Source organism: Protomyctophum bolini (genome assembly GCF_963924005.1).
Source record: "Protomyctophum bolini genome assembly, chromosome: 1".
Classification (NCBI taxonomy): Eukaryota; Metazoa; Chordata; class Actinopteri; order Myctophiformes; family Myctophidae; genus Protomyctophum; species Protomyctophum bolini.
The window spans coordinates 30,371,072-30,434,306 of NC_137862.1; the positions used below are offsets into that span (position 1 = coordinate 30,371,072).

Below are 63,235 nucleotides of genomic sequence, written 5' to 3' on the forward strand. Positions count from 1 at the left end.
TCAACAAATATGACTGCATGGGTCTTTTGGTTGTGTCATGTAGCCTCAAGTGGTGGTAAATATAATGCTGGGTATTTGGACAAAATAGGCTACATACAATAAGAGTCCAATGATTGTGTTTAAACACACAGCTCCAATCAAGGAGTGGTACTCCGTCACATCCACCTACATGCATATAATCATTACATTTGTTAAGATGGACTAAGCATTATTAGTTTGTAAGCATTAAGCATAACTAGGGTCGTTCTTACCTTTTTGAGTGTTTTACATTTTCCCTCTAATATTGCAGTCATTGTGTATGAATCCACCTTCCACCAATGTGTGGGTGTTGGGTAGGGGGCCTTCTCTGCCATTGTCCATTATTTAAGCATTTATGACCTGCAGTGCACACACAAAAATTACTTGGGGCAACTTCAATCATTCATTATACTGTATTTCACTGAGGCAACAGCTGAGGCCCTTTAATGAAAAATAAGAAAGTTATACCTCACTCTCCAACCACTGGTGTAGCTTTAATTTTTTGAAGTCCATTGTTAGGAGTTTGTATGGTCCAATTTTGGACCAAACAATTTCCCCCAAAACTGTCCCCAGATGTCATTAATGACTGGAAATAAACATTTGAGTCATTTGTACACAGTACAATCTAACAGCAGAATAGTTAAGGTAAATACCATTGGTCTGGATGGGGTCAGTAGAGGGTGGACTAGCCCTGGCTGGAGGCTCAGGGGGAAGGGGACTCTGCAGGAATGAAAGGTGGACGGGTAGAAGAGGAACACGAAGCCAGAGGAGAAGGGCAACCAAGCTTCTGCAACTTGGCTGGAATCCTTTCCTCTGGCTCGATGTAACAAGTGTTATCTGGTCAAAATTGGCAACTCGGGTGCCCAGTTTGTGGACCAGAATGACACTCTTCTCTTCAATCGACTCCATTTGCATAGGACCCAGCATGTCACTCTCCATCTTCCCTCCCTTGCCCTCCCTGAACCATGTTTATCAAGACAAAGTCCCCAACCCTAAAATGGTCATCCACACCATGCTGAAGTTTCTGCTTACAGATTCTATCCTGGGACTTCTGCACCGTTTTGTACACCTCGATCCACTGCTCCTTCACTCACCATCTCCTTCTCGGCCAAACTCTCCACCTTCTCAGGTGTTATCTACAAGTACAGAAATGCAAGTGTTAAATCTAATTTATTAAGTTAGGCAAATGATGACCACCACCTCTAAGAATTAGAGCTTCTATCCTCATATGTGTTGGCCACCTCTGAAGGGTATCTGGCCTCCCTCCCAAACATTAATTTAAATGGAGTAAATTGTGTGGCGAGCTGTTTTTTTGTTCTCAAGCCGAACATACATGCTTGGAATTTGGATCTTTCCAATTCTGAGGGTTTTCAGAAGCCAGCTTGTTGAGAGACCTGAAAATGTCATGTAGAGGAAATTTAACATTGCTAATTATAACCAATATAACTTGCCTTTGGATGGTGCTACCAATGGGCTTTCCACAAGCCCATTGGTCTGGGGGTGGTATCGGGTGCAATAGCTCCTATCAATCCCCAGAGCTCTGTAATTCCATTGGTGTGAAAACAAAGTGAGGAGCAAAGTAATGTCATAAGATTAAAAATAATAATTATATATATATATATATATATATATATATATATATATATATATATATATATATATATATATATATTATTTCTTTTTATTATTTATTTTTTATTTATTATTGTTCAGTAGCCTACTGTATATACTGTACCTTATTCTTGAATTCAGTCCCATTATCTGTAAGCTGTCGCGGTGGCAAAAATGTACTGAACCCAAATCCAGAAGTGTCCTCAGGTAAGAAATGGGCATGGCACTGTGGGTCAAATGAGGGAGTGCAAACAGGTGTGTGACGAGGACTGTGTGGAATGGAATGAGGGAGTGGACGAGGTGGATATACAGACAGGGGGAGACTCAAACCATATAAGCAGCCTTTGAGGTACACCGAATGTGTATACAAAATCTAACACAATCAATGACCTCTGTTTTTTATGCTCTTAAGGGGGTAGGCCTCTACCCACTTTGTAAAATAGTCCATGATGACAGACATACAGATTACCTCCCTCTGTTTTAGTTAATTTGAGCAGGTCCATGCCCACCAACTCGAAGGGTTGTTCCACCTGAAAGACATGTTTTCATGAATATGAGATAATATTTTTTTGGATGAATACATGAGCACTTAGTTTCACAAAATATAGCACCTTTATCGGATTGTACTGGCATTTCTCCTTTAAATTGGAGGCACGCTTCTGACATTGAGGACACTGTTGTATCTGAAGGAAGAGAGTGCGGTCAGTGAGCACAGAATCATTGTATAAATTAATTTAAGAAAGACAATGGTTGAATAAAGGAAATCAGTGACTGTAAATATGAGTTGACTTTAGTTCCCTACCCATTTTCTAATGTCTAATGTAACAAACAGCAAAGTCATCTTGTCAAAAATGTTGATAAGCCTACAGGTGTATACAGTATCGACATTGCCGGGAACGAGAATATGAACATTACCAGGAAAAAGCCATCATAATCCACGTCAACATCTCAACCAATTGACTTACAAAAAACGACCAGGCTTGCAGTCACTTACTGAAAATGAGACAGAGCACCTTGGACATTTTCCAACATACACACAGTGGAAAGTAACTAAGTGCATTTACTTAAAGGACCACTTCACCACTTTTCAACCCATCTTAATATAATAGGTCCTCATGAATAATCATGATAAAATGGCACAATTCTTTTCTACTCAGTCTGTGTTTCTTAGGAGGGCTGTGGGCAGTTCAGAAACCCATCCATGCAGTGACATCATCGTTAGGCAGATTTCTTTTTTACAAAAATGTTCAGATTTTTATTAACGATGGCTTCCATTTTCGGATTGCAACTTTTTAGGACTAGAAAGCCTGCAGTTTCTAGTAGATGTTTTTTCTCCTTTAAGTGGTCCTTTAAGGGTATTCTGTACTTAAGTATTTGCAATTTACTTGAGTATTTCCAATATCCAATACTTTTACTTCTACTCCACTACATCTCAGAACCAAAATATTGTACTTTTACTCCACTACATTTATTTGACAGCTTTAGTTACTAGCTAGTTACTTTGTAGATTTGGATTATTATACAAAACATACATTATCCACTTCAGCTAGATAATAGATACATTTTGGCCATTTCAAAATAGCCGATCTACAAGCTCACAATGCGTCACATCGCAGCGCATTGTGAGCTTGTAGATCGGCTATTTTCAAAAGATGTTTAAACATTTGAGAACTTGAAATAAGACATTCTGCGCAATGAGTACTTTCTACTTTTGGTACTTTAAAACCCATTCTGGGCGGGAACCCCTTTTGGTGTAAAACCTTTTGGTCGTAGCGTGCCACCGAGTGGCGCGCTACGAGCTTGTAGATCTGCTATTTTAGAAAAATCGAACAACCACTGACAGAAAACTGTCAGGATGTAGAAGACATTTTTAGAATCTGATCTCAGGTCAAAATGGGTTAAGTGGATGTGGATGCCAATACTTTTGCACTCAAATTCTGTACTTTTACTTGTAACAGAGTAGTTCACAGTTCAAGTGCACTCCTCTCAAGAATCTAACTCTTAGGTCATTCACCACAGTGCTGTGGTCATGGACTGAGATTAATCTATTTCCGTTACACGCTCATGATGTGCCTAACAGGGGCAGCAGTATAGCTCAGAGGATAGAGTGGCAGCTGGATGGGAACCGTGAGGTTCCCATCCCCAGAGTGAAGTGTCGAATTAAGTGTCCTGCAGCAAGCTATAGACTGAACCCCTAATTGCTCCCAATGTGCAGGTTGGTGCCTTGCATGGTTTCCTCTGCCATCGCATCGGTGTATGAATGTGTGTGAATGTAATGCACATCTATATGTAAAGGTGTGTGAATGTGTGTGTGTGTGTGTGTGTGTGTGTGCGTGCGTGTGCGTGTGAATGAGTGACTAATATACATCTATGTAAAGGTGTGTGAATGTGTGTGTGTGTGTGTGTGTGTGTGTGTGTGTGTGTGTGTGTGTGTGTGTGTGTGTGTGTGTGTGTGTGTGTGTGTGTGTGTGTGAAGAATGGGTGAATGTAATGCACAATCCATGTAAAGCGCTTTGGATAAAAAGCGCTATATAAATGCACCATTTAACACAGGACAAAATGGTATATTGAACACAACAATTAAGGCATGAGAAGCATAGGCTTAGGTACTGTACAAATAAAAATTAGTATCAAATTCAAATAGAAATAGTCCAGAAAGCACATGAGAGATATATAAACAATGAACATATTTATTTCAGTCCGTGAACACAAATGTAAAAACATCAGTCACATACATACTCTAAATGTACAACAGCTTTTGAACAGTGTAGTTAATGTTTTACAGATTTGTCCTAAAAAATATATCTAATTGACATTCTTTCTGCTCTTGGAAAACAACATCAATTTCAATTGCTTTGATTAATAGGCTATGAGATTATTATATTTTTTTACATCCACGCACTGTACTTGTACAATGATGCAGTCATGGGGTACAAAGTGATTCGCACATGTTCTATATGCATAGTTTATACATATATATTCTATATGATGTACAGCTACATAGTTTATAAAAATGATCACTTTAAAAATATATATCTTAGGAAAATCACATGACATCCCATGCAGCTTGCAGGATGAAATTTGGGGAATCAATTTTCCAAAACGGCAAACTGACTTTGTAAAAACTAAAATCCACGTTCAATATCTCTGTTATTGAGAGGTCAGTTTAGCATTATCTTTTTGCCAGCTGACTCAACAAGTGCATCAATATTCTTTAAGCACTTACTCACAGCGATAAACTTCATTGACTTGTTTCCCCATCTATTCCACACCAAATCTCTGCCCAAAGTATCCCATCTACAAAAGCTTACAAGTTACAACACGTTGCAACATTGTGAGTTTGTAGATCTGGTATTTTTGGGGAAATGTTTTCCTATTAGGTCATATACCCAGAATTGGGACGAACAATTTATTTGATTTTATATTTAATGTGGTGGTGGAGGTACTGCTTTTCAGAAAACTGGCAGATATTTCATTTCAAAAGGTTGTTGTCAGCCTTTCCTGTCCTCTTTCTCCAGAACAGAATGAAGCTAACTGTGTATAGAGCTGATGGGAGATATTAAAGGACCACTTCACCACTTTTCAACCTACAGTATCTCCATATTAAATTGGTCCTCACTAATGTTCATGATAAAATACCACCATTTTCTTTCTACTGAGTCTGTGTCTCATAGGAGGGCTGTGGGCAGTTCAGAAACCCGTCCACCTGATCATCATTAGGCAGATATTCTTAAATCTTAAATATGAACATTAGTGAGGACCAATTATAATTGATAGGTTGAAAAGTGGTGGAAGTGGTCCTTTAAGGGCTCTTCTCTTCAGCCTGTCAACAGACAGGTCTGGCAGCAGAACTGACGGAACAGCTTCTTTTCACACAGACGGTTGGACTTCACCATCTCACAGAACACCTCGTCCGCTGAGAGAGACACAGAGAGAGAGAGAGAAAAGAGAGAGAGAAGAGAGAGAGAGAAGAGAGAGAGAGAAGAGAGAGAGAGAAGAGAGAGAGATAAGAGAGACACAGACAGACAGACAGACAGACAGACAGACAGACAGACAGACAGACAGACAGACAGACAGACAGACATAGGCTATATTAGTTATTCTCAACTTTTTGAATGTCAAGGAATAGGGTGTTTTGTATTTGTACAAATGGACCCTTTACAGTCCATTTGATTCCATTCTCTCAGAGTTACAGACCCATAACTACAAAAAGTGCCCCTCCACACCACCAGGATAATAGCATAATAATAGTATAACGAGTTGCGTGATGTATGGATAAAGTGTGTACGAGTAAAGAAATGTTTTTAACAAAATTCGGCCTCATGGTGGCGCTATAACTAGCCGTTGTGGAAAAATTGGGGGAGAGGTTCGACGTTGGCATCCATGCCACAGTTTGGCATGGGCTGCGCCAACGGTGCCGGAGATTAGCTGCACACGCACACGCGGACAAACGGACGGATGGACTGCAAAACATACTCCCTCCCCATGCCTTCAGTGTCTGTGTCTCATAGGAGGGCTGTGGGCAGTTCAGAAACCCGTCCACCTGATCATCATTAGGCAGATATTCAGCCTGGTAGAGACAATAAGGGTCAATAAGGGTCAATTTAATTGGACCCCTGGCGGGTCCAAATGGGTGGTAAAGAACGTTGGAATGCCATTCCATCTCTGTTAGCTTAGCTAGCCATGTCCTCTGTCTAAAGAATGTTGGAATGCCGGCAATGGCATGTTGCCCTGGCGAGGCTGGCGTGCACCGCTGGGCTTGTTGTGATGACGTCAATCTGCACCTGGTGCGATGTGGGCAAAGTAATAATGGGACAAATACTTCTGCTGGACTCTGAACAAAATGTCCAGTTCAGTCCACAATACAATCGACCAGCCTAGTTCAGATCAAGTTCTTCCCTGCCATTCTAACCGACCGACACACACACACACACAAAAAAAACCATGTAGAGGAAGCCGGTTATCTACCATACAAGACCCCCGTGTGCCCCGTTACGTAATAGCATGGGAGCATGGCCCAAACACACAGAGCACTGTTTGTTCGCTCATAGTAAGATTGTTGTTGCCAATAGTTTCTTGCCAATTCCTGCTAAAAATAAAGCCAACACAACAAGTGTTTTGGTTCATATTTATCTTCTTCCCAAAAGGACTTTCAAACTAGGAAGGGCCGATTCTACTCTATGGCTCCGAGACATGGACACTTTCAAAGAAATTGGAGAAACGGTTTGATGGCATTTACACCCGCCTTCTAATGAGAGCGCAAAATCTCTCTTGGAAGAGCCACCCATCGACTTCTCTAATATACGGCAACCATCCCTGTGTTTCTTCACTAGTCCGATCCAGAAGAATACAGTTTGCCGGCCACTGCTACAGAGCTGATCATGAGGTTATATTTTCCCTTCTTCTCTGGAATCCTGCCTCACAGCAGAGCAGAGGTAGAAAACTGATACGGATTTTATATTACACCCATGGTTGCTTAGTGAAAATAGCAGATCTACAAGATCACAACATGCCACAGGGTAGTCGACGAAATTATAGTCGATCTACAAGCTCAAAACGCATCGCACTGAGAAAATCTCCTTTTTTTTGGCTATATTTGAATTGAAATCCTGAAGTATTTTTTGTTGTTTTTGAGTCCTGCAAAGTAACATTTTTATTTAATTTCAAATGCATTTAGTTATACTAAATGTTAACTTGAACTATGAACTTGAATACAAACATAAAAAAGACAATACAATTGTAATACTAGTCATTAAGCTATACTATATACTATTTCTTATATCTACAGTATATAGAATGAAGTAATTAAAGCGGGTCATGTTTGCATGTTTACAGTCACCTGGGACCCTCCCCCAAAACAAACAAACAAACAAAGCATGTGGGGACCGCCCTGGGCACCTACCAGTCTCTAACCTTTTATTACTCTATGGTCGGGACGACCATAGAGTAATAAAAGGATAAAGACTGGTAGGTGCCCTCACAAAAACATGCAGTAATACTGGTCTCTAAACTGCCTCCTGAACTGGTTGGAATAACATGTTCCTTCCACGCGCTACGTCCAACCAGGGAAACTCCCCCTGTCAGGTGTAAAGGAGCAACTTGGACACTCGGGCATGAAGTTCAAGTCCGTTGCTCTCCCCTTGTCCCCCATATATGGGTACTAGGTTGGTGGGGGGTGTGTAGAGCCCAGGATCACATTAGATAATTGACACAGGGGTGAAAAATGGGTTACAAAATCGTGGGATAAAATAAATATATTTAAAAAAAAAAGGATAGAGACTGAACCGGAGCGTTAGCCCCGCCCCTGTTAGTCAGACCTTCATCAGTCATCTGCCTGAGTGATGAAGGTCAGCGTACAGGACTTTTTACTGTATAACAACCCCTAATCTGTGATGCAGCAGAAAGCTAATCTGAAACGCCAAGACGTTTTAATTTATGGCTGTAGAAGTCAGACAAGCGTGTATATTTAATCTTTCTTGCCAATTACTGTACAGTATATTGCTTGTTGTCTACCCTTTGAAGCAGACAGTGTAGGATATAGAGCTCGTTTTATGTTATTCTCTCATATTTCAAGCCTCGGTTCATGAACTTGTGAACTCTGTGAACTTCAGAAGGCCTGTAGAATCTGTGTTAATTTCGTCGACTATGTGTGTTGTGATCTTGTAGATCTGCTATTTTCAGCATGCAACCAAGTGTAAAATCCGGCATTACGATGCCAATATATACTACATTTTACTTGACAAAATCAACTTGTAGATTTAGAATTACAGTGTAGACTAAAACTAAAATCAACAAAGCGTAGAATACAGAACAAATGGGTTTTTTGGTGCACTCAAAAAAGTGTAAAAATAATTATAAAACACTACTATTAGATTCGATGAGGCCTTTAGGAGGGCCATTCGAGCGGAGCCTGCAGTACCACCGTTGCCCAGGTGGAGCCTGCAGAACCATTGCGGCTCAAGAATCCACCACTCCTGAATGAAGTGTCTGGTGCTGAGAGTCTGGTGCAACGCACAGGTCTGGTGAGACGTAGGAGGGGCCCAGACAGGAGGGGCCCAGACAGGAGGCAAGCCACAGAGCCTAGTCCCTCCACATGCCAGAATTGTACCTCCCAGTCCCGGTGGAGTAGTTCCGGAGTGGATCCAACGGATTGTATGGCCCTGGTCTTTCTCTAGTGGGTCTGATCGAGGGTAGCTACTGGGACGTAAGTCGGGACTTGATCACCCCGGGTGTGTCACCCGAGTGAGGGGTATGATGTTCGCGAGACCCGAAACCCCGATGACCTTCACTGAGGATACATCCCAGGTGCATCCAAGCGATGTATTTTCGTTCTTAGACATTAGACAGTATTATGTACTATTATTTCAACTTGGGCGGTTTTGATTGGTCACGTATGTTGCTGGGCTTTGGGTTGGGTCGGACTAGGCATTACATATTATATGAATTAATTTGTATAATTGTAACGTATTCCGCGGGTGAGCGCCATTGCCTCTCGCTGCTGTTGCTGTACAGTAGCAGTACATCCCCCCCCCCCCAATTTCTTTTTTAAATAGCCTATCTACAAGCTGCGAGCTATGAGCTTGTAGATCTGCTATTTTTCAATAGCTAAAGTATAACATAATGCTTAAAACACCAAAAGGGGTCTCCCCTCCTGAATGGGTGAAATCAATGCTGATCCACTGACCGTTGTTGCAGGTTGCGTTGACGATGCACGTCCTGCTGACCAGGTTGTATCCGTCCTTGCATTTGGTACAAGTGGTCCCAGTACCGTCACACGCCAGGCAGTTCTCCTCACACCTGAGAGATAACAGATTTATTAACAGCTGTCTGAATAATATACCGGTAGGTAATATAGGTATGGTTTTGCATTAATAATTAACGTTCAGATGCTGGACCTCTGGCTCATGGACTTACGGCCAAGCTACACCAGGCAATTTTGCGCGAGTGTGTATGCGTTTACTGCGCGTTTACTGCGTGTGTACAGTGCGTTTGGATAGGACCAATATATGTCAATGATACCAGCTACACCAGACGCACGGATACCGCGGGCCATCCTACGCGTGATCTAAAAATAGGACCGGTTAAAAAAAAATTACGTGCGTGCCCCCATGCGCGCGTATCTATATATCCTCCCGGAAGGTCCCGCACAAATCTGCTGCGCGCCACAGATCTGGTGTAGCCGGGGCATTTCGCACGCATACTTTGTGCGCACTGTGCGCTTACGTCAAACTCACACATGCCCGGTGTAGCTTGGCCGTCAGAAACAAAAAGAACCAACCGGTGGAAAAGGGGCCAATGTGACATATCTCTGTTTACACAATGCTGCACCCCCCCTCCAACTGAATATAATTTACCCATTTCCGACAGTTTTTTTTATTTATATTTCGACAAAATTGCTTTGGAAATTCGGAACGCTGATGTGGCCATAATGAATTGCATTTTTATAGCGCTTTTCCAAGTGCTCCAAGCGCTTTACAACGGTTCATTCATTCATACATTGGATGGTGAAGTGGCGAACAGTCGCCGCTTCACTTCCCACATTCACACACCAATGGTGGCGAGCTCACACCGACGAATCTCATTGGAGGCAACGTAGGGTTCAGTGTCTTGCCCAAGGACACTTCCACATGTGGACAGGACAGGAGGAGCCGGGATTCAAACCGCCGACCCAGGGATCATTGGACGACCTGCTCTACCTCCTGAGCCACAGCCACACTAAGCGGCGCAGGTGAGAGATTTACGCCAGCAGGCGCAGTCACGTTGTTTCTCCTTAAGATTAAACCCGGCCACGCTGATTCATAGGCAATTATGGAAATGAAAAGCGTCTGGAGACAGTAGGCAATAACATCACTGGAAAAAAATAGGTCCTTCTGACCTGAATTCAGCTTGTGTGGTAGGTGGCCTTACTTCAGTCATGCGAGTGTTAATAATTGCAGCGGCCAATGAGGCCTCTAGGTTTTCATATCTGTGATCCAGGGTAATTAACTCACCTGCGACACATCCGCTGTGGGATCCCCGGGGACTCTCCGGGGTAGAACCCCGCGGTGCACGTCTGCACGCACCACCAGTCCTGCTGCAGGTAGCCTTCTGCACACTGGATGCACTCCTCCTTACCCGGGCCTGGACACGGAGACAAGGCACCTGGCGTCAGCACACGTTACGGATTAACCCCCACGAGGGCCCCCATAGCGACATTATCGTGTTTTTCCACGTTTTTATCATCTTTTTAACCTAAATTTAACAGGCAATGAAGGGCCCTAGGAGCCCTTTTCAGGGCATCAAACCTAATGGGTGGGGTCAGATCAACATATGGAATTAATTCTGTACTGGCCATATATGGAGCGTGTCTTGAGTGTACAGGATTTGATGAGGTCAGATCAACTCATCAACATATGGAATGTCAGAACAGGTCAGCTCCATATATGGAGATCTAAGGGTTTGAGGTTTGCAGTCAGATGTAGAGTTGCTGGCCGGCTCCATATATGCAGATATGGAGATCTAAGGGTCTCCATGATGTCACGTGATGTCACGAGATGCCACGAGGCGTGACCATATATGGAGGTGTGATGTCACGAGGCGTGACCATATATGGAGGTGTGATGTCATGAGGCGTGACCATATATGGAGGTATGATGTCACGAGGCGTGACCATATATGGAGGTGTGATGTCACGAGGCGTGACCATACAGTGTATGGAGACATGGGTGACTAACTAACTTACGGATGGACGGACGGACCACGGACGGACGGGAGATGCAGGTTTTCATAATAAATGTGACATACGGTCACAATCAGCACAATACACAACCAGGACTCTATACCCGGTGACCTCTCTCTCTCTCTCTCTCTCTCTCTCTCTCGTCAGTAATAACAGACAACAGAAGTGTTCTTGTCTAGCCGTTCAACAGCAATAAACATCACAGTAGCTCCAGGCTAACTCAACTTATTTCCTGTGGGAGAGACTGGAGTTGAAAGGATTAGCCATGGTTAGCTGTACCCTGTAGCGCACGCACCCTCAGGGCCATCTGTAAATGACACCGGACAGATACAAAGCTATGGCAGCCAGCTAAATGCAGGGGTTGAAAAAAGTCACTCAAATGTTTTATTTAAGGGAGTTTTGTGCTAGAATGCTTTCTCTTTTTTAGTTGCAGTTGTTTAGTCCTCATAAAAGTGGTCCAGGTGTTATTTTGTGGAAAGAAATAAGTATTATTGGCTATTTCCCCTACCCCACCATAAGCCCTGAATGGGGCGTCCTCTCGATCGATGCCTGTGTGTTGGTTCCCACAGTAAAAGCATTTTGGTAACTAAATCGGAAATACTCAAGTAAAGTACAAATTCCTCAAAATTGTAATACTTGCGTATAGTTACATTGGCTAAATGTCATCCTGGGATGACATCACAAACCAACAGCCTCGCTCATCAATCCTAATGGATTTAAACCCACGTGGTCATCACAGACGTAATGAATTGACCGAGGCAAATCAATGGAGCAGTTTATCACAATCTGCCACTGTGAGAATTATTAGAGGCAAAGATGTGGCAATAACATTGATTTGTCAAAAACAACCACATCATATAACTGTATAGTAATTAGAGCGATGGCACATGTCCGTTTGTGTCAATTAAGTATCTCCCCAGTAATTTGGTCAATGTATATATCAGCCTATAGAGTAAGTCTGACATGTCCAACACTAGGAGACACACTGACCTGTACATGTCCAACAGACAACACTATAGGAGACACACTGACCTGTACATGTCCAACACTAGGAGACACACTGACCTGTACATGTCCAACACTAGGAGACACACTGACCTGTACATGTCCAACACTAGGAGACACACTGACCTGTACATGTCCAACACTAGGAGACACACTTACCTGTACATGTCCAACACTAGGAGACACACTGACCTGTACATGTCCAACACTATAGGAGACACACTGACCTGTACATGTCCAACATTAGGAGACACACTGACCTGTACATGTCCAACAGACAACACTATAGGAGACACACTGACCTGTACATGTCCAACACTAGGAGACACACTGACCTGTACATGTCCAACACTAGGAGACACACTGACCTGTACATGTCCAACACTAGGAGACACACTGACCTGTACATGTCCAACACTAGGAGACACACTGACCTGTACATGTCCAACACTAGGAGACACACTGACCTGTACATGTCCAACACTAGGAGACACACTGACCTGTACATGTCCAACACTAGGAGACACACTGACCTGTACATGTCCAACACTAGGAGACACACTGACCTGTACATGTCCAACACTAGGAGACACACTGACCTGTACATGTCCAACACTATAGGAGACACACTGACCTGTACATGTCCAACAGGAAGTGTCACACAGGCTGCAGGTCATCTCCTCCAGATGGAAGAAGGTTCCGTTCACACATTCAGGAACACAGGTCATACCGGCCAGACTGGGGGGGGGGGGGGGGGCACACGCGCACACACACACACACACACACACACACACACACACACACACACACACACACACACACACACACACACACACACACACACACACACACACACACACACACACACACACACACACACACAAGTAAGGGATTCTTTTTTTCACTATATACTACTGTACTGATCTAACTAAAACCTATTAACTCTTCCTGCAACTCGTCTGCATCCTACCTGTCTGTCTGCATCTTACCTGTCTGTCTGCATCCTACCTGTATGTCTGCATCCTACCTGTCTGTCTGCATCTTACCTGTCTGTCTGCATCCTACCTGTCTGTCTGCATATTACCTGTCTGTCTGCATCATACCTGTCTGTCTGCATCTTACCTGTCTGTCTGCATCATACCTGTCTGTCTGCATCATACCTGTCTGTCTGCATCCTACCTGTCTGTCTGCATCCTATCTGTATGTCTGCATCCTACCTGTCTGTCTGCATCCTACCTGTCTGTCTGCATCCTACCTGTCTTTCTGCATCCTACCTGTCTGTCTGCATCCTACCTGTATGTCTGCATCCTACCTGTCTGTCTGCATCCTACCTGTCTGTCTGCATCCTACCTGTCTGTCTGCATTATACAGTACCTGTATCCCTCTCTGCATGCGGTGCACCTGTCTGCATCCTTCAGACATTCCAGGCAGGCGTCATGGCACCTCAGACACTGTCTCTGACCTGGAGTAGACACAGGGGGGGGGGGGAGGGGGGGGGGGGGGGGGGGGGGGGGGGGGGCACATACTGAATGAGTGGACAATAATATTACCAGAAGCTCATAAAGAGTGTGTGTGTGTGTGTGTGTGTGTGTGTGTGTGATACACACAGCAACACAAACACCAGATCTGTCTTTGCGGTGTGTTCAGGAAAAGACCGAAAATACAGAGGAAGACATATTTCATATTACCACACCTGGGGGTCACATACAAAATACTATAGACACATACAAAACACCTGGGGGTCTATTAGAGTAATGTTAACTCTATAGACACATACAAAACACCTGGGGGTCTATTAGAGTAATGTTAACTCTATAGACACATACAAAACACCTGGGGTTCTATTAGAGTAATGTTAACTACAAAACACCTGGGGGTCTATTAGAGTAATGTTAACTATATAGACACATACAAAACACCTGGGGGTCTATCAGAGTAATGTTAACTACAAAACACCTGGGGGTCTATTAGAGTAATATTAACTCTATAGACACATACAAAACACCTGGGGGTCTATCAGAGTAATGTTAACTACAAAACACCTGGGGGTCTATTAGAGTAATGTTAACTCTATAGACACATACAAAACACCTGGGGGTCTATTAGAGTAATGTTAACTCTATAGACACATACAAAACACCTGGGGGTCTATTAGAGTAATGTTAACTCCGGATTATCAATCATTCTTTGTCAACATTCAAGTAGAACTACCAGAAGTCCAGAAGTACAACCCAGGTAAAATAATGTGTCAATGTAAAAATATATAAATTATGATTATAGTCCACTTCCTCCTTTTAGTACGGGTCACATTGCAGCGATCCATATCCGAGACTTGATTGATTGCCATCCCGGGTATGGTTGGGCGCTCCGCTCCCGGGGAACGGTACGCATCATTCACACTACCACAACATCTGCCAAGTGGTCCCGAGTGTGAACCCCCCCCCCCCTCCCCCCCCCCTTAGAGTAATGTTTTTTTTTTATATATATAAAGGCACATAAACGCCAAACAACACCAATACTTAATAGGACAGGATAGCCCACGGGCTAGGATATTTTATCTTTTACCAAAAATACACAAAAGCCCGGATTCATGGACAATACCATATGAAATTCCACCCGGGAGACCAATTGTGTCGGACTGTGGCAGCGAGACGTATCAGACAGCAGAGTTTATTGAATATTTCCTGAACCCACTGTCGATAAAACACCCCAGTTTTATAAAAGACACTTACGATTTTGTGGACAAAATTAAAGCTATTAAAGTAGGAAAGGAGGCCCTTCTATTTTCAATAGATATAGACAGCCTCTACACAAACATTGAAACAGAATCAGGACTCCAAGCAGTCAGGGAAGTCTTTAGTAAATACCCAGACACAAGTCGACCAGAGGAGGAAATACTCCAATTACTAGACTTAAATCTAACCCAGAATGATTTTTCCTTTAACAACAAATTCTATTTACAAATCAAAGGCACGGCCATGGGAAAGAGATTTGCACCATCTTATGCAAACATTTACATGAGCATATGGGAACAGACCGCACTAGAAAAATGCAGACTTAAACCGACACATTACTATAGATTTCTAGATGATATATTTGGAATATGGGAACATAGCCAAGAAGAATTCCAGGAATTTATTGATGTTTTGAATAGCCATCATAGATCCATAACGATAAAATATGTGACACACACAGAAAGGATTGACTTTCTTGATGTAACAATCTTCAAGGGCCCAAACTTTAACACAAATGGGAAACTAGACTTAAAAGTATTCTTTAAAGAAACAGACACTCACGCCCTATTACACAAAACGTCATTCCACCCGACACACTCCTACACAGGAATAGTCAAATCACAACTACTAAGATTCCATAGGATTTGCACGCAAAGAAGTGATTTCAAAATAGCTTGTAAAACTCTATTTAATGCCCTCAGACTAAGAGGATACACTAGGACCTTCCTCCGGAAAGCCCAAAAAACCTTCTTAGAAATAAAAGTGCGAGATACAGGCCCCAAATTGGCCCTGATAACCAGTTATTCAACACAGAGCACACTAGCCAACAACAGAATAAAAAGGAATTTTGAGAACCGAACAGACGATCTTCTAAAAGATTATAAAATTATATCGGCCTACAGAAAAAATAAAAACCTTAAAGATTATCTAGTACACAGCAAGCTAAAAGAAATCAACACACCAGCACGCCAGGGACCAGAATACTTCAAACCCAAACAATTAGTAAAAAATAGAACCACAAAACGCATCTTGGAGATTAAACAACAAATAACAGCCAGAACCAGCAACTGCATTTATTTAATCACATGTGAAAAATGTGGTTTACAATATGTCGGAGAGACAGGTAAAACAATAGGTACTAGGCTGGGACGACACAGATACAATATTAACAATGCCAAAAAGACAACCACAAGATTGGTGCAACATTTTATGGCGCACGGCATTGGAGCTCTAAAATGCGCTGGACTTCAACACAATCCTAACTGGACAGTAGGACAAAGACGTTTTAATGAAAAACAGTGGATTAAGAACCTCAACACGGATTTTCCTCGAGGCTTAAACATGCCTAAAATTAGATCTTGAACACTAAAAAACTTAAACTCAGGATTAAACTGGAGAAATCTAAAAGTGATTGGATCAGACTTCCTTCGGATACATGGCGAATGCATTTATTCCTTGCATTGTGCCTACACATGTCGCGACCTGCGGTCGCGACATGTGTAGGCACAGTGCACTGAAATCTTTTAATTCCCCCCTTAGAGTAATGTTTTTTTTTTTTATATATTTTTTTTATTCCACGATTTTGTAACCCATTTTTCACCCCTGTGCCAATCATCTACTGTGATCCTGGGCTCTACACACCCTCCGCCAACCTGGGGAAAGCAACAGACTTAACTCATGCTCCCTTCATGCCTGAGTGTCCAAGTTGCTCCTTTACACCTGACAGGGGGGAGTTTCCCTGGTTGGACGTAGCGCGTGGAAGGAACACGTTATTCCAACCAGTTCCTTTTCCCCTCCATCAGGCGCCCCGGCTGGCCAGGGGGAGGCAGTTTAGAGACCAGGATTACTGCATGTTTTTGTGAGGGTACCTACCCTTAGAGTAATGTTAACTACTCGCCTACAAAACGAAGAAAACAAAAAAAAACTCAAAACAAACAATAGGCACTCCATCTTTTAAGAAAAGGAATGGTCTGCTCACTTCCTTCAGTTTGGAAACAGAGCTGCTATATGGTACAGAGCTGCTATATGGTACAGCTCTCTTTGCGCGTGTGCAAGCTCGCCTTCTTCCAACCAGCAAACACACACACAAAATACGAACGAAAATTGTAATCAATCACAGCCTTGTTCATGAATCCACGGTAAATTCACATGCAGGACGTACCGTCATCGGCAAAGAATCCGGGAGGGCAGGCGTCGACGCAGGTGGAGTTGAGAGTGTCCAGGTAGAGTCCTCTCCTGCAAAACAGACACTCAGACCTGTCGGAGCGGAGCTCGCACCTCTCACAGCCTCTGGGACAGCGTCTGCACCGACGGGCACCAATGGCCTCGTAGTAACCCAGAGGACAGTGGCTCACACAGGTCCTACGATAGGACAGACAGATAGACAGACAGACAGACAGAGGACAGTGACTCACACAGGGCCTACGATAGGACAGACAGACAGAGGACAGTGACTCACACAGGGCCTACGATAGGACAGACAGACAGAGGACAGTGACTCACACAGGGCCTACGATAGGACAGACAGACAGACAGACAGACAGACAGACAGACAGACAGACAGACAGACAGACAGACAGACAGACAGACAGACAGACAGACAGACAGACAGACAGACAGACAGACAGACAGAGAACAGTGACTCACACAGGTCCTACGATAGGACAGACAGACAGACAGACAGACAGACTACAGACGTGGATTACAGACGTACGTACACACATGTACAGATATTTTACCTGCCACTCTTCAGACTGCCCAGGCTGAAGTGAATACAGTTGAGGCAGTGGTCAGCATCAGGTCCATCACAGCCCTGGTCCCCGCACTCCGTGTGACACGGCCCTGGGGGCGGACAGACAGACAGACAGACAGACAGACAGACAGACAGACAGACAGACAGACAGACAGACAGACAGACAGACAGACAGACAGACAGACATCAGCCCCGCATAGTCCCCACACTCTGTGACGCGGCCCTGATCACAGTCACCACATCACCATCATCCTCATCGTTGTCACACTAATCATTCCCACGTTAACCATCATCACTGTTATCTATTGTTCTATTCTATAGACCAGACTTCCCTCTCCAGAGCAACATTAGTAACTTCCTTCTGGGGGATCCCGAGGCGATCCCGGAGATATAAACCCTCCAACTCATCCTTGGTCTGCCCCGGGATCTCCTCCCAGTAGAACGCGCCTCGAGGACCTCCCTAGGGAGATGCTTGAGAGGCATCCTAACCAGATGCCTGAACCACCTAAGCTGGCTCCTTTCCACGGGGAAGAAGCAGTGGCTCTACTCGCGTGACTGAACTTCTCACCCTATCTCTAAGGGAGATGCCAGCCACCCGTCTGAGAAAACTAATTTCGGTCGATTGTATCTTTGCGACCATGAGTCATGACCCACACTTCATGACCATAGGTGAGAGTAGGAACGGAGATTACTCGGCAGATCATCATCATCATCATCATCACCATCATCATACCATTATACTCCTCTTCCTCCTCATCCTGGGTCTCTGTAGCTCCCTCTAGATGTGGTTCTGGAGTCGTTTCGGGGATCTCCAACATTCTGGAGCGGGAGTGCTGAGTGCCGTGGCTCTGGTACGGGTGCTCAGAGGTGCCATAAAGGACCAGGGACCACTCTTTGATTTTACCTGTTCCAAAAAAAAGGGTCAGAAAAGGGTTTACTGTAAACCACCACTAGTGTGTGTGTGTGTGTGTGTGTGTGTGTGTGTGTGTGTGTGTGTGTGTGTGTGTGTGTGCGCGCGCACAAATCGTTACACACTATCTCTATAGCCATGTGTTCAAGCCAGATCTGTCCGATATTTCATATTCCATCCTAATTGGCTAACATTGGCTTTCAAAGTTTGGAGGATTGGCCCGTTTTGAACAAAAAGCCTCAAATCATGAATGCAGCGTGTAATTTACGTGAAATCTTCCACAGACTACTACTAGGCTGAGGAATATATCCCACCCTTTTCACATTGGCCTGTTATAGCGCCACCAACATTTTTGCAAAACACATTTTTGGAACAAAATGCCTCAAATCATCCAATTGCCATCCAAGGCGTAAGAAGAAATGGCACCCTTTTTACATTGCCCTATTATAGCGCCACCAGGAGGCCACAACCTGACCTGCCCTGGTGGAGACCTGTGCACCGAGGGGCACTTTATCTAGTTGTTAATAGTTTTTTTCTCATTATGAATAAATAAGACTATGGGTAAAGTATGTGAGAAATGAGTCAATACCTGGTATTTTCGGTAGGCTATAATATATTAAAAGAGCTCATCTTACCCAGGACTTCATGGTTGCGTAGCTGTGAGGGCGAGTCGATCATCTCCAGGGTCCAAGTGCCCTCTGCTCGCTCCCCCCAGCAGTGAACAGTCATGAACTCCCAGTTCCTGAAGCCTTCGTTAGAGTTGTCAAACAACCTGTATACATAAACAGTATATATCAGAAAAACAACCTGTATACATAAACAGTATATATCAGAAAAACAACCTGTATACATAAACAGTATATATATCAGAAAAACAACCTGTATACATTAACAGTATATATCAGAAAAAACAACCTGTATACATAAACAGTATATAACAGAAAAAACAACCTGTATACATAAACAGTATATATCAGAAAAACAACCTGTATACATAAACAGTATATATATCAGAAAAACAACCTGTATACATAAACAGTATATATATCAGAAAAACAACCTGTATACATAAACAGTATATATATCAGAAAAACAACCTGTATACATAAACAGTATATAACAGAAAAACAACCTGTATACATAAACAGTATATAACAGAAAAACAACCAGTATACATAAACAGTATATAACAGAAAAACAACCTGTATACATAAACAGTATATATCAGAAAAACAACCTGTATACATAAACAGTATATAACAGAAAAACAATCTTTATACATAAACAGTATATAACAGAAAAACAACCTGTATACATAAACAGTATATAACAGAAAAACAACCTGAATACATAAACAGCATATAACAGAAAAACAACCTGTATACATGAACAGTGAAAAACATCCTATGTATCGTTGCTGTCGGGAGGAAACCACCTAACTCCATGTTTGAGTTTTTTTTGTTTTTCATAAATCAGTGCTATTGAACACCCTTATGTCTGTGTGTTGTTTTTCATAAATCAGTGCTATTGAACACCCTTATGTCTGTGTGGACTGGGTTAAACAGCTTGCAGTTTGATTACAGCACAACTCACAAATCCCTGGGGCTCGCTCAGGGGAGAACAACGGGTGGCGATGCCTAAACGAAGCGCAACATCTCTATACTCTTTGGCAGGCACAGCCCCGAGTTGTAAACGAGCTATGTCCCAGTCCAAATGACTCCGCGCTACACCAGCTGTGTCTTTCCCTGGGCAATCTACCATGTTTTCACTGTACAGCATGAGGAGACTGAGCCATTCTGCTTCAATGGGAGGAAATTAATCTGTAAATCTGCCTGTCAGTTTGTAAAAGGTTTAGTGTCAGATAGTGTCCATAATCCATACCGTTACCCTGCAGCTTCTATAATTCAAGGCCAAAGACGTTCCTGACAACTTGGCTATCTCTCTGGTGTGATGAAGAGAAACAATTAGTGGTTGAGTCCCGAGTGCATGTGTGTGTGTGTGTGTGTGTGTGTGTGTGTGTGTGTGCGTGCGTGCGTGCGTGCCCCTCACCTCTTGGCCAGCAACTGTGACCTGGTCCCAGACGGGGAGTAGAGGTTGATCTCCAGGTCTCCGCGCCGTGCGTGGACGACAGTGACCTTGACTACCACGTGCTCCAGGAAGGTCACTCGCTGCTCAGGGTGCTCCGAGCACCCCGAGGTCACCAGGCTGCTGTTCAGGCTCTGATCCGCTCGGATGTACCTGGAGAGGAAGCAGTCAAGGTAGGTTGTACTTTATTGTTCCATCCTGTGAACAGGTATACATAAGAATAAAAAACACAAACTCAGTTGATCTGATCATTTTCAAACATGTTTGATATTTATCTGGATCGCTATACTGTATGGAACAGCACAATCGGGGACTGAGAAAAAGACAGATGCAAGGGAGGGGGGCAATGCTGTCAGCACACTGATCACACACACACGTGCACGCACGCACACACACACACACACACACACACACACACACACACACGGACTGAATACCTATTATCGCTATAATGTTCATCGAGAATCTATCCCCTTGGCTTAAACTTTTATAGCCTATAACTTGCCTGCAAGGTTTTCCTTGGTATTTCCAACCAAAATGTGTACAGTAGCCGATGAAACAACGCTTTGCAGTTTGCATGGATGAGTTGAGAGACGTATAACGTATAGCTATAGCAGGTGCAATCAATCTAATAAACGAGTCAAACGACCAATTAAATATATGCTCTGACGATCAAAGCACAAATACATCTGGCAATAGCTCTCTCCTTCTCTATGCAACTCAGAAGTGATGCAGGTGTGTGTGTGTGTTCGGGGGGGGGGGGGGGGGGTGGTGTGTGTGTGTGTGTGTGTGTGTGTGTGTGTGGTGTGGTGTGTGTGTGTGTGTGTGTGTGTGTGTTGAGCATGACGTTAAACTGCTCCGTTGTAACTACCATCGTTAATGTAGTGGGTGCAGATTTAAGATGCATTTTCAACCTCTGTGGACACTGTGTGCTTCAACACCATCGCAAGCTTGCATACTACAAGGCACTGCTCACCCATGGAGTATACCAACAGCCGGTGCTGCTTGGTGGACCTTCCCATGAGCAGCTATTGGGAAGAGAGGCGTTCGACCTGGCCTTCTAGCGGTGTGTCCGTCCGCTGTCGGAACAACAGTGGGTGGATTTTGGGCCCATTGGATCAGCCACGCTACCGAGAACGATATGACACTGGGTGGACTGGGACATTGTTTCCTCTGGTGGTCCAGCCTGAGACATACCCGCGGACTGGTTGTTGGAGGGGTTTTCGACAACGAGGCGGGACTTCCCCTCTTCTTCTTCGTTGGTTTTTATTTTGACTCGAGCGGGGGGGTGGTCCCGATCATAGACTGCAACGGTAGCCACGCCCCTCAGAACATACTCGACTTTATGTGTCTTAACCCATTCAGGACGGGAACCTCTTTTGGTGTTTTAAGCATTATGTTACACTTTACTGCAGCTATTGAAAAATAGCAGATCTACTGTACAAGCACCGAGTGCCACGCTACGAGCTTGTAGATCTGCTATTTTGTGAAATGTGTGCAAATCTTTGAATATATATATTCTTTCACCGCAAACTGTTTATAATATTTGCTTCTGGGGGGGCTCCCTGAACAACATATTTTCATGGGGGTCAGCAGCCAATTACATTTTGTTCTAAATATATTTTTTATCCCACGATTTTGTAAAACATTTTTCACCCCTGTGTCAATCATCTAATGTTAATATTAGTTGCTCCTTTACACCAGCTGACAGGGGGGAGTTTCCCTGGTTGGACGTAGCGCGTGGAAGGAATGTTATTCCAACCAGTTCCTTTGCCAGGGGGAGGCAGTTTTTACATTTTGGGTTCACCTTACCTTAGCTTTTAAACATATTAAATTAAACTTTAGCTGTTGAAAAATAGCAGATCTGCAAGCTCTCAAGAAAAAGAATTAGACTGTGAAAATGTGTGCAAATCTTTGAATATATATTATTTCCCAGTGAACGTTTTTTAACTCAAATCTTTGCTTCTGGGTGGTACCTAGAACAACATATTTTCAGATGGGGGTCTGTGGCCAAGCAATCTTCAATCACAACAATCTTCGTTTCTACTCTCACCTATGGTCATGAAGTGTGGGTCATGACCCAAAGAATAAGGTCGCGAATACAAGCGGCCGAAATGAGGTTTCTTCGACAGGTGGCTGGCATTTCCCTTAGAGATAGGGTGAGAAGTTCAGTCACACATGAGAGACTCGGACTAGAGTCACTGCTTCTTCGCCTGGAAAGAAGCCAGCTTAGCTGGTTCGGGCATCTGGTTAGGATGCCTCTCGGACGTCTCCCTAGGGAGGTCCTTGAGGCACATCCCACTGGGAGGAGACCCCGGGGCAGGCCAAGGCGCAGTTGGAGGAAACACATCGGCTCACTGGCCTTGGAACATCTCGGGATCCCCCAGGAGGAAGTCACTAATGTCTGGAGAGGGAAGTCTGGAACACTCTGGTGGAGCTGTTGCCCCCAGCGACCCGACTACGGATAAGTGGTTGAAGATGGATGGATGGATGGTCTGTGGCCAAATACATATAATTCTTTGGGTCCTTGACATGAAACATGAAACATAGGTTTGTCATGATTTAGAAGAATGTGGTCCTCAGGTCTCACTGGCTTAATGGCGCCCACTGGGCCACGACAGAGACAGCGGGGGACGCCACAGAGTGCGCTCATAGTTTTTGGAAAGCGATTAGAGTGGGGATGGTGATTGGTTTAGTCTGATTGGGAATTTGCAGTGTGGCCAGGTCTCTATGCGAAAGATTGTAACTGGATAAAAAGGCAATAAATACAGAGCCCCATTTGGCTAGAAATAACAGTAGGGACGATGTGTTGTAAAATCATTTTAACATCGATGTGCTGTAAAATCATCTCAACATCACCACTGGTAAATTGTTCAGAGAATATAGGCTCTCTTTATTACACCCAGCGTTTTAGTCTACAGGGTAAATAAAATATTTTGTTTTCACAATCTTTAAAAGCTAATGATTCATGACTGCAGCACTGTGATTTATTTGTTGCCTCGCTTTACAATGTGGAGCGTTGGACAACCGTTTCATCAAGTAAATGTAGTGGAGTAAAAAGTACAATATTTGCCTCTTAGATCTTAGTCGAGTAGAAGTATTGGAAATCAGAAATACTCAAGTAAAGTGCAAATACCTCAAAATTGTAGTTAAGTACAGTACTTAAAGGACCACTTTACCACTTTTCAACCTATCTTCATTTAATTGGTCCTCATTAATGTTCATGACATTGGAGGGCTGTGGGCAGTTCAGAAACCCATCCACCAGTGACCTCATCGATGGGGAATCCAAGCTAATGGAAACTGCAGGCTTTCTATTCCTGAAAAGTTGCAATGTGAAAATGGAAGTAAAATATTAGTCTTAAAAAATAAATCGTATTTAAAAAAAATCTGAACAGCGCTTCTGTGTTCTGTGTTTGTTTGTCGGGACGAATCACGGAAAATAATTATCTGCCTAACGTCAGGTCACCCAACTAGGAAGAAGGAAAAAAAACATAAAATTTGCAATGTGTTCTGTGTCTGTCGTCATGGCTAACATTTCGGAGGAATTTTGGCAACCATTTGCCACTATAAAGACTCTACACGGGTGGGGGAGTGAAGTGTTGTCTTTAAGAGGCAATGAAAACAAACATCTCCACCGTTGTGTTTCTCTAAAGATGTGTGCTCGTATATATATACAACCCCAGTTTAATGATGGGTTGAATTGAAGTTTAACGTCCTCTTGGAATCACACAGAGACAGTAAAACGTACAAACATTGTATACAGTACCATTCATCTCCATTAAACACAATAAACCCAAAACGCTGCACAAAACATCATTATTTCCTCCACTCTACAACGCAGAGAATCGGTCGTGCAATATGCAGTGAATAAGACCTTTCACACTTGAATTGTATCCAGACATGAATTGCACAGGGGATGGCTTGTTTACAGGTTTGAACGTGGTATATGAATTAAATATTGAACTCACTAGCAGACGTAAGGGCCTTAGGGGACTTAAGAGCTCACACTTTAGCACTATAACTGTAATAACTATAAAAAATATATAGTTTAAAAAAAAGTACATCTATATTTATCCACCCTCTCCTCATTTCTAACCTTTTGAGTGCTCGGATCGCCACCTTGTCTTTAGTATTAAATTATCTTTATTACTTTCCACCACTGTTCTCAAGTACAGTATACAAGACTGAAATGTATTCCAATTGCATTCACATCACAGGCAGTTATGTGAGCTGGGTGTGTAACAAACGCCCACGGGGATGATAATATGACGATGCGAGGGAATTAATTTGTTATTTCAGTGAACGATGGTGATAGTGTAGTTTCGCCTCAGGTGTCTTCTATTATTAAAACGAAGGACAGACAATACAGTATGGGTTTTCTAAAAAGGTGAAGCCTTATGAAGATACAACAGCACTAAGCGTCTACCACTTGCCCTGAGCATGATCTCTTTTAATAAAGTTTGTTTTGACTGCATATTAAAAAAAATATGTAAACTTCAACCATGCATTATCTATGATAGGGATATTATGGGGTCATTTGTTAAAGAGCTGACAAACGCTGCTAAGGCTTTGCAGTAGGACAATAGTAGTGTCAATTAAAGAATGTGCATTAACTGTTGGTAATATTCATAGCAGCACCAAGGAGCAGAAAAAGGATCAGAGGTAAGTTGAGACCATTTACGCCGGTATACAGTGGTGTGCACAGATAGACACTAGGGGGTGCTAGAGCACCCCCTGCCCATTTCCCTCTGGACAAATGTGCCCTTTTGGGGGGAAAGTGTGTACACTGTACAGTATGTGGATCATGGTGACATTGATCAATTCTCGATAAAAACCTTCTAATATATTATTTAGGCCCCAAAATCTATAAATCTCACACTATTAAGGCAACCGGCCGGTTCCACGTGGTGCACAAGGTGCCCTTTTTTTGCCCCTCTAAATGTCTGTGCACGCCACGTACGGTATAATGTCACACAGATACGAAGACAGAACTCTGCACTGCGCTGGACACGCCGGCATGATTAGTGTCACTCGCTGCCGAGACACCTTTGTCTCCACCAGGCCGAAGGCATGGGGAGAGTATGTTTTGCACTCCGTCCGTCCGTCCACGTGTGTGTGTGTGTGTGTGTGTGTGTGTGTGTCACATACTGACTGTTCTTTTGGACCCGTGGCCGAGGCACTGAGTGCCCTGAGGGAGATATTTTCTAGTTTCCAATGCACTCTGTGCCAAGAAGGTCTAGCAGCGTCCCCGTCGCTAGGTAACGCTTGGTTACGTGGTCTGTCAATGAAATAACTTTAGGCAATGTTGCATCTCACCTGCCAGACATGCTCGTTATCGCACCTGGGCCGTCGGTCAGATGTGTGCGTACAGGTGTGCTGGGCTCGTTAAGTCATTACTCGTTATCTCACCTGGGCCGTCTGTCAGATGTGCGTGTACAGGTGTGCTGGGCTGGAACGCTCCTCCACTTCTTAGCCTCGACCACCATGGCCTCTGCATCAACCAGTCCAAAACCATACAGGTGGCTGACTGGAAGAAATGACCCAGAAACATTACATCACTGGAGGAAATGACCTAGAAACATTACATCACTGGAGGAAATGACCCAGAAACATTACATCACTGGAGGAAATGACCTAGAAACATTACATCACTGGAAGAAATGACCTAGAAACATTACATCACTGGAAGAAATTACCTAGAAACATTACATCACTGGAAGAAATGACCTAGAAACATTACATCACTGGAAGAAATGACCTAGAAACATTACATCACTGGAAGAAATGACCTAGAAACATTACATCACTGGAGGAAATGACCCAGAAACATTACATCACTGGAGGAAATGACCTAGAAACATTACATCACTGGAAGAAATGACCTAGAAACATTACATCACTGGAAGAAATTACCTAGAAACATTACATCACTGGAAGAAATGACCTAGAAACATTACATCACTGGAAGAAATGACCTAGAAACATTACATCACTGGAAGAAATGACCTAGAAACATTACATCACTGGAGGAAATGACCTAGAAACATTACATCACTGGAAGAAATGACCTAGAAACATTACATCACTGGAAGAAATGACCTAGAAACATTACATCACTGGAAGAAATTACCTAGAAACATTACATCACTGGAAGAAATTACCTAGAAACATCACATCACTGGAAGAAATTACCTAGAAACATTACATCACTGGAAGAAATGACCCAGAAATGACCCAGAAACATTGAAGACATACAGGTGGCTGTCTGGAAGAAATGACGGCACAGGTGGGTTTAGTACAGGCACCTAAATACGAGAAACCTCAAACCTGGCACAGATTGAGTTAAGGTCTTGGATGGTTGAGTGGTTAGCACGTTACCTCTGTGTCCAGCTGCGTTGGTCTTCCAGTCGTTGGCTTTCAGATGGACAGGTCTGGAGGTCTTCACTAGCAGGTGCTGTACATCTCTCCATGAGATCAGAGGGCTGCAGTACAGTACAAGTACATAATTTATACAGTACACGAGTAAGTACACAGTAAATATACAGTAAATACATCTCACCATGAGATCAGAGGGCTGCAGTACACAGTACATACTTTATATATCTGCAGTACAATACACAGTACATACTTGATCTATCTGCAGTACAATACACAATACATACTTGATCTATCTGCAGTACAATACACAGTACATACTTGATCTATCTGCAGTACAGTACACAGTACATACTTTATCTATCTGCAGTACAGTACACAGTACATACTTTATCTATCTGCAGTACAGTACACAGTACATACTTTATCTATCTGCAGTACAGTACACAGTACATACTTTATCTATCTGCAGTACAGTACACAGTACATACTTTATCTATCTGCAGTACAGTACACAGTACATACTTTATCTATCTGCAGTACAGTACACAGTACATACTTTATCTCTCTGCAGTACAATACACAGTACATACTTTATCTATCTGCAGTACAATACACAGTACATACTTTATCTATCTGCAGTACAATACACAGTACATACTTTATCTATCTGCAGTACAATACACAGTACATACTTTATCTATCTGCAGTACAATACACAGTACATACTTGATCTATCTGCAGTACAATACACAGTACATACTTTATCTATCTGCAGTACAATACACAGTACATACTTTATCTATCTGCAGTACAGTACACAGTACATACTTTATCTATCTGCAGTACAATACACAGTACATACTTGATCTATCTGCAGTACAATACACAGTACATACTTTATCTATCTGCAGTACAATACACAGTACATACTTTATCTATCTGCAGTACAATACACAGTACATACTTGATCTATCTGCAGTACAATACACAGTACATACTTTATCTATCTGCAGTACAATACACAGTACATACTTTATCTATCTGCAGTACAATACACAGTACATACTTTATCTATCTGCAGTACAATACACAGTACATACTTGATCTATCTGCAGTACAATACACAGTACATACTTTATCTATCTGCAGTACAATACACAGTACATACTTTATCTATCTGCAGTACAATACACAGTACATACTTTATCTATCTGCAGTACAATACACAGTACATACTTTATCTATCTGCAGTACAATACACAGTACATACTTTATCTATCTGCAGTACAATACACAGTACATACTTGATCTATCTAGGTCTACTTTCTTTTAACATGGTGATAGTGATATCATTGCTGAAGTCTATCCAACACGACCAACGTATATGGTTGGTATGAAATAATATTTTTTTTTACTGAAAATGTGCCATCCTGGGACGAATGGATACGTGCCAAACAGCCTGGTATACACTGCGTCATGATGCTGAAGCTTCAAGGAAAGGATGTTGACTTTTTACAGCAGTGGTTCCCAAACCTTTTCATGTCAAGGACCCCCAAATTGACACTAATCAGCCCGTGGACCCCCATTAGAAAAGATATGCCAGGGACCCCCATAAGAGAAGAGTTTTACGGCTCTAGCAGTGATTCTGAACCTGTTTAATTTCAAGGACCCCCAGTCAGTGGCATTTCTGGACCGCTGATCCACGGCCCAGGCCGGAAACTACTATCCTCTGAGTCTCAAGTTTGTATTCATATTGTATCTCAGGGCAAATGAAAAAGTTATTTACCCCTAGAGCACTAAACACGGGTGATTTTCAACCAGACGATTACATTTTTGCAATTTTCATAATGTTGCTCATGTCTGAGCCGGTGGGCGGGTCTTTCAGTACCTCCATGATGCTCAGTGACATCGTAGAAGGTAGGTTTGTTTCCCTGCCCACATCCCTGGTTTTTCCTACAGGCAGGTGTTCGGGTGAATTTAATCTGTGTTTAGTAAGTAAGTAAGTAAGTCAATTTTATTTATATAGCACTTCTCACAGAGAAAACTCTGTGCCGAACCCTTTCAAAAATAAAATAAAAGACATGTTGGGGGGGGTTTCAATTCTCTATCTCTCTCTCTCTCTCTCTCTCTGTGTCACAAGTCTGTTTCAAAGGAAACCAGCAACTCACCAAACGTCGTTGTGTCGTTGCCATAGCAACCGGACCAATGTTAAAAGCTGCCGTGGAGCTCAACCATTACATACACAGAGTATACGTTGGGGTCCGTAAATATACGGACCTAGCAGAAAAATTATTAATGATCCGTTTAATTGTGCCGAGCAGGGAGAAAAATGTAGCAGAGCCGAACGCCAAGATAAAATATTACATGCACATGTACAGTATATTCATTCTATAATAAATATTGGTTAAATCTAATCGTGAGTTATCCGACTGAACTGTTTTTACAAACTTTTAAGCAAGGGAGAAATGGAGAAATGTGCTACATTCACGGAAGGTGAAGTATAGTGTCTGTGAAAGCATCGCACGGCACGGCAGAGAGTACTGACTTGGCCTCCAGAGCGAGAGCGATGACCCCGGCCACGATGGGAGCAGAGACGGACGTTCCTGTGTGGCTGTCGGTGCAGCGATGTCGCAGGTCTGTGGTCACCTGAGATTAAAAAAACATTCACACATTACACCGTACATCATAATACATCATCTCATTCACACATTACACCGTACATCATAATACATCATCTCATTCACACATTACACCGTACATCATAATACATCATCTCATTCACACATTACACCGTACATCATAATACATCATCTCATTCACATTACACCGTACATCATAATACATCATCTCATTCACACATTACACCGTACATCATAATACATCATCTCATTCACATTACACCGTACATCATAATACATCATCTCATTCACACATTACACCGTACATCATAATACATCATCTCATTCACACATTACACCGTACATCATAATACATCATCTCATTCACACATTACACCGTACATCATAATACATTATCTCATTCACACATTACACCGTACATCATAATACATCATCTCATTCACACATTACACCGTACATCATAATACATCATCTCATTCACATTACACCGTACATCATAATACATCATCTCATTCACACATTACACCGTACATCATAATACATCATCTCATTCACACATTACACCGTACATCATAATACATCATCTCATTCACATTACACCGTACATCATAATACATCATCTCATTCACATTACACCGTACATCATAATACATCATCTCATTCACACATTACACCGTACATCATAATACATCATCTCATTCACACATTACACCGTACATCATAATACATCATCTCATTCACACATTACACCGTACATCATAATACATCATCTCATTCACATTACACCGTACATCATAATACATCATCTCATTCACACATTACACCGTACATCATAATACATCATCTCATTCAGGCCAATCTCAGTTTGCGTCCCCACCTTCGTCTTCAATGTCTGTGTTTACACAAACACTCAAAATTGTCCATTCATTGTCAATGGAATTTTGTGCTGGGACAAAAATTTGGTTACATACACAAATCAGGAGGGTTTATAGTTTTCAAATGCACAGATTTGTATCCCAGTGACATCACTATGGTAACCTTTTCGGCACATTTCATTGTTACGGATTAGGACTGTTCCGTTTCATTTGATGGCTGCCAATGTGGAACATTAGCCCCGCCCCCATGACAAAAACACTGACAATGTTGCATTAAAGGGTCCTAAAATAGAACGTAGTAAAAAGTGTGTTTATGCTGGAGCACATTAACGGCTGCTTGTTAAACGTTATGAGGGATGGGAGAAGGACAGCAGAGAGACACTCTGTGTGTGTGTGTGTGTGTGCGTGCGTGCGTGCGTGTGTGTGTAGAAGACCTTGCCCGATGATGTAAACGGAGATGTCGCTCCTTCACTCTCCTTCAATGGGTCTGGTTTCGACAAACATTCTTCGTCACAGTTTTAGTAGACAGTAGACTAAACCAGTGGTTCCCAAACTTTTTCATGTCAAGAACCCCCTAATTGACACTCATTAACCTGCGGACCCCCATTCTAAAATATAATAAGAAAAGCTTTTTACGGCTCTGGCAGTGATTTTCACCTATTTTCATTTCAAGTACCCCAGGTTTGACCTGAATTAGGCTACGGACCCCCATTTAATGGCATTTCTATCTCTGGGACCCCCAATTTATATTGTAAAATCAAAGTTAATTTAACTCCCTAACGGGTCCATTTGGTTCCATTTGTACACTCTCAGAGTTACAGACCCATAAGAGTCCATTTGGTTCCTAACTATCATTTAACTGGGGACCCCATGGAACTCCCTCAAGGACCCCTGGGGGTCCCCAGACCCCACTTTGGGAACCACTGGATTAAACCATCAACACTGATCCAGCTAGTACTCACTATCTTGCGGTCGTAGGACTCAGTACTCACTATCTTGAGGTCCTAGGACTCGGTACTCACTATCTTGAGGTCGTAAGACTCAGTACTCACTATCTTGAGGTCGTAAGACTCAGTACTCACTATCTTGCGGTCGTAGGACTCAGTACTCACTATCTTGAGATCGTAGGACTCAGTACTCACTATCTTGCGGTCGTAGAACTCAGTACTCACTATCTTGAGGTCGTAGGACTCAGTACTCACTATCTTGCGGCCGTAGGACTCAGTACTCACTATCTTGAGGTCGTAGAACTCAGTACTCACTATCTTGCGGCCGTAGGACTCAGTACTCACTATCTTGAGGTCGTATAACTCAGTACTCACTATCTTGAGGTCGTAGGACTCAGTACTCACTATCTTGCGGTCGTAGGACTCAGTACTCACTATCTTGCGGTCGTAGGACTCAGTACTCACTATCTTGAGGTCGTAGGACTCAGTACTCACTATCTTGCAGTCGTAGGACTCAGTACTCACTATCTTGCGGCCGTAGAACTCAGTACTCACTATCTTGAGGTCGTAGGACTCAGTACTCACTATCTTGAGGTCATAGGACTCAGAACTCACTATCTTGAGGTCATAGGACTCATACTCACTATCTTGCGGTCGTAGAACTCTCCGCTGCTGTAGGTGGTGGCGAGGGTGGAGCTGCACACCTCCAGGTACCAGGGCCGGTTGCCGTTCTCTGTGGTTGAGGAGATGGAGATGGTGTAGATGCTGTTGATGTAGCCGTCGCACGAGCAGTGGTCTCCGACACGACCGCCGTTGCCCGACGCCCACACGAAGATGGAGCCCAAGCCTTTACGTCCCTGCATGTGGAACAAGGTTTAAACAGCAAGTGGTTCCCAAACTTTCCCGGCAAGACACTAATTGACACTAATTATATAAGAGAAGATTTGTACGGTTCTAGCAGAGATTCTCAACCCGTTTAATTTCAAGGACCCCCAGTTTGACATGCATTAGTCTACAGACCCCCATTTAATGGCATTTCTATCTCTCCCCAATTTATATTGTAAAAGCTATGTTAATTGATGGGTCCATTTGGTTCCATTTGTACACTCTCAGAGTTACAGACTCATAAGGGTCCATTTGGTTCCAAACTATCATTTAGCTGGGGACCCCCTGGAACTCCCTCAAGGACCCCCTGGGGTTCCCCGGACCCCACTTTGGAAACCGCCGATATAGAGCACAATAAGAGGACAATAACATGGGGTCATCTTAGAATAGTCTCATATGAGCATCGTGGTCGAAAAATAATTGTCGGGAGCGAGGTGGGTCTATATCGTTTACGACATTCACTCCTATTTATATATTTGTCATATTTGATACAGTACCGTTTCTGGCGAAATGTTACCTCATTCAGCAGCATTAACATTAGTGCTTTCTCGACGTCTCGACACTTCATATGCATTATCAAACCGCCGGGATCATTTGTTTAATTTTGTTCTTATTTGATGCAATATAAAACAGTCTATGAAATTCATAATGGTGGAAAAAAGAGGCAACCCAGTCCCAGATAGGACGTGCAAATTATGTCAGACTTAGGTCCTCTATCACCAATGCTGTATACACAGTTAAATCTATATACCAATGCTGTATACACAGTTAAATCTATATACCAATGCTGTATACACAGTTAAATCTATATACCAATGCTGTATACACAGTTAAATCTATATACCAATGCTGTATACAGTTAAATCTATATACCAATGCTGTATACAGTTAAATCTATATACCAATGCTGTATACACAGTTAAATCTATATACCAATGCTGTATACACAGTTAAATCTATATACCAATGCTGTATACACAGTTACATCTATATACCAATGCTGTATACACCGCTAAATCCGTGATGCAAAAGTGTGACGTAAGAGTATGCAAATGTAACATTTGTAAACTGTTAAGACAGCCTCGGGTCATTATAACACATTTTGGGTGGGAAAACCCCTTTTGTTGTTTTAAGCATTATTTTATACTTTAGCCATTATAATCGTGAAAATGTGGCCCAAATGTTTTTAACTCAAATCTTTGCTTCTGGGGGAGTCCCTGAAACAACATATTTTCAGATGGGGCCCGGTGGCCAAATACAGATAATTCTAGGGGTCCTTGACATGAAAAAGGTTGAGCACCACTGACAGAAACATAGGTTTTTCAGAAAACTGTCAGGATTTAGAAGTCTTTTCATTTATTTTTTTTACAATCGTCCTCAGGTCTAACTAACCTTTTTGATGCCCATCTCGAAGGCCTGTTTGGCCAGGGGCCCGGGGCCGTCCACCGTCTTGCCGTCATCATCTGGGCCCCAGCTGGCGCTGTAGATGTCTATGTAGTCCGGTCTGATGCCCAGAGACTTGGCCTCCACGATGTCCGTCACATCTCCATCCAGCATGCGAATACCTGGATGCATCATAAATGGCAAATGGTGCATTTATATCGCGCCTTTATCCAAGGCGCTTTACAGAGATTGGGTGAATTTGTGCATTACATTCACCCATTCACTCACACCAAATGCAGAGGAAACCATGCCAAGGCACCAACCTGCACATCGGGAGCAATTAGGGGTTCATCATAACCTTTATTTAGGCCCTCATTGTCAATGTAGCAGAAACAAAATTAAATATATGCATCAGAATACAGAAAATGCTGAAAACTAGAACTATAAAAGATAGAGAATTAAAACAGTTACAATGTTGAACTAAAGTGCTGGAAATGGCACATGGTCTTGTAGCCATAAGGACTCTGTTGTTGTTACCATTCTAAGTGCCCTTATTTTATTTTATTATACTGTATTTATGTATACTGTATGTTCTTGTTTTGCTTTTTGTTTGTTTGTTTTTCATTTTAAGTAATTGTATTGTCTGATGTATTATGTATTGTTTTGTTGTATTGTCTGTTTGTTAAAAAAGAAAAACGCAATAAATATATTGTTAAAAAAAGAAAAATGCAGGAGCACCGACAGAGAATGCTGCCTTGCCCCACTTTGTGTTAGCAAAAGTACAGAGTCTTGCTCAAGGACACTTCGACACTAACTCGGGGGGAGCCCGGGTTTGAACTGGGAACCTTGTGGTTGCCATCCGGTCACTCTACCCCGAGCCACTGCCGTCCATTATTAACAACTTGTGTGATATTGATATTAGTCTGGCTTATTAGCCAGGCTAATTAACAACATATAGCCTGCAGTAATACATGTATGCATATGGTTCTCATTCTGTTTTATTTATTTTATATACATAAAACAGATATATATGGGACCAAGTTTGTGACATACTATTGTGGCTTATATCTGGTAGACTGTATCGGCCCCCTCAAACCCAACGTGCGTCCCAACCTCAGAAACCTTGGCGTCAATTTTGACCAATCAATGCATCTCGACACCCACATCAAATCAGTTACCCGGACATGCTTTTTCCACCTCAGAAACATCGCCAAGCTTAGATCAATAGTCTCATACTACTCGGAACTGGAACTCATAATCCACGCATTTGTATCATCACGCCTGGACTATTGCAACTCTCTTTTCACCTGTCTAAATAAATCCTCCATGGACCGCCTCCAACTGATCCAAAACTCTGCAGCCAGACTTCTAACCAGAACCAGCAGACGGTCTCACATCACTCCAATCCTGGCCTGAGGCCTCCCTGCACTGGCTTCCTGTGAATTTCAGGGTCCAGTTTAAGGTACTGGTGCTCACTCTTAGAGCTATGGTCAGGCCCCGGATTACCTGGCTGAACTTGTGCCACGTTATGTGCCCAGAAGGGCCCTTAGGTTACAAACATCATCATCAAATCGAACGACACTCTCATCGCTGACGAGCTTGACGTGGCCAACTACTAAAACATCTTCTTTACAAACAACAACGCTGGTTAACAAACGGCCCTCGATCCCGCTCTGGGCGATTTGGTGTAGAGCACATCAAAGCTTTCTACAAAAACCTAGGTGAATGCAAATATAGAGCTATGTAACACTGTTCCTGAACAAACACTCTATAGCAATGATTACTGTCACAATATATCTATTTAACACTGTTACTGAACAAACACTCTATAGCAATGATTACTGTCACAATATAGAGCTATTTAACACTGTTACTGAACACACACTCTATAGCAATGATTACTGTCACAATATAGAGCTATTTAACACTGTTACTGAACAAACACTCCATCAATGATTACTGTCACAATATAGAGCTATTTAACACTGTTACTGAACACACACTCTATAGCAATGATTACTGTCACAATATAGAGCTATTTAACACTGTTACTGAACACACACTCTTCAAAGATTACTGTCAGAATATAGTGATTACAAAAAAACGTTTTGTTTCAACCAAAACAAATATCACTTAGCCTGCCTTTAACCAGACATTAATTCAGAAAATAATTGCCATAAAAACTGTATAAATACTGTATGTTACAGTATCTGGGACGTAACATTCTACAGCCACAGACACACAGCTCTGCTCTATAGTTCTCATATTTGGTTTGGGATCCTCACTGTCTTTGTCCTCAAACAACCCTGAGCGATTGTTAATCACATTTTAGTGTTTATTTGCACCAAGCTCCATGAGTTAACGCACGCATGCATGCACATACACGCACGTGCGCACACGCATATACGCACGCACACGCACACATACACTCCTCTTTTCATGCCTCTCTTCGCTGTTCATTTTAGAATAATTAGGAATCCTTAAGGAGGAGAGGAAAACATTCTAAAAGGAAACGTTCTGAACCTCAAGCTAGACGTAGGCATAATAATCACTGTTTTTGAAAAAAGTATTTTCTGTCAATCACAGACAGGTCAAAACTATATACCACTGAATTCTATTGGTTACCTAGAGGTATAAAGGTACCACACATGCGTGTGTGCGTGCGTGCGTGCACGTGTGTGCTGTGCTGTGCATATGCGTGTGTCACGTGTGTTGCACGTGCATGCAATCATGCAATAGAGGCATGCTTGTCCCCTAATAAGATGTCTAGTGTAAGTGGAGCGACTGTGACTGTGCTTACGTATATTTTGGGCTGTGAGCTACACTGCAGCTTTCATCCATTTGATGTTTGAACACCTCTCTGATCAACAGACGTCTCTATTAGGGCTAATTCTGAACAGGCTCGCACATCAACGGACCTCTCTATTAAGCCATTTAGGCCTGACGTCGACATTTTAAAGAAATATTCAAAATCTGTCTTCTGAAATACTGTATCAGTAGTGCTCAATATTTCATGTCAAGGACCCCAAAAACGATATGTAATTGACCTCCCCAGAAGCAAAGATTTGAGTTAAAAATGTTCACTCTGTAATAATATAGTATATTCAAAGATTTGAGGCACATTTTCACGATTTTTCAAAAATAGCAGACCTATATGTTCATGAGCTATGAGCTTGTAGATCTGCTATTTTTCAATAGCTAAAGTATAACATAATGCTTTAACACACCAAAAGGGGTTCCCGCCAAAAATGGGTTAACCCTAATTCTGAACAGGCAGCACATCAACGGACCTCTCTATTAGGACTAATTCCCAAACAAACTCCAGTTCATATGTTGCTCCGTTCAAAATTGATTTCTTTGGGGTTCCAAAACAGAGAAAAGCAAACACATTTCACACAGTTTAGGTGACTGAGTCATGTGTGCCCAAGGCTAATTATAGAGAGAGAGACAGTGATGTAGGACGAGGATCACCTCAAACGGAGCTTGTTCCGACAGTAGAAAATAGCATTAAGCTCTAAACTTAGCCTAAAGAAAGGCTGTCTGTCTGTCTGTCTGTCTGTCTGACTGGCTGGCTGACCAACTAAGTTTTTGTTGCCCTGCAAATTGTAAATTTCACTAAACTTGTAAATTGTAAATTTCACTAAACTTGTAAATTGTACATTTCACTAAACTTGTAAATTGTACATTTCACTAAACTCACCCCACACAGCCGTCAAATTTTTTTTGTACTACCAAATCTGACCGTGGACTACGGAATCAAATGAATGCTTACATCTTACCGTAGGTCTACTCTGGAGTCCTGAACTGGCGCAAATGTTTTCAACAGTGAGAAAAGAGTGGCGCTGCATGGCTGATGACGTACGTGGCTACGTAACAACAGGTGACGTTATGAAATACTGGGGCGGATCCTTAGGGATCTGGACCATAGAGTAATAAAAGGATAGAGACCGAAGGATAGAGACCCCCCCCCCCCCCCTATTAATTTCAATAGAAGTTGCTCAGTGGCGTTTTGAAGCACCCGTAAGACTGCCGGAAGTATAATTATAACTCAATGGCTCGAGCGGGCGGAAGTATAGCCTAGCCTAGCCCCGGACTTCAAATTTGAGGTCCGGGCTTACGCACGTGACGTCATGAACATCCGTCCACCTCCATGAAAGTGCTGCAATTCCACATTTCACCAGTAGGTAGTGGCAGCTGGATATCCTTACTGGGGGCTTGATCTGGACTGGAGACCTGATTCAAGACCAAATATGAGGCCCCCATACACGTCTTGCTTGTGCATCGTTTGAAAGTGTCTGTGGCATATTTGAACTCTTTTTGATACAAATAGTTTTGTCTGTTCAATTACTCTCGACAATTATGCAACAACAACACCTATCCTCATCCAGTCGTCCCTTCACAAAAAAGTGTCTCCCCTTTACCTCGCAATGCCGCACATTTTAACAGGAAATGTAGGAAGGTGTAACTTAACAGCGTGGGAGAGAACAAGTGAGCTAGAGAGACAGGGCGAGAGAGAGAGAGGGCCTCTGAGCAAGGGTGGGGGGCCTGAGGCCCCCTAGAGGGTGGAGGCCCGTTTCAATGGAAGCTGATGAAAGGCCTCCTATAAATACGAGTCAAACAGGAGGCTGGCCCAGACTGAGTAGCGAAGTGACAAAAACAAATCACGGAACGCAGTGAATCAGACTGGAACACAGGCTACCAAGTCACAGCATTTGGCCCAACAATAATGGACTGCAGACTGTTGTAGTTCTAAAGGGTAGGACACTAAACAGCCCTCCATGTGCCAAGAGGCCATTCAGGACGGGAAACCCTTTTGGTGTTTTAAGCATTATTTTAAACTTGATCTGCTATTTGTGTGAAAAATCCTGAAAATGTGGCGTAAATCTTTTATATTCTTTCAGAGCAATCATTTTTAACTCATGTCTTAATTTGATATATACAATGATAATTTCTGGTGTCATTGACATGAAATAGTTTGAAAACCACATAGTAGAAAGAAAGAAAAAAGAAAACTGTCATTGACATTTTGTAGAATCTGGTCTTAGTCCTAAATAGGTTAAAGAAAGCATACCAAATAACAGTCACTCTGGTCACTCAAAACAGAGTGAATGTTATTCTGTACTGTCTGTCTGTACGTCTGTACGTCTGTACATCTGTACGTCTGTCCGCCTGCCTGCCCGCCCACCCGCCCGCCCGCCCGCCCGCCCGCCCGCCCGCCTGCCTGCCTGCCTGCCTGCCTGCCTGCCTGCCTGCCTGCCTGCCTGCCTGCCTGTCAGTCTGTCAGTCTGTCAGTCTGTCAGCCTGCCTGTCAGTCTGTCAGTCTGTCAGCCTGCCAGCCCGCCTAATGTGTTTCTTCACCAAAGACTCCTGCGGTGAATGTTAAAGAGAACATCCAAAGCGAAAAGGCAAGAAAAAATATAATAATTTAAGTTATTGTGATAGGAATAGTTTCTGGATGAATGTGGATATGCTGTGTCTTTGTTGAACGTCCCTGATGAGGATACAAAGCATTCAAAGAGCAGTTATTTTACTGCTCGCTGTGAGTCAGACTCCAACCAGATTAGACCATTAGGACCTGGAACACATCTGTGTCACCTCATAGCTTTTACCCAGTTTAACCCATAGAAACTCATCAATTGAAAAAGCTGTGCCGCGCTACGACCTGCTATTTTTGTGAAATAGCAAATGGGAAAATGGTGGTGCAAATCATTGAATATATATTCTTTCCCAGCTAAACATCTTTAACTCAAATCTTTGCTTCTCATGGGAAAAAATATCTGCAGCCATTTACATATCATTTTGGGGGTCCATGAACATGAAATGTTTTAGTCATGGTTTCATAGGAGACATTTAGTGGAATCTGGTCTCGGGTCTCAATGAATTAGAATGCAAACACATCAGCCTGTTAACAAGCAGCAGCAACAGCAGCATCCCTGCTAGGACTCTCAGAGGACACACAAACAACATCAACAACAACAACGCATGCCACCTGCTACTACAAAGCAAATAGAAGAAAAACAAACTGCTCCGCTACAGGACCTCAAAGCCCTTTGGTAATCAATAATCAATTGTAATTGAAAGAAGTCTCTTTTTTTATTTGGAGATGACAGCAGGACACAAGTTGTGGGCCTGAGTGAGAAAGCGATTGCGAACGAGTGTCTGGAGGGCTATAGGCAGCAGGGGAGAAATCAGTTACTTTCACAAAGTAACACCTTTTTCGACAGATCAGCTATTCTTCCACAAAGTAACACTTTTCTCATTAGGAAAACTTCAAGAACTCTTCACCTTTCCCCCTCGTGGCGTTAGCAGACTTTGGGGTCTAAGCCATGGCAATCAGCCAAGAGGAGATAAAGGCAAATCGAGTGTTTACGAGCGTTGGAAGAAATGCACACAGAAAGTCAGAAATGGCAGAGGTTTGGAGCCCGCCTGCAGACGGAGAGAGAACTCCAAATAAGAAGAGGCAGAGCTGAGATTCTGTCTTTTGATTAAAAGCCCTTCTTGACATTTTAACATTGCAAAAGCCATGGGGGATTAATGTCCTGCAAACGCATTCAGTGTGCACTGGTTGGCTGGTCAGCACATGCACGCACGCACGCACGCACGCACACACGCACGCACACACGCACGCACAGAATAACACTGGCTAAGAAGAGACACACACACACACACACGCACGCACACAAGAAAAGTTGAGAGGAGGAAAAAAACTAAGAACTCCACCTCCAATTCTTGCGTTGTAGGCAACTCCCACAATGCAATGGGAGTTATTGGCCACAGCTGCGACTTCCCCTGCACAGCGGGTCCCGTGCCTAGGGGGGAGAGACAAAAGAATGGATCAAATTATCTGTCTGTCTGTCTGTCTGTCTGTCTGTCTGTGGGGTGTAACGATATAGTAACTGCATCGGAAAAAAAACGATTTTAATTTCAAGAATTGAAGTATATCGAAATGGAAAATCAACATATCGTATCGTCTGACTTTTTATCGTATCATTTTGAAATGCAAGTAATCGGTATCGATTATTGGCCAGTAGCCACATTATTTACGATACTGTCCATACCGGGACGCAACTCCAACTGGGCTGAGTTGGCTCAAGCGAACTTCACAACGTTCGACACGGCAACTCGCGCGCTTTAGCTCGCTCTGTGGTGTCTCTCGTGGTTCAAGTTGGCTTGAGAAGGCGGGGCGCCTTCTCAAGCCTCCGTCGCGGTCTAACACCTCATCTACACTGCAGCGACCTTGTAAGGTGCAGGTTGTGGTGATAGTGAAACCTTGTAAGGTGCAGGTTCTGGTGGAAAAAGCTCATTTCACTGATTGACCGCTGTGTGTCACATGGGGAAAATTATGTAATCCCAACACCTAGGCCGAATAGGCTATCCTTAGTTCACAGGGGAATCCTCTCTCTCTCTCTCTCTCTCTCTCTCTCCAACACCTGAGAAGATAACTGCAGATTATGCTTTCATTAAAATGGGTACATAACATTAAAATGCATTACCACTCACCACTGGTGTGAAGAAGTGCAGGTCTTATTTTTAACGGCCACTTGAAAGGTTGTTATAATGGTGCAGACAACACAAAGAGCAGCATGGCCAGCTGCAGAGTGCATGCAGACGCAGGTGACGGCGGGGCGGGGGTTGTGAGATATGGCCAAACCATTTCCGGGGGTCCTCCAGCCAAAAAAAATATATATACTTGATTGGCACATCCCCTAGTATGAATATTATCCATATCTTGATATTAAGACTGGATATTATCTGTGATTTTGGATATTGCACTATTGTGATACGACATAAAAACATAAATGTCGAATCGGGAAGAATTGGTATGGGCATATACTCAAAAACAACAAAAAACCGTGATGGGGACATCCTGTAATCCCACCCGGGCCATCGGGACATCCTGTAATCCCACCCCGGGCCATCGGGACATTCCTAGCTGTAATCCCACCCCGGGCCAAGCCAGCAGGTGCTCCGTGTATAAACTCATCACCGTGTATATAAGCTCATCCGCCTGAACGCCCGTCGGCAAAGTGCCACAAACAAGTAAAGCCTTTCTCCTTTTTAATTGATTTTTTTTCTCTTTGCTTGAAAATGACGGCTATGCCCCAGCACTGAGGACTCAGTTATCTGCAGCGCTTAGTCGAGCTCAGAGAGAGAGAGAGCGAGAGGGTGGGGGGGGGTCGGATTAATCAACAGCTATTTTTATTATTTTTTTTTGTTGCATTTATGTGTTTGACAATGCAACTCTCTCACGTGGGGAATAGAAGTACTCTGCATTTGAAGGTTGTTAGAAAGCAAGTAAATAGTAAATGGTGCATTTATATAGTGCTTTTATCCAAAGCGCTTTACATGGATTGTGCATTCACCCATTCACACACACATTCATACACCTTTACATAGATTGTTCATTACATTCACCCATACACACACACACACACACACACACACACACACACACACACACACCTTTACATGGATTGTGCATTACATTCACCCATTCACACACACATTCATACACCTTTACATAGATTGTTCATTACATTCACCCACACACACACACACACACACACACACACACACACACACACACACACACACACACACACACACACACACACACACACACACACACACACACACACACACACACACACACACACACATTCACACACCTTTACATGGATTGTGCATTACATTCACCCATTCACACACACATTCATACACCTTTACATAGATTGTTCATTACATTCACCCATACACACACACACACACACACACACACACACACACATTCACACACCTTTACATAGATTGTGCATTACATTCACCCATTCACACACACATTCACACACCTTTACATAGATTGTGCATTACATTCACCCATTCACACACACATTCACACACCTTTACATAGATTGTGCATTACATTCACACACACATTCATACACCTTTACATAGATTGCCCATTACATTCACCCATACACACACACACACACACACACACACACACACACACACACACTCACACACCTTTACATGGATTGTGCATTACATTCACCCATTCACACACACATTCATACACCTTTACATAGATTGTTCATTACATTCACCCATACACACACACACACACACACACACACACACACACACACACACACGCACACACACACACACACACACACACACACACACACACACACACACACACACACACACACCTTTACATAGATTGTGCATTACATTCACCCATTCACACACACATTCACACACCTTTACATAGATTGTGCATTACATTCACCCATTCACACACACATTCACACACCTTTACATAGATTGTGCATTACATTCACCCATTCACACACACATTCACACACCGGAGGAAACCATGCAAAGCACCAACCTGCACATCAGGAGAAATTAGGGGTTCAGTGTCTTGCTCAAGGACACCAACTCTGGGGGAGCCTGGGATCGAACCGGGAACCTCGCGTTAATCATCCATCCAGCCTCTCTCTACCGGCCACTCTAAGTGAAAAAAGGGCACCTTGTGCAGCGCGTGGAACCGGCCGGTTGCCTTAGTGTGAGATTTATAGATTTTGGGGCATACATAATATATTAGAAGCTTTTTTTTAATCAAGAATTGATCAATGTCACCATGGTGCACATACTGTACACTGTACCAAAAAAGGATTTTATTTAATTTTTAATTAATTTTTTTCTTTTTTTTTCAAAAGGGCTGATTGCTGTCCAGAGGGAAAGGTGCTCTAGCACCCCCTAGTGTCTATCTGTGCACGACACTGCTCCAGACATCCCATTGTTCAAGACAATGGCTCTACCCCGCTGGGGGGTTGAAGGTGTCAAAGCCTCTGGAGACACAGTAGCCAATAACATTGTAGGATAAAATTGTATTTTTGACCTTAAAGGACCACTTCAACACTTTTCTACTTTTTCTCCTCGTCTGTGTCTCATAGGAGGGCTGTTGGCAGTTCACAAACCCGTCCACCAGTGTTTGTATTATCGTGAGAACGATGGCTTCCTTTATCGCATTGCAACTTTTCAGAAATAGAAAGCCTGCACTTTCTATTAGCTTGGATTCCCCATCGATGATGTCACTGGTGGACGGGTTTCTGAAGTACCCACATATGAGACACAGACCGAGTAGAAAGAAATGTGTGGTATTTTATCATGAACATTAGTGAGGACCAGTTACATGAACGTAGGTTGAAAAGTGGTGAAGTGGTCCTATAAGTCAGCTTGTGTGGTATCTGGCCTTGCTTCAGTCATGCTAGTGTTAACCGGCTGACTCATATATGTTTACATCACAGATACACTCGACAACGTGGAATGGGTCAAAAATAATAATTTTGCCTGTGGGGGATTGGTGACATTTTACCATCATTACATTTTCAAAGTCCTCTGCGAGACTGATAGTGGTCATTACCGTGCCCGTAGGTCTCCGACCCATAGATAGATAGATGCACTGCAGTGCAGCTTAATGTTCTTCTGACATACAGTCAGCATGAAAGACATCGTATGTCATTAAGGTTTATATTTATGTCATTGACAGCCACTGTCATTACCGTGGCAGAAGTTGTGCACGACAGCCAGACTATGGAGAAGGAGCGACAAGACCATCTGGACCAGGGGATGGGCAACTTTGACAATGGAGAGGGCCACTATAGTTCCACACTCACTCCAGAGGGCCACTATAGTTCTACACTCACTCCAGAGGGCCAATATATTTCCACACTCACTGCAGAGGGCCACTATAGTTCCACACTCACTCCAGAAGGCCACTATAGTTCCACACTCACTCCAGAGGGCCACTATAGTTCTACACTCACTCCAGAGGGCCAATATATTTCCACACTCACTGCAGAGGGCCACTATAGTTCCACACTCACTCCAGAGGGCCACTACAGTATATGTCCACACTCACTCCAGAGGGCCACTATATTTCCACACTCACTGCAGAGGGCCACTATATTTCCACACTCGCTTCAGAGGGCCACTATATTTCCACACTCGCTCCAGAGGGCCACTATATTTCCACACTCACTCCAGAGGGCCACTATATTTCCACACTCACTTCAGAGGGCCACTATATTTCCACACTCACTCCAGAGGGCCACTATATTTCCACACTCACTCCAGAGGGCCACTATATTTCCACACTCACTCCAGAGGGCCACTATATTTCCACACTCACTCCAGAGGGCCACTATAGTTCTACACTCACTCCAGAGGGCCACTATATTTCCACACTCACTGCAGAGGGCCACTATAGTTCCACACTCACTCCAGAGGGCCACTATATTTCCACACTCACTCCAGAGGGCCACTATATTTCCACACTCACTCCAGAAGGCCTCTATATTTCCACACTCACTCCAGAGGGCCACTATATAGAGTATATATGCTCTAGCATGTAGAAGAAGCCGCTGAGGGCTGATTTCACCCCCATGCTCAGCACTACCGTACCGTCAACTCAAAGGATCAAATAATCTGATATGCTGCTATGGCAGCTTCCACCATCAATCAATGGCCCAGAGGAAACAGGCCCCTTCCATTTCCTGACACAATCTCCAGGGACACAGGACCCATGTTCCAACCACTGTATGAATCAATTACGAGACATTTTGTGCATGTAAACATTATACAAGCCTTATGCTGCGTTGACGCGGGCAGATACAAAGATACAGTCTACCATTCATTTTCAACTGAAGCCTGCCGCGACATGAAGATTTACAAAGATACAGCCGGCGTGTATAACTGCCGCAAAAGATACAAAAGCTACAAAAAACGTTGAGCTAGTTTCTAAAGGTCACTTGCCAACATGCAAGTTATAGAAAACCAAAGTGTGCTCTTTTGATTGATTGAATACTTTATTAAAAGCTATAAGGCGAAACAGATGCATCCTCAGGTCTAAATGGGAACAGACTGCGATAGCACAAGATATTGTTATATCATCCCTCTTACTTGTTTTCGTTGCTAGAGTCGTAACGGGGCGTGGGGTCGTGGTCGTTCCCGTTGACGTCGTAACTCGCTAGCTGGTCCTGGACAGACGACAGAGGAGAGAGGGAGAGGTTTGAGAAAAAACAATGTGTGCATTTAGCAGACCTCTTAACAACAACACATGGTAATACATCAAATACATAGAAACGGTCATCAAGAATCACAAGCTCATAGCTCGTGATAGCAGATCTACAAGCTCATAGCTCGAGCTTGTAGATCTGCAAAGAAAATGTGGCGCAAATCTTGGCGCAAAACGTTTTTAACTCAAATCTTTGCTTCTTGGGGGGGTCCCTGGAACAACATATATTCAGATGGGGGTCCATCTGGTTGTGCTATAACAGGCCGTTCTGGAAAATTTGGGGCAGAGGTTCATCATTGGCATCCAGAGAGTGTGTGCAAAAGTTGGCACAGACCGGATTAACGGTGCCGGAGATTAGGACGGACAGACGACGGACGGACGACGGACGCACGCACACACGCACGCACACATATTTACATAGTTCTGGGCTAGGTCCGGGTGGTTGGTCTCAATGCCGTCGTCCAGGAAGGTGACCACAACGTTCCGTCCCGTGTAGCCTCGCTGCCAGGCAGCCAGGATGTTCATCTCTGAGCGACAGCGGACGTTCTTATCACTACAATGCTGAGGAGCAGAGAGAGATGAACAGTTCTTATGAACTGTTCTTATCACTACAATGCTGAGGAGGAGAGAGAGATTAACAGTTCATATAAACTGTTCTTATGAACAGTTCTTATCACTACAATGCTGAGGAGGAGAGAGAGATGAACAGTTCTTATAAACTGTTCTTATCACTACAACGCTGAGGAGGAGAGAGCCCGTAAGGGTTCATTTGGTTTCATTTTTACACTCTCAAGAGTTAAATATCTAATAAGGGTCCATTTGGTTACCAACTCTCCATCATTTAACTGGGGACCACCTGGAACCCCCTCAAGGACCACTGTTTGAAAGCACTGGCTTAGACCCTCTATCCTATAGTATAGTGAGTGACTCGAGTTCTTTTTCAATCTCTTCAACAAAAATAGCTGATCTACAAGGTCACAACGTGACACGTTGGGCTTCTCGCACTCAGGCATCTTACTGGTTATAAGATTAGACTAGCTATACTTACAATATACCACATGTTGGACCATTTGGGGTCATTGAAGTGAATGAAGTTGGGGTCACTGCTGGTCAGTCTCTTCACTCTGCGCTTCACTACTTGCTGCTGTGCCCACTCCACCTTTAAAGACAGAAACCATAGCTGTCAGAACACTCCACCTTTAAAGACAGAAACCATAGCTGTGAGAAGAACACTCCACCTTTAAAGACAGAAACCATAGCTGTCAGAACACTGCACCTTTAAAGACAGAAACCATAGCTGTGAGAAGAACACTCCACCTGGGGGAGAAGCCATAGCTAACCTAACCACTCCACCTAAAACCCAAACCACAGAAATGGGTCAAGACGCAACAAAGCAGTTTTAGCGTTCGTCCCAGCGGTGTGACATGTCCTGTTGTTGCACGTCGGCGCATGGTGTGGCGCATGGTGTGGCGCATGGTGTGGCGCATGTCGACCCAAAGTGATTAAATTGGTTCAATTCAATGGTTGCTTGCCAACTACATGCGTCTACTCGCAACCGTTTGGTTCCAAGGAGTTGCATGGCAATCCATTTCTGTGGTTTGGGCTTAAAAGAAGCCATATAGCTCTGAGAAGACTGTTTCACTGCATATTAAACGCACATCAACGCTGGGTGCTGCTGGGACAATACAGCTAATATGAGAAGAATATGAGTATAGAGCCACACATACCAATTTAGTTTCAGGCAAAGGATTTTATTATTCGACAACTTTATTAACCCATTTAGGCCTAAGGCCGATTCTAAAAACGCCTCTAAATCCTGACCTAAGGTTTCTGAAAAACTTCAAATATTTATATAGCAGCATCAAAAAAATTACATTTTTGAATACTGTACATACTGTACAGAACCCAAATATGGGTTCCCGGCCTGAGGGAGTAAGATACCAATATGGGTTAATGGAACATTACATACTGACCTGATGAAGATCCATGTGAATGAAGAACATAGGCTACGGGTCTCACCTTGTGAATGAAGAACATGGAGTAGGCTATGGGTCTCACCTTGGGATCCATGTGGATTAAGCTGTGAAGTCCTCTGAAGGAGAAAGCTGCTCGACGCACCACCCTGCTGTGGTGGAAGTGATAATGGTCATCCAAGCCTCCTATCTGACCACAGACACCGCGCGCACACACACACACACACACACACACACACACACACACACACACTCATGAGACACATTTCCTCCTATCTGACCAGTGACCAGTGACCACACATACATACAAACACATATGAGACACATGCCTGATCATCATTCACTCCATTTTTGTTTTTACATGTTTGTTCCCTTAGATCAGAGCCACATGGGGAACATTTCTGGGGGGTGCGTGGCAGAGAGGCAGCGTCGCAATTTCGAAACAACACGGTCGCCTACCATGCCAAAGTTATTTGCAACGTTTAAACTGCCACCACCCCATGCCGTCGGTAAAATAAAATGATAAATACATACAGAGATGCAATGACAGATATCTATCTATCTATGACTAGGCTATTTATCTTGTATAATAAGTATTAATAACATTAATTTTGTGGCCAAGTTCAACCCAATTTCCCAACATCATCCGTAAACAATTCCCTCCCCGTCAATGTGATCCATTATATCGCATTACGATGATGTACAGTAGAGTGTGTACATCATTTCCTGTTCATATAGAACGGGTAAGTATGAGTATTTCCACATATAGCAAGCCTTCTTTTACTTAGGTTTACTTAGGTAAAAAAAATAACTCTTGTTCCCTCGATCTGCCCACTCTCTCAGCCCACAGCTGTTTTCTATACACACACACTGAACATTTCTGAACGATGTTGTTTGAATAACGCCATCCAATATGGAGAAGAAAAGGCCAGATGTTAGGTTTTGCTGCAGTAGCCTACAACAGTGGTTCTCAAAGTGGGCCAGATGTTAGGTTTTGCTGCAGTAGCCTACAACAGTGGTTCTCAAAGAAAAGGCCAGATGTTAGGTTTGGCTGCAGTAGCCTACAACAGTGGTTTTCAAAGTGGGCCAGATGTTAGGTTTTGCTGCAGTAGCCTACAACCGTGGTTCTCAAAGAAAAGGCCAGATGTTAGGTTTGGCTGCAGTAGCCTACAACCGTGGTTCTCAAAGAAAAGGCCAGATGTTAGGTTTGGCTGCAGTAGCCTACAACAGTGGTTCTCTGCAGTAGCCTACAACAGTGGTTCTCTGCAGTAGCCTACAACAGTGGTTCTCAAAGTGGGGCCCGGGGACCCCTGGAACTCCATCAAGGACCCCTGTCCTTGATGGAGTTCCAGGGGTCCACAGGTGTACAAATGTGTACCATTTGTACACCTGTGTACCATTGTGTACAAATGTGTACCATTTGTACACCCTAAGAGTTAAATTAACACAGATTTTTACTGAATAAACTACTGGGTCCCAGAGATAGAAATGTAATGAAATGGGGATCCATAGCCTAATGCAGGGGTTCTCAACGTTTTTGGTTGGGGACCCCCGGAAATGCTTTGGCTATGTCTCACGACCCCCTAGGGCCTAGGCAACCCACGGGTTGAGAACCACTGGCCTAATGTATGTCTTACTGGGTTCCCTTGAAATTTAAATGGATGAGAATCACTGCTAGAGCCATAAACATCTTCTCTTATGGGGGCTGGAAAATATTTTCAAATGGGGGTCCGTGGGGCTGATAAGTGTCAATTTGGGGTCCTTGATCTGAAATGTTTGAGAATTACTGGCCTATACAGTAGGCTACACGTTGTATAACTACCCTAAGCTACTCCCAGAGCTAAGCATGAACAACATGCACTGGCTGGCTGGGTCAGATGAGACTCAGAGGGGAGGCTACGCCTGTCTGACTGCTGAAACTAGGAGGATTGCAATCAATTCAGTAGCCTTAATTAAGTTAATTGGATAGCCATGGGTTGGCAGTTGTGTTGTAGGATATTAAAGATCATTGGTTAACTCAAGGAGACAAAGTATTAGCCTAGAAGTAACTGCATGCCTATATACATTTGTAGAATTTTCCAACAGGTCCTAATTAAGTTAGAACACCTGACTGTCGTAAGTCTATGATGATTACTAGCCTACGGAACCGCAATTTATAACTTTGTGAGAAAGGTATTTTCAAATTGCACATCAAAAACAGTTTATATGTATAGCCTCTCTCTCATATATGGAGCTGACCTGTTCTGACATTCCATATGTTGATCCTTCCCCATCCATCCTTCCTCTTCGATGTCTCCCTTTTGACTGATACCTGGTCAATTCAAACTCTAGACGGGCCTGCTCCAAAGTTAATAGTGCAGCCGCACCTGGCAGCCGGTGAAAACGTAACAGACCCGAAAAGTAAGATCTTACCCCCCATGCCAAAGCGCCAGCGCTCGCCCAGCAGTCTGCTGTCACCCAGGTGGATGCGTACACGTGACCTCGAGCTCGCTTCTCGCCCTCAGGCGTCTTTCTGGTATATAATAATAACTTAATATTTAAAGAACAATTACCTGTCCAGTTTATTGCACATGGAATAAAGCAAAAAGAAAATATCATGACTGAAAATGTAGTAGGCGGTGCTAGAGCACCACCTGCCCTTGCCCTCTGGACAGCAATGTGCCCTTTAAAAAATAAATAAAATAATGTGTGTACACTACAGTGTACACTGTACAGTATGTGGACCATGGTGACATTGATCAATTCTTGATAATAAAAAAAAGCTGCTAATATATTATTTATGCCCCCAAATCTATAAATCTTACACTATTAAGGCAACCGTGCCTTTTTTCACTTGAGCACCTGCCCCTCTGTCTGTGCACGGCTGCACGCCACTGACTAATGATGACCAGCTGAGGAAATCATGACATTTCTGAGACCATTCATGTTTATATAAGAATATAAGATGCTTTTCTATAAACTTGTAGGCAAGCCTACACTAGTTTGGTCACTTCAAATACACTTTCATATTAAATTAACTAATGACCAAAAATAGCCGATCTACAAGCTCAGAACACATTGCAGCGCGACGTGTTGTGAGCTTGAGCTTGTAGATTTTCGGTGCGCAGCATGCTTTCACAGAAGACACGCTACATTGGGCATTGGCATTGGCTTCTATATGGAATCCAAATTGTTATGATATGATCTGAGTGCCTATATGCTGTGGATGACTGGAATCAATGAATCAGTCGGTGACTCTATTTTAAGAACATACCTGTCCCAGGTTATTATATCCATATTTAGCAGCCAGTCTGTCCGCCTCTCCGTGTCCTCCTGTCACGCGCACGGCCCAGTGGTTCGTATAGACGCTGCGGGGGTGAGACAGTGACTGACACACTGATGATGATAATAACATCAACAACAACACATGGCCACAGAACAAGCGCATTCGGATTGCCATTGCTAAGGAAATAATAGGCTATCCTACAAAAAAATCTAATAAAGTTGTCCAAAAGTGTTGAATTAAAATAAAAAATAAAATCTCAATTAAAGTCGGTAGGCCCTATAGTAGCCGCTATATTACATCCGAATTCAACACTTCACTGGAATGCTGTTTTTGTTGTCTTTATCGCCGCACCATGTAGTAGACAGTAGGCTAGAATCCTCTCTGTCTGTCTGTCTGTCTGTCTGTCTGTCTGTGACTGTCTGTCTGGCAGCATAGAACGCAATTCATGTCATGATAAAAAGTTCGAAAACATGATCCATGATTTGTTCCTCGATCTGCTCTGCACGGAGCGGTGGAGTCCACGGAGCGCTAGTCCACATCCACACCACACACTCCACTCCACAGACCATGTGGGACCACCACGTAGCCTACGGTACGGACTAGTGAGTGAGTGAGTCTCTCTCTGGCTGCAGCGCAGATCAAAGCCACACTGTGATGATGATGATGGTGGTGGTGGTGGGGGCGGGGGGGGGGTTCGGTTCTTGCTTCTTGCCTCTCCAACCATTCAATTCAATACAATTCAATTCAATTCAATTCAATTCAATTCAATTCAAAATTAACACAAATAAAAAGATTTCCGAGGCTACAGTGACACGGGATGACAGCAGACGGGACGGGGGTCGCTGTGACCTGAATTTGGCTTCATCAATTTGAACAAAGAAATGATTCTTCACTGTCTAGGGTCCAGAGTAGTGAGAGACCAAACCAGCAATCCTCCATGCATCCATGATGGGAAATGTGCATGTTTTGTTACTTAATTGTAGCCTAAAATCACTGGTTCTCAAAGTGGGGTCCGGGGACCGCTGCCAGGGGTCCTAATTATTGAGGCTTGGGGGGTTGCCCTGGGGTCTCCATGCAGCCAAATTGACCCTTTATGTGCATGTTTTAACTCGACCAGAGAGTGTACAACACTACAACAGTAAATGAACACTGATGACACTACAGTGCCCATTGGGGTCCAGGGGTATCAAAGTGGTGTCTAATGGGGGTCCGTGATGGCCTAATGCATGTCAAACTGGGGGTCCTTGAAATGATCATTTTTGAGATTCACTGATGTAGCTGCACGTAAAAAACAAAACCTTTGTGGGCTAATAATATAGGCCTACATAATTTTGGAGGGGCTTAGGGAGAAAGGTTTGATAACCACTGGCCTAAATGTCCCCTAACAGGGGTCTGCAACCTTTTTCACATGAAGTGTGATACAGTGTGCCATATATAATTATGACACCACATCAAAATTAAATATTCCCAACTGATTTTGATTGGCCATACTTTAGGATACACATTACAACCTTAGAAATATGTTATTTCACATCAGGATGTAATGATCATTAAATTAAAGCTATAACCTGCCTGTCTGCCAGAATCCCTCCCCAGTCATGAGTTAGCGTTTGAATACACAATTATGTTCAGGGTGTAATTTGAAGATAACCGACTAAACCTTTTTGGAATATTTAATTTTAAAAGAAAGAAAAAAAAACTTCTTATGCCAGTGTGCCCGTGATCACCCTCCCCTGTCCCACTGTGGAGTGGATGACAGCAATTAAATAAACTTAGTAAATAATAACTGTTTGGGGGGGGGGGGGGGTGGTCTGACGCAAGACAGATATATAGGGTCAATGGCCAAACGGTCAAATAACGGCCCCGCTGGGAACTGTTTTCTCAAAATCATGATTGTGAATTCTGGGTCTGCACAAGGAAATATAGGCTATAGAGACAAATAACATATTTCACCGCCACAACCTTTCACTTTCAGCCTCTCTCATGCAGTCTGAATACACATTTTTATTGAGTTTTAATGCAACCCTTATGGGCTGACTTTTTCCACACATTAAATAAACTAGAGCGGTGCCCGGCCGAACGATGCAAGTTGGAAATGCATCCCCACCCAGTTATTATGTCTGTGTCCCTTTTATGCCCATATATGGAGTTCTTTGTCACCATGCCCAAATAAATGTCAGAACAGGCCAGCTCCATACAGTATAATTATGGAGCCAGGGCAGTGGCCCTGTACAGAGGGTATAACAGAGCCTGGGCAGAGGCCTTTTGTGGCGGTTCTGGACAACCGTGGGCCAGACCGACTCAAGGCCGGGCACTGCACTCCCTGTGGTGGTGTGGAAGGCGTGTGTCAAATTTGAAGTCTGTGGGTCAAGATCTAGACACGTTCAGAAACGGGTTTCATGGTCGCAGCTAACGTATTTTCTGTAGGCGGAGACGACATATCTGCGGTGGAAACAGGCAGGCCTTCTACTACATTGAATGGTAGAGTGACTGCTCAAACGTTACTCTTTTACCTGCTTTTTACTAACACTAACATTACAAAGATGCCCAGAACATCGGGATGAACCTGTAGTTTATGGCTGCTCCAACAGTAGTGGCAACATTCAACTTTGGAGAGAAACGGAATGTCAAAAAATACACTCCGGTGGCTGAGACCAGAGCCATAGAGTAATGGTTCAGACGAAGCAGTGAAAGGTCCTGAAAGATACATCATGTAAGTCTTACACAATACCCAATATTTCTGTTGTATGAACACGAGGCTGCTGTACTTTATACATCATACTAAGCATTTAAAGTGTGAGGTATAAAGTACAGAAGCCTTGTGTTCAACACATAACATTTTGTCTGTGTACGGACAGAATATACAATGCAAAAATGTGGGCGAAAAAAAAAAGCCAAATTTGAGGTGAATTACCGATAAATCAAGCCAGTCATTATTTAACTGACATATCCTAGTGGTCCAGAGCGAATTTGTGTTATTGAGAATCACTGATCTATTCTTTTCACATGGTTCACCAGGTTATTCTGTTCTCTTGGGTGGTTAGTGTGGGTGGGTGACTGCAAGTGTTAGTGGGTGTGTGAGTCAGTAGGTGACTGCAGGTTAGTGTGCCAACCCACGTCTCCATGTTCATCCTATAGCCAGAGATCTTTCCTCTGCCCTCACTTTCCTGTCTCTCACGTACTGTCCTATATGTAAATAAAGCAAAAAACAAAACTATCCTGCAAGAACATTAAATACTGTAAATGATATATACTGTATGCATGCTTTGTGGTTTATGCATGTTATTAATGGCACTTGATCTTTGTCTGTTTCATATAGTCATTAATTCCTATACAATTCATACAGCTGCCTCATCACTTAATCATGTTTCAGTGACATTTTGAGTGTGTGCGTGTGTGTGTGTGTGTGTGTGTGTGTGTGTGTGTGTGCGTGCGTGTGCACAGCGACCTTACAAAGACCAGTAGTTGCGTAGGCCTACTGTTTGGCAGGTCTCTGCCCTGGCACATGCCCCGACGTGCCCCGTCGTATATTGGCAGACTGCTGGCAGAGCGATGTTTGAAGTTCTCAGGTGGGTAGGTGTCACGAGCAATAACTCAGCTATTTCTACAAACGCTCTGCACAGTGCACACACACGTGGCTTTTTATGTCTGGCTGGAGAGCCGGTGTGAACGAACATGTGTGGTTCTCAAAGTTATTAAAGGACCAAGCAGTCCTGAAAGGACTTTAGTCTATTGTTTTTTTCTCCTCCTTCCACAGTTCTGGCTGAACCGTGCAGTCAGTTTTCGCGAAATTTGGAGATATGGTAGAGGGCCATACCAAATGGTGAGGATGCGAAGCCCACAACCATTGGCCAAAGGGTGGCGCTATAGCACTCAATTGAAAATGCAAACTTTGACCATGCATAGCTCATGAACCTCATGCCAAACAAGTAGTGTGCTCTTACTTTTGACCTCTGACCTCTAGATCAATTAAAATGCATCTCCTCCCAGGATCTTTGATCAAAATGCACGAAAAGTTCAACACGTGAACTTTGGACCTATACGGACATGGGAAAGTATAGTACGTTTTTTTAAGTGAAAAAAACGAAGGTTTTATGAGCCATTGCCGTTTTGTGCCCTTTTGTCCCCAATACATTTGTGGCGCGAGCTAAAAACACCAAGCACTAAAAACTATACACTTATAAATTTACCAATAAAATAGTGATTTATTGTAAAGTGCAGAGGTGCTTAGCTTAAAAACTCAATTAAGAAAATGTAGCCAACTACTCCACCTTTGTGAGAGGTCTGGTCCTCTATAAAATAATATGACTATAAAAACAAGGCAACAAGGTTCGTGGACAACTTCAAATATAAAGGCAAACTTAAAACAGAGGCCGATTGAATGAACAAACAAATACTTTTATTACACTAAAATAAACAACTCTTAAAATGTCCTTATTAAAACATGTGCAAATTGCTCAGAGGTAGGGATTGGTGCAGGGGAGGTTCTCTGGAAGAGTAGTCTGGAATATCCTTGTCACTCTTCCACTTCACAAACTGTAATCACGTATACACAGGTAGGCCAGTACAACGGTTCCAACATATTCTATTATCAAACGTCTCTGGTAGACAGGTATGTGAGCGAGTACTGCATCAGAAGGTTACTTACAGCGGCGGCCGGCATCAGAACCGGCCACCTACGCTGACACGTAAGCAGCACTCGCTCCCTCTCTCCAGCCTCGTCCGTCTGGGTCGTCTCTCTCTCCATCCACATCAGGGCAGCCCCCCAACGGCAAGGGCCGCACACTCTGGAGGTCGTGGTCGTGGCTCTTATAGATTCGAGGGACATGGCTACCACTGGCCCCCCACGGGGGTCGTGGTCGTGGCACTTATAGCCCTCCTTGTGTCGACGTCATGGCTACCACTGGCCCCCGGCTGCATCTTGGCCCCCAGCCATGGTCACTGCCCTTCACACCTTCATTCACCCTTCCTTCTGGCACAACCTTCTCCTTCCTCTGTTTCTCTCTGTCTCCAAACACTCCAAGTCTGTTATATAGGGCTCCTGGTCGACCACACCCAACCCAGGTGCAGGTCCTTAAAGCTGCAGGGCCTTGATTAGTTGTGTAGGTTAGTGGCAGTCAGTGGAAAAAATAAAAGGTTATACAAAATCATGCAACTCAAACAGAAATAAATATAAGCAAACAATAAAGTAAAATCACTCGACAATAATCTCACTTAACAAAATATATAATAAAACACAGCAAATACAATAAACCAAAACACATCTAAAATTCCACCGGCTCACACATACATGCAGTGTCATATGCTTTTGCAACTTTACAGTATGGCAGAGGGTCATGCCAAATAGCACTGAAACCAGCCTTAAAAAACATGAACAGCGAACACACTGTAGTAATGAATAATGGACCAGGACAAACATAATTGTCATGTCATTGTCAAACAAGGTCATGGGTTCAAATCTGTCAACTTAGTGTATGACGCTTGGTTTGGTGCTGAAAGTTTGCTAGAAGTCCTGGGAACTGATGGTAGGTGTGGTGTTAGTTTATTATACCCCACTGCAATTACAGCATTTGATAGCTTTAGTAGGCTAATCGTTCATGCAGATTTTATTGTTAATACAAAAATGGTTACAAAGTAACAAAGCTGATCTGTGATGTGACGTGTTTTATGAGCATGTTGTGTCAGTGTAGCAGTGGCTCAGAGCCTCTGCCTGATGGCCTCAAAAGTCTAATATCTCCCCAGGTCCAGAGGGATATCCCTTTGGTCTAGTGGTTAAGATGTTGGTCTTTCTAGCAGGAGGCCTGAGTTCGAATCCCGGGCGTTACATAGGTGCCGTGACCCGGATCAGGTTTCTTGAGTGGCTCAGAGCCTTATAAGACTGATATCCCTTCAGTCTAGTGGTTAAAATCCCAGGTGTTACACATGTACACACTGTGGATCTATAAAGACGCTGGCCTAGGACAGACTGAAGTGGAGATCCTTTGTTGCTGCCCTACATGCCAGCCGGCATAAAGGGCAGTAAGTAATATAACAAGTGATTGTATCCGGATAGCTTGTGCATTATTCTTATTGCTTATTGCCTTCCTGCTTGGTCCTGCCTTATCGCTGTTTGCAGCGATTCTTTTCCATTTTTTTCCATGTCAAGTTATACCCCCAAAATAGAATTTGGCCACAGCGGACCCCATATTTGAAAATATTTGAAAATATTTTGTAGCACAGTGGTTTTCAACCAGTGGTCCGGCGACCACCAGTGGTCCTTGGGGGAGTTCCAGGTGGTCTCCAGCTAAATGATGGAGTTGGTAACAAAATGGACACTTATTGGATCTTTAACTGTTAACTCTTGCGAGCATAAAACCTCTTGAGACCAAACAACTGGACCCTGATGGGTCCATTTGTTTTCAGTTTAGGCAAGAGTTAAATTAGTGTTATAATACTTTCTTTTTTTTTATTTTTTTTTTTATCCCACGATTTTGTAACCCAGTTTTTCTTTTCACCCTGTGCCAATTATCTAATGTAATCCTGGGCGCTACACTTCCTCTGCCAACCTGGGGGGGCAGCGGACTGACCTCATGCCTCCTTCTATGCATGAGGAGTCCAAGCTGCTTCTTTTCACCTGACAGATGGGAATTTCCCCGGCCGGACGTAGCGCGTGGAAGGGACACGTTATTCCGACCAGTTCCTTCCCCCGCCATCAGGCGCCCCGGCTGGCCAGGGGGAGGTAGTTTTAGAGACCAGGATTACTGCATGTTTTTGTGAGGGTATCTACCCTAGGGGACACGGGGAGAACATGCAAAGTGTTATAATACTTTCAGAGTACTTTTACTACTTTAAGTACATTTTCATGCCAATACTTATGCCAATACTTTTGTACATTTTGAATTCCGGACTTTATACTTGTAACAGAGTAGTTCTAAATTGCAGTATTGATACTTTTACTTAAGTAAAACATTTGAGTACCACCACTGCTAAAAGTAGGCTATCAACATTATTGCCAGTCACTCTGAAAGGAGACACTTTTGAACAACATGTTGTATTGACACTATGCTGCCACCTTGTGTCCAAAACTACAACAACAGTAGAGTAGAGCAGAGCAGTGATTTTCAACACTTTTTAATTGTAAATTAAGTAATGCAGATGTTTAACATTAATTAACTCTGAGAGAATACAATGAAACCAAATGGACCGGTATTATAGTCATTTTACACTCTCAAGAGTTAAACATATATAAGGGTCCTTTAGACAAGGCGACGATCTGAGGAATACTCAAAAGGTTAAAAATGAGGAGAGGGTGGATAAAAATAGATTTACTTATTTTATTATACTTTATTTATAAAAGTTAAAAGAGGCCGACTCTAAACAAGTTTTCATCAGGGCAAGTATATGAAGGGTCCATTTGGTTACCAACTCTCCATCATTTAGCTGGGGACCACCTGGTGTCCCCGGACCACTGGTTGAAAACCACTGTAGTTTATCAACAGTATTAACATAATTATCCATCCATCCATCCATCCACCTTCAACCGATTATCCGTAGTCAGCTGGTCGTGCGGGCAACAGCTCCACAAAGAGCTCCAGACGTCCCTCTCCAGAGCAACATTACTGACTTCCTCCTGGGGGATCCCCAGACATTCCAAGGCCAGTGAGTCGATGTGTTTCCTGCAACTGTGCCTTGATCTGCCCCGGGGTCTCCTCCCAGTGGGACGTGCCTCGAGGACCTCCCTAGGGAGACGCCCGAGAGGCATCCTAACCAGATGCCCGAACCACCTAAGCTGGCTCCTTTCCAGGGGAAGAAGCAGCGACTCTACTCCGAGTCTCTCGTGTGACTGAACTTCTCACCTTATCTCTAAGGGAGAAGGCCAGTCACCCATCGAAGAAAACATTTTCTTGGACGGCCGCTTTTATTCGGCCACTTGAATTCACGACCTTATACTTTCAGTCATGACCCACACTTCATGACCATAGGTGAGAGTATAGGAACAAAGATTGCTCGGTAGACAGAGAGCTTTGCCTTCTCTTTTCGTCACAACAGTGCGGTACAGCGACTGCAGCCATTAGCCTACCGCCCCTGTCACTCCAATTCCCCGGCTGATCTCCTTCTCCGTCCTCCCCTCACTTGTGTACAAGACCCTGAGAAACTTAAACTCCTTCACCTGGGGTAATGCTTCATTCCCCACACGGACATCTCTCAGCCACTGTGTATGGGAGGGCGGGGTGGGTGATTTCCATCTCATAAGAATTAGGCGTCTTGCCAGTAGTGTTACAAAGGCTATTAAGGTCTGCATGGGCTCTAGACAGTGGGAGTTGAGAAATGCCAAACAGCGCTGTAATGGCGTTAGGCACTATAAGTGTCCCAATTTTTCCAGTTTTTCATGTGTCTATGAGGTGACAGGAAGTACACCCTGGAGTCGTTTTTATGTGCAATGGTGTATTTACTTTGTATTCAGGGTTTCTTCCTGGAGGCTGAACCCTTGACAGTCAAACGGGCCAATGAAATAAACAGTAATATAGTGACATCACAATATCAGCCCCTCCCCTAACCCAAAATCATACAACTACAGCTGTGGGTGCGGCTTCAGTTCAGGTGGATCACCACCCATGACCACCCACCAGGCAAACCAGGCATACAAAAAAAATAGTCTCTGTGACACATCTAGGGGCCGCAATCTGCATTCAAAGACAATTTTGACATAATATTGCTAATTACAGCTTGAATAGTTACTTTGTACTTTGTAGGTCTAACACTGTTTAGACTGGGTAAGCCTACTAACACTGTTTAGACAGCCTGGGTCAGCCTACTAACACTGTTTAGACACAGCCTGGGTCAGCCTACTAACACTGTTTAGACACAGCCTGGGTCAGCCTACTAACACTGTTTAGACTGGGTAAGCCTACTAACACTGTTTAGACAGCCTGGGTCAGCCTACTAACACTGTTTAGACACAGCCTGGGTCAGCCTACTAACACTGTTTAGACTGGGTAAGCCTACTAACACTGTTTAGACTGGGTAAGCCTACTAACACTGTTTAGACACAGCCTGGGTCAGCCTACTAACACTGTTTAGACAGCCTGGGTCAGCCTACTAACACTGTTTAGACACAGCCTGGGTCAGCCTACTAACACTGTTTAGACACAGCCTGGGTCAGCCTACTAACACTGTTTAGACACAGCCTGGGTCAGCCTACTAACAAGAAACAGAAGGGCTTTTGAGCGGGGCTCTCTTCAAGGTGGCTGAAATCTGTTGGCTCTCGAGGGGCTACGCCTCACAGAGGTTGCCGGGGGGACCTCCATGGCAACCACGGACGCATTCAGAGGCTCTGGTTGATATTCTGTGTGTCTACTTCTGACTGCTAGCTGCCATAGATAAAAGTTGAAATAGTAGTGGGAAAGCTGTGTCTGCAGTCGGGGTTGAATTGAGTTGAGTTGAGTTTACAGATTCCTTCAAAGACAAAGAAAGCAGCTGTACCTTTCTTTCTTTAAGTCACCATTGTCACCAAAGCAATCTTCACACCTGACTCCAGTCATCCAGGGATACTTGTTTTTATACACCAAAGAATCCAGAATTAAGTATTTGACTGCAGACAATTATACACAATTAAATGCTGACTGGAGGCCAGCGATCCATTTAGATTGCCAGATTTTCTTCTATTCCACAAGAACTGTGTGGTATAACAAAAATCACACCCTTGTGAAGTGAGGGGCGCTCTTATCATTGTACATCATTGAACATCTTCACATCCCATGTCCAGCATTAAATGTTTGTTTACACTATGACGTAAAAATGGCCATGGATTATCAATGGCTTTTAATGTTTGCGTTAGGACAACCTTTTCAGGCCCTTATCAAATTATAGAGTGATTCTCCTTGAGCTTCTTGGCCATTTTGTTGCATGAGCTACCAAATGTACTCACCGTTTTTAAACTTTTACTTTATTTTCCACTCTTACTTTGGGAGTAGGACATTACGACATTTGTCAATCTGACATGACATTTGTTTATTAGTGTGGTTGCCCAAAGGGTAACCAGACTATAGTTATTGTCACACTTTATTTTCCGGAATAACCTACCTAACTTCCGCTGTGATTGCCCGAGCTTTGCATATAACGTTTGTTGTAGCTAATTGGATGTTGTTGGTTACGTAACCAATCTATGTTTTACAATCGTTTATAAAGACATAAATTCCCTTGCAGGGACTATTCAATTATAGTTATAGAAAATTTCAAATTACTTTTCAAGAGAGTTAAGAGAGAAAATTGGACAGAGGTTGTAGCAAAGGGTCAAAAGACCACTTATTCAAGCGTTACTGAATTTCCAAATCACACACATCTTGGTCGATGTGTGTGATTTGGAAATCAGACAGACAGACAATATAATAGGGAAACCAAATGTCCAACGACGTCCCTAGTATAGACCCTTTCTGTTTTCGTGAGAATTCTGCCATTTTAACAGTTTTGAACCCGAACAGAAATTAACCTGGGTGTTCTATGGCTCAGTATGTGAAATACTTTGCAATGTACTGTATGTAACAACAGAGCCATTCTAGGGCTATTCTGTGCTATATGATTCTTCACAAATTCGGCAACATGGTAGAGGGCCGTGAGAATCCCTTAGGATCTGATTGAAGCTCACACTCATTCGTCAAAAGACCTATGACATTTAGATCTCCAGTTGTAGGTGATAAGGTGACCACCGGGTGCCGAAACGGTGGTCACTTAAGGCTCATACATAGTCTGGATTTTCGGTGGTGAGGTGACCACCGAACTACAACATGACGTCACAAGCCGTGGTGAAGAGCAAACCACCGCCACCGCTCCAGCCCTTCTCTCTGTTTTTACTCACCACCGCTCAATGTTATTTCAGCTCCGGTGGTCAGCTCACCACCGGAGTGGTGGTCACCTCACCACCAAAAATCCAGACTATGAATAGGCCTTTAGTTAATTACCACCGCGGTACGGCGTGACGTCAAGTTGTTCTTTTCGGTGGTCACTTTATCACCAAAAAACAATTCAACCTGCAGTTTACTAACCATGAAAGAAATGGTTTTGTAATTCTGTTGATGAGCATCGAAATAAACTAAACTATAAACTAAACTAAACTTCATGGGTGTGTCAACCTCTGCTGATTAATCACGTGACTTGTGTATCGTCAGATACACGAGGAAACACGAGTTCTGGCACATGACATGTATCTAGTCAATCATCAGCCTGTCGATTGATTAGATCAGATATTGACACTCAGGTAACATGTCTAAGGTCCAAACACCCCAGGCTGTGGATTTCTACTTTAGGCTAGAGCAGTGATTCCCAAAGTGGCGTCCGGGGACCCCTAGGAGTCCTTGAGGGAGTTGCAGGGGGTCCCCAGCTAAATAATAGTTAGGAACCAAATGTACCCTTATGCGACTGTAACTATGACAGGTCCTCCATTTGTAAACGCTCAGAGTTAAATTAACTTTGATTTTACAATATAAATTGGGGGTCCCAGAGATAGAAATGCCATTAAATGGGGGACCGTAGCCTAATTCAGGTCAAACCGGGGGCCCTTGAAATGAAAATGGTTGAAAATCACTGCTAGTCTAGAGCCGTAAAAATCTTCTTTTATGGGGGTCCTTGGCATATCTTTTCTAATGGGGGTCCGCAGACTAATTAATTTGGGGGTCCTTGACGCATGAAAAGGTTGGGAACCATTGGGCTAGAGAGGTCAGGGGTCATCAACATCACCATGTTGCATCCATTTATTTATTTATAGGATAGGCTATTTGAAAATATTAATATTGAAATGATTGAAATTATACTATAGAGTATAGAACAATAAAAAACAACGTCATTTTCAATCAATAATCAAACACACAGAGGACTCATGCAAGTGCAGTTCATAAGAATCCCCTGTGGGTGGCGCTTCACTGCAGGGCAGGGTAAACGTTTTCTGTCAGTTTTTCCTGATGCATTTGGTGTTATGGACTGAATTATGTCAT

General features: G+C 43.3%; 1 protein-coding gene across 1 annotated transcript; it reads right to left on the minus strand.

Moving 5' to 3' along the window:
• Nucleotides 1-4,337: 4,337 nt before the first annotated feature.
• On the minus strand, nt 4,338-51,848 carry pcsk6 (proprotein convertase subtilisin/kexin type 6). Its single transcript, XM_080769805.1, has 21 exons — nt 51,258-51,848; nt 48,090-48,194; nt 47,080-47,190; nt 46,449-46,592; nt 45,917-45,993; nt 40,664-40,752; nt 33,953-34,125; nt 32,320-32,532; nt 29,760-29,860; nt 27,215-27,318; nt 26,246-26,363; nt 20,799-20,987; nt 19,385-19,521; nt 18,573-18,743; nt 17,826-17,928; nt 17,249-17,448; nt 13,727-13,814; nt 12,987-13,090; nt 10,620-10,749; nt 9,314-9,426; nt 4,338-5,545 (listed from the first exon to the last, which is right to left on the minus strand). The coding sequence occupies exons 1-21, from the start codon at nt 51,441-51,443 to the stop codon at nt 5,448-5,450; spliced, it is 2,754 nt and encodes a 917-aa protein (XP_080625931.1). The 5' UTR covers nt 51,444-51,848; the 3' UTR covers nt 4,338-5,447.
• Nucleotides 51,849-63,235: the final 11,387 nt, after the last annotated feature.

Excerpts from the sequence above, each read along its gene's own strand:
- pcsk6 (XM_080769805.1), bottom strand. The coding sequence starts at position 51,443 with ATGGCAATCCGAATGCGCTTGTTCTGTGGCCATGTGTTGTTGTTGATG. Across the intron at positions 32,533-33,952 it reads TCGAGATGGGCATCAAAAAG|GGACGTAAAGGCTTGGGCTC; the intron begins GTTAGTTAGACC and ends TTCCACATGCAG. Across the intron at positions 13,815-17,248 it reads CGGATTCTTTGCCGATGACG|GTCAGAGACAGTGTCTGAGG; the intron begins GTACGTCCTGCA and ends TGTCTACTCCAG.